Source organism: Rhopilema esculentum, chromosome 12 (assembly GCF_057945365.1).
Source record: "Rhopilema esculentum isolate cy_ngs chromosome 12, ASM5794536v1, whole genome shotgun sequence".
NCBI lineage: Eukaryota > Metazoa > Cnidaria > Scyphozoa > Rhizostomeae > Rhizostomatidae > Rhopilema > Rhopilema esculentum.
The window spans coordinates 3773673-3829413 of record NC_142826.1 but is presented as its reverse complement, the minus strand read 5'-3'; the positions used below and the strand labels follow the sequence as shown (position 1 = coordinate 3829413).

The 55741-nt window shown below is 37.2% G+C and overlaps 4 protein-coding genes across 8 annotated transcripts; 2 read left to right on the top strand and 2 right to left on the bottom strand.

Annotated features, from left to right (window-relative positions):
* Positions 1-320: 320 nt before the first annotated feature.
* On the top strand, positions 321-17877 carry LOC135681819 (uncharacterized). Of its 2 annotated transcripts, XM_065196449.2 has the most exons (9): positions 359-507; positions 5447-5485; positions 6365-6406; positions 12042-12377; positions 13500-13847; positions 14845-15117; positions 15665-15967; positions 16407-16613; positions 16793-17877. In XM_065196449.2, exons 1-9 carry the CDS (start codon positions 429-431, stop codon positions 17245-17247), a joined length of 2082 nt encoding a protein of 693 aa, XP_065052521.2. In that variant the 5' UTR covers positions 359-428; the 3' UTR covers positions 17248-17877. The 2 variants fall into 2 exon arrangements, with proteins under 2 accessions (XP_065052522.2, XP_065052521.2); XM_065196450.2 differs by lacking the exon at positions 16793-17877 and having other exon boundaries at positions 321-507; positions 15665-15971; positions 16407-16547.
* A 4221-nt stretch (positions 17878-22098) lies between these two features.
* On the bottom strand, positions 22099-22743 carry LOC148958706 (uncharacterized). Its single transcript, XM_089111847.1, has one exon. The coding sequence runs from the start codon at positions 22741-22743 to the stop codon at positions 22099-22101; it is 645 nt and encodes a 214-aa protein (XP_088967973.1).
* Positions 22744-27652: 4909 nt separating this feature from the next.
* Positions 27653-50523, top strand: LOC135681826 (galactosylgalactosylxylosylprotein 3-beta-glucuronosyltransferase 3). Of its 4 annotated transcripts, none has more exons than XM_065196458.2 (5): positions 27653-27986; positions 28893-29386; positions 30076-30369; positions 33769-33874; positions 44704-50523. In XM_065196458.2, exons 1-4 carry the CDS (start codon positions 27866-27868, stop codon positions 33865-33867), a joined length of 1008 nt encoding a protein of 335 aa, XP_065052530.1. In that variant the 5' UTR covers positions 27653-27865; the 3' UTR covers positions 33868-33874; positions 44704-50523. The 4 variants fall into 4 exon arrangements, with proteins under 4 accessions (XP_065052530.1, XP_065052529.1, XP_065052528.1 ...); XM_065196457.2 differs by lacking the exon at positions 44704-50523 and adding an exon at positions 43749-44346; XM_065196456.2 differs by lacking the exon at positions 44704-50523 and adding an exon at positions 41246-43675.
* On the bottom strand, positions 37042-44132 carry LOC135681823 (beta-1,3-galactosyltransferase 5). The gene is made up of 3 exons (XM_065196454.2): positions 43693-44132; positions 39116-39297; positions 37042-38357 (listed from the first exon to the last, which is right to left on the bottom strand). The coding sequence occupies exons 1-3, from the start codon at positions 44130-44132 to the stop codon at positions 37921-37923; spliced, it is 1059 nt and encodes a 352-aa protein (XP_065052526.2). The 3' UTR covers positions 37042-37920.
* Positions 50524-55741: the final 5218 nt, after the last annotated feature.

Sequence of the window (55741 nt, the reverse complement as noted above, 5' to 3'; positions counted from 1 at the left end):
GCAGCCAATCGGTATATAAACAGCGCTGAAATATTGTGAAGTTTCCCACCACATATTTTTTGCATCAAACGTAAAAAAAGCTTGTCTGCAAGAAAATTGCTATAAAAACTTATGAAATGTTTTTGAGCTAATCTAAAAATCTTGGTCGCAAAGAGTTTTCACAAAGAAAATTCGATTAACCAATATAGGGCCTCCGACGATGGGGGGGGGGGGGGGGGCGGGGACCATTCTCCCACTTTTTTGCAAAATAGAAGAGCCTTTTTCTAAATCTTTTGCTTTGAGTGTTAAATTTTCCATTGCCCCCCTTCCATTTTCCAACCTGTGTCGGAGCCCTGACGATCAAGTTGATCGCAGCTATGATCGCAGAAATTTGAGAATCATGCGCACGCAAGTTCCGTGTAACTGAATAAACGATTCGACGTTTGACTATGTTGACATGGACCGGCTATATGATAAATAAATCAAGAAGTAAAATGATTCTCATCGTCCTGATCTTCGCTGTTGGAGGTTTGTACATCATCAAATGACACTTAGAAGTTTTCACGGCTCATTTTTTCGTTTTCGTTTTGCTAGAAGAGATCGTTTCTTTTCACGGACCCACGAAGGGATCATTGTAATTAAAAATGATGAATTTTTGTTCGGTTGTGACAGATTAAAAATTTTGGTAATTCGATTTATGTTTTATATTAACGGTTTGATAAAAAAGGGTTGCTTTAAACTGTTTCTAGCAAACCTCACCTTATCTCAATTCTGTATCCTTTTATGTGCCCAAACAGGGGTAACCTTGTGTTAGGTCTTAGAGGTCTCAAAAAATTTCGACTTTTTTGCTCACCTTTGGAAGTATAGCGCGTCTTATTATGAACAAGATACACGAATCAACAGAGAATCCAGACAAGTTTCCCTCTATGAAATTTCTTTTTAATATATTTTATAGTTTTTTTGTAAGAAGGAATCAAAGTCAGAATGTCTATGCGAATGTCTATTTGAATGTCTAAACGAATGTCGCACGCTAAATGGCGGAACAGGACAATGTCACTATCAAATGAATTGTAACAGAATAATCCTTTCTTTTGGAATGTTTTGAATAAGACTATCTATGTTTGGAATTTCATCAGATTTTAAGCAAATTGTTTGAAATAAGCCTATCTGTTAGAATTTCATACAGATTTTCTTGATAACTCAATAGGGATTTATTAAGGGCATTTTAGTGAAAATGCCACTTATGCCATTTCGCCCCTTTGCCAATGACTCATGCATCTCTAGATGTCTCTACTATCAGCAAAAGACAAAAGAATTCAAGAACTAAGGAGTTAAAAACACAAGTTTCTTTAATCTTAATTTTTTCATAAAGTACACTCATTTTTTATAAGAAACAAAGGTCAATGTTGAGTGCTCCAGTTTCTTAATGTTCTGGAAATTTCAATACTCATTGTTTCTTAAGAGTGTTTTAATTATGATGTCATGAATGATGTTATGAAATGTTCATGACCTTTTCATCATGTGAAGAGATTCACTTGTTCTCATGTTGTATTTAGATGTGGGAAGTATATTTCTATCCCGTGTGTCTTAAATTCTAGGCCAACAGGGCAGTCATGTTCTTTGATTTTAGAAAATTTTGTTATTCTCAGTTTTATCACGATTTGATAGTTTCTTGATTTTTTTGCTTCGAGTACTGGAGTTTCTTAATTTTTTCTGACTGTCCAGTACTCGTTAATTATAGCCAGTTTCTTATAAAAAATGAGTGTACATCCAAATCCAACTCATGTCAGTTGGGCATAGCTATTTGACAGCTCTGCTTAAAGATTTTTTCCTGTTTCATCAAGTTATTTATGGCTATTTGGCTTTTTCAAATTAAGATGTTTTCTTCAATTCTGTGTTATTTGCTTTGCCTTTAACCAAATTTTATTGCCATAGAAATTGCACATACATGATTTAATTTTGAAAAATGTTTCCAGACACAAGCATTTTGGTCTTTTCTCACACCCACAAGCATCAACGCAGACTTCTTTCAAATTCAGCTATAGATTTCTTGGTCAATTCAAGTTTTTCATTTTTACTTCCAAATCCTAGCAAAAACCCTAAAACCATATCAAATGACTAAATAACAGCGAATTGGCATGGGTCAACTGATGTCATTTTTATTAGAGAGCTGGTTTAAGATAATTTTTTTTTCTTGTCTGCATAAAATGCAGGTTGACTCTATTGAGGCTACGGCATACAGTAAATTATTTGGAAATATACAGTCCTGGTAATATTAGGCGTGCGATCGCACACACATGCCTCCACACATGCCTGAAACCAGGCCTGGCGGTTTGAGGCGAGCGATAGCTCGCGCTCGCCTCCACGCTCCCCTCGCAACCTGAGGCGAGCTATGAATTGCTCTCCTAAACAGAACATGAAAGGAGAATCGCTCCCCTAAAATTTCCATTCATTTGCCCTTTTCCTATTCAGAGAACCCTGAAAAGGGTTAATTGGTTTATTTTTGTAACAGCGATTTCTCCCGTCACTGCATTATTTGCAATTAACTTTTTGCTTGTTGGGCGGTTTTTGTTATAATAGGCATGAACTTCGATCTATTTGGAAAAGGGTGGTTAAGCGAAAGGTACGTTTCTAGCGATTAGAACCTTTCAATCTTAATAAAACAGGCATATTTTTGGAAGTAAAGTTGAAGAAACCAAAACATGGAATTCCACTATCCAGCGGCATTTACTGAAAAACCCAGATTGGGTGAAAAACTATAACGGCGACATGTTTCGCATTATTGGTAAAGCATGATCATCGTTCCATCTAGCAGTTTGTGAATCTATCTACTATATAAACATGACAGACCGCTTTTGTGTAGACAGAAGGAGTTCGTTTTCACCTTAGGAATCCGTTGGTAACATTTTCAATAGGAAAGCGGCAAAGATTGGACAACCTCAACAGTAATGTGCTCGCGTTTTCTGATTGGCCTATTTCGATCCAAAACTGGGTATTTTAGCGTAGAGTTTTCCATCTATGTTCTGACGTTTTACACTCTGAAGAGTGTTAGACGTATAACTTAAGTTTGTTTCAAAATTTGTTTTTCAAAGCCATTTTCAAATTCTGTACAAGAAAAAGACTGTTTGGCAAGAAAAATGTTGTTTTTGTGTTGTGAAACTGAAAGAGTCTGTTCTTTTAAATACTTTAAGTAAAGGGGGTGCTGAAGTCACGGTTAGAGCAAATGCAAATTTAAAGAAATAAAACAGCATACTCCTGACTGAGGCTATTAAAGGCAACCGGCAGATACTAAAGGGGCTTAAGTCATCTGTCGATTGTCTTTAAAGTACATTCTATGTGTTACTGATTTAGCTCGCCTCAGCAAATGAGGGGAGCGATTCACAGCTCACCTATAAAAATACAAATGGCCAGGCCTGTGAAACTCCCACGGGCAGTTCCATGTTATAAATTACTATTCTCTTTTCATGCCATCACACGCCATTGCATGCCATCACACGCCTAAACTTCTCAAGGCGTTCGATTACCAGCACGCCGCCAAGATTCATATTACCAGGACTGAAATATACCAGAGAAGCATAATCTCCCTTTAGTTAGAGCCATGGGATTGTTATCAAAATTGAACAGAGCTGAGTATCTTTTCTCCAGAGTGATATTTGGGGTTGCAATTACACTACAACTTTCTGCTTACTCTTATAGCTTCATTTCTTTGAATTTCTGAAAGTGAACTATATTTGAATTATTTGATGATCTGGTCATAGTTATGTACTGTTATAAATTCTTTCTCAATAAAAACTGCTGACTGCATAAAATGGTGAAAATAACCCTGAAAATTGAGATACAGAGATTAGTGTTTAAACTATTTGAAAACAATTGAATCTAAATAGGAAAATGTAAGGAAGACTTCGCTGATGACCAAATTGCTTCAAAGCAGAAGATGATAAGAAAAGCTAAGTTTCAAAGCAGTGTATTTTGGAAAAGTGTGATTAAATTACAATTTTCCTCTACCTAGTGACTCCAGAGTGTTTTTCATTTAAGCTCTAGAGCAGAGGGATTTTTATGTGATAGTTTGATTGATGATGATGGTATCCTGCAAAAAGAATCTTTGTAACAGGAATTTTTTCTCAACATGGTGGTTTTGAAGTTTCTCAGGTTGCATCCCAAGACCCCATTTTTCCCCTGTGTGGTAGTCTTGATTCATTATGGGTCGGCCCCTGATCTGCCTATGACTGCCCAAACATCTTTCCCTACCTTTTCACAAAACTCACTCATTTTCAAAACTAAAATTTGACAGGTCTGTCTCAGAGCTTCAGTTTACCAATTTAGCCTTCCGGTCACTCTGGAATGTCACTTTCAGCTCACCCAGCATTAGATGTTTCAGCAGCTATGCCAACCTTACACACTACAAGTTCAAAGCCAATTTTTGTGTGTTGTTTTCTGGCTTTGCAATCAACTTCTTTATTGAATCGTGGCCATGTTATGAAAAACAACCTGAATCTGGTGAGAGAAGCATGGAAGAAAACAGTTTTGAAAAATAAGTTTTATCAGAATTTACTAATTCCCCTACTTACATGTAACTATTTGTCTGTCTACCACAGCAACTGAAATGCATATGCTGTGGTAATAAGACAAATAATCACAGTACATTGAGAGTATTTTAATGTTTTTTGTTACTAAAAATGAATTTTATAATTGTCTAAGCCTCAAAGATTTATTTTATGCGTATAATATTTCAACATCATTACATTGTTCAGTCCATCAAATAAAGCCATTATTACTGTAGCTAGAATGCAAGAAGGGGATGTCCTAAGGGGTTGTTTTGCCGAAAGGGCAGCACAGAGAAATCTGTCTGCGAAAGCCCAGGTTCACGAACAGTAAACATTGCTAAAAGTGAAAGCAATGGTTTAAGAATTATTTAGACTACCATTTGGCCAGATACTTCGCTTTTGTGATTAACAAAATCCCTCTTTCACCCAGACTGTACTGCACAAAATGTTTGTTTATAACTATGTGACCCAGCCCCTTTAAGTGTTAAAAGCTCCTGCTTTTGTTTCAGTTTTAGGTTATACAGCCAGATGGCGGTGTTTCATGGTTATGCAAACAGCCATAAGTTTAGTTTTAAGCCAAGTGGTTTATATAATGATTTGTATAGAAAGCAATAGAAAAGCAGAGCTTTCTAAATTTAATATGTGCCACTTTTTATTAGTAGATGTACTCAGTACCGATTTAATAAGCATAGCTTGTAGTTTATGGTTTCCTCCTAGCTATGGCTAGCCATTAAACATCAATAGGAAGAGAGTAGTTTGCATTGACAGAACTTCAAAAGCTTGTTATTCATTGCAACCATCTTGCCACCCATATCAAAGGAAACAGGTCTGTAGCTTTCAGTATATCTGTGTCTTCCCTAAAATAAAATATTTTCTAACTGCTTTTCTTACTTTTCTAATTAATAATGTGTTTTGTCTTTCAGAGATCACAGTTGCAACAAGCTCAGAAAAATGTCCAACAGGTGTGTTTAAATATCAATAATCAATAATCATAATCATTTAATCATTTAATTATCAATAATCAATAATCAATAATCATTAATCACTAAGTTTTGATGTAAATCTATTGGCAGGACTTTTCTTCCTCTCAAAAGGTTTTGACAAGTTTGATCTTCAATTACCCTAGAAGGAGATTTACATAAATTGAATGCCTACCCTATGCAATGCAGTAGTTCTTGTATAGAAAATCCTTTGTGTAAGCCATTCAAACTCATATTTAAAAAGCCTATGAAAATTCAATGATCTACTCCATGTGCATATAACATTTGTTTGATGTGAGTCAAGAATAAATGAATTAGAATACAGTATAATCTGGTTATAACGTACTTTAAGGGACCAGTGTATTAAGTATATACGTTATATTCGATGTAAGGAGGGTAAGTAAAGATTGACTAAAACCAAGCACACCTTTTGCCGGGACCAAGCACACCAGTATGTTATAGCCAAAAGTACGAAATAACTGAGTATGTTATAATGGGATTCTACTGTAGCAAATTATCGTTATCAACGAATCTATTTTATAATTTTGGGATTATCGTCAGCCGCATTGATAATATTACCGTTGCATTGAAAAGCAGAACGTATGCTATCAGGATGCCTTTTTCTGCACTGTCGTCTTGAACGAATATAAACAAATTCGTACTTGTGTTGATTGGTTTTCTTTGCTGGAACTTCTTGTTTGTTTTATCTTACTTTTCATAACATAGAGCTTTTCCTAGCAAAAATGGTTGATAGTTTCCTAGCAAATTTTCTCAGATTTTCGCGATAGTGCATATTTTTCGGTAAATATTGTGCAACTCTTAATAGATGCTGTCTCGATATAGATTTTTCTGTTATCGTAGATTTCACAAATGCAAGCTCATCAGAATGCAAGGAATGTTCAGGTAAATATTTTATTTGTTGATACCTATTTCTTATATGAATAGGAAAGAAACTGACGAAGCAATTTATTATTCAATTTGAAATCTACGAGTCAATGTATTATATTAATGTTTTATACAGTATAAGAACAGTCCAGCAGATTGTGGTAAAGTGCTCATCTTCCAGTAATTACAAGCATTTCAATTTGCGTCATATACCCTATTTTCTTAAAAAGGGGCCGTGGCTTCTATGCAATTTTGTTTTGAAAAAGTTTATTTGCGAGGGAGGTTTCTATTTGTGAACGGCTTCTGTTGGATGGTGGCTTCTATTCGAGGGCTGCTTCTATTCGAGGGCGGCTTCTATTCGAGGGCGGCTTCTATTCGAGGGCGGCTTCTATTCGAGGGCGGTCTGTATTTAAGGGTGGTCTCTATCGTGGATGGCTTCTATCGAGAGCAGTCTCTATTCGAGGACGGCTTCTATTCGAGGACGGTTTCTATTTGAAGGCGGTCTCTATTCGAGGGTGGCCTCTCCTAGAGGACAGCTTCTATTCGAGGGCTGCTTCTATTCTAGGACTTTTAATAGTTTTAATAGATGTGATATAGAATTGGCCATTGCTTTTGTGAAAGTCTGTAATCACGTAAATCTTTTTTTTGTCTTTTTATAGTAATAGCTCTTGCTTATGGGTACTAAGCTTTGAGACTGAGTGCTGATAGGCTTCTATTTACTATCTCTCTTTAATAACTTTAGCTTCTGATTGAGGGAAGCTTCTAATTGAGGGTAGCTTCTAATTGAGGGTAGCTTCTAATCGAGGGTAGCTTCTAATCGAGGGTAGCTTCTAATCGAGGGTAGCTTCTAATTGATGGTAGCTTCTAATTGAGGGTAGCTTCTAATTGAGGGTAACTTCTGATTGAGGGTAACTTCTGATTGAGGGTAACTTCTGATCGAGGGTAACTTTTGATTGAGGGTAGCTTCTAATTGATGGTAGCTTCTGACTGAGGGTAGCTTCTAATTGATAGTAGCCTCTAATTGAGGGTAGCTTCTATTCGAGCGTTGCATCTCTTTGGAAAATATGGTACTCAATATTCTGATATAGAATCAAACCTGGACTAACCTAGAGTTACCTTTCATTTGGTAGTAGTCGTAGTTTTTGACTTTCATTGTCAAAAAAATATAAGCATTGGTATGAAGGTCTCATCCAATAATAGCTTTCGTTCCTTATGCAATAAAATCACCAATAGCGCCAAATATCAATATACCGTATGATATATAAGGAACAGAAAAGAAGCATTGAAGGCTGCCCAACAAGATGATAAATCTCTGCAAAGCATCTCTTAAAGCAACTCAATATGCAAAGTCAAATATGCATTCAAAGTCAAAAACGCAGAAAATTTGGATTTCGTTTAAAGTACCACAGTTTTACCCTTGCCACGCAGAAAATCTTGCGCCATCTCCACTCAGATAAAGTGGAACTTTAGCCAGTTTCTGACAACTCTTTTTGTTTTATGCCAGAAACTTTCTATCCAGGGGCGGTCTGGCCCGGGTGGCAAAGTGGCGATCGCCACCCGGGCCCGGCCCTGTGTACAAAACATTTACGGGCCCTACCGCGTTGGAGAAAATTTTTCAACTTAAAGTCAAAAACGTAATGCCGTAGACTGATTATAGTGCGATTAAAGTCCCAATACATGCACTTCAAACCACCCAAACCCGGGTTTCCGTTATTTCACCCATGTGTTCAATCCTACGTGTACCCTGGGTACCAGAGCCACAAAATTTCGAGCGCGTAAATAGAATAACATGCAGAGAAGCGGTGGAGCATACTCTTATCTTCTATTTCCGCTCTCCAATTTATGTGGCTCTGGTACCCATTGTATCTGACCTGGAATGGACAAAAATTGCTTGATTAAAAAATCATCCATGTTTTAGTTATGAATTGATTTAAGTTACATTTTTAATCCAATTATGATTATATGAAACAGGAAATGTCAGAGACGGTGCTCTGGGAACAAAATTCATATTTAGGGGGGGGGGTGGGGGGTGGCGGCTGCTCATTGTAAAGTTCAAAAATGGAAATAGAAAAAGAGACGATAAGGAGTCATCACTACCATCTGGTTACAACCTTAAATACAGATGGGAGGGACTGACAGAAGGTTCTCGAAGAATAGAGATATGTATCAGGATTTAGCAATGCTAGAGCCAAGAAGATTTGTTGACACAAAAATGAAGCAAGAGAGCAACGAGAGCCTTCTTTTCAAGAATTCTCGTTTAGAGAATGTCAGAATTGCTGGCTTTGGCAAATTGCTACCAGCAGCTTATCGTTCAAATGAAAACAGCACCTGGTGCAAATGGAGATCCAGAAAAAAGGTGATTTCAAGGAGCAAGCTCTTAGAGAAGAAACATATGAAAGATAAAACTATGCCTTCCAAGGTGGGGATTCACCAAGAGAAAAAGGACCCCAAAGTCGACATTGACACACTGTATCAAAAGGGTAGAAGCTTGCCAAATGTGCATACCCTGTGTATTCAAAACTTTGTAACGACTTTCTTTTTTATTTATTATCTTTATTTATATTTTCTATTATATAAAGCAGTTTTATAAGAACATGAGCATCAAAACCGGTCAAAAGTTGAGAACAAATTAAGAACAAGCTAAGGCTGAGTTACTGTAAAATGCAATTTTGAACAACATTTTATCCCAAATACGAACATTTTTAGCCATGTGTGGGTGCTTTTCGTTGAATATTCAATCTTGTCGTCAAATGAAGGCTGCCTCACTCACTTTGCTGGCAAATAAGGCCTGAACACCTCCCTAGAACGAAAAAGCTAGCAATCGCACTGCTTACACCATTTAAAAAAAACATCAAGAACAATCCAGCCTAAAATTTTCGAAAAATTAAGAACAGTGAACCTGAACCTAATTTTACTGGTTCTTATAAAAAATTAGTGAATACAACATGCATCTAGCAACACACCCTTCCCTCTACAATGCGTATAATTGCTTGATGACACTGAGTAGCGCCTAAGTTTCCTGTGAACGATTATTTAGCGCTATTGATAATTCCAAACGAAGAGAAAACTTTCCACTCGATTACTAGCAAATCATTTACCAATTAACTGATTTATCTGCACTTCTTCGAAAAGAGTTGAAACTCTAAGAGCTTGAATAAATTTTGATCTTGATTCTTAACTCCACATGGGATTTGAAACCCTGTTTACACGAGGGGAAAGATATGGATCCAATTGGGTCCGAATTTACAAATTAATATCGATATACTACTGCTGTTTAGCGGATTGCTTTATTATCAATTTTTATTATAATCGTTTTTTAAGGCCACATTTTTAGTAGGTGTGGTTCAACTTTTCCTGCCACGCTCTAAACCGGGCCCTTTGAATTTTCTAGCCACCCTGCGATTTTGACGCCAGACCGCCCCTGCTTCTATCACTTTATTCCCGGCTGCAATACATGTTAGAAAAAAAGCCGCTATACCAGGCCTCATACAGTATTATCTCTAATTAACGGACACTCTAAAAAGCAGACACCTCTGATTAGCGGACAAATTTTTTTTCCCGATTGCTTTCTGGTCAAAGTCTCATAAAAAACTTTCTAAAAATCGGACGCCTAATTAGCGGACACTTTAATTAACGGACAATATTTTTTGCACAAAATAGTCAATTTTTTCTTTTTTTCTTTCCAATTAGCGGACATTACAAAAAAGTTAGGAGCCAGCAAACAAAAACCTTAGACGAATGAATATTTTGGTGAAATATCTATTTCAAACACTTTGACTTTTGACAATCTAGTTGATTTTTTACATTTTTGAGCTTCTTTACAGCCCAGTTTACTAACTTTTATTGTCCATGAAAGTGGCAAATTACTGGAATCTCCAGACAATAGCCACCCCCACGATTCAACCTCTTTCCAATAACTTCCTCCGATGGGGGGCTAGATGCTTCCGACGGAGGGGCTGTAGCCCTCCCCTGGCACCACCACTGATTACACCTTTTAAATACAAAATTCGGGTCTATTTTCAAATTTGGGACTTACATTGCAAAGCTTTCCAAAAGGCGGACATTTCCAATTAGCGGACACCTTGCTCGTGCCCCGACGGTGCTCGCTAATTGGAGAGAAGGCTGTAGCCCTCCCCTGGCACCACCACTGATTACACCTTTTAAATACAAAACTCGGGTCTATTTTCAAATTTGGGACTTACATTGCAAAACTTTCCAAAAGGCGGACATTTCCAATTAGCGGACACCTTGCTCGTGCCCCGACGGTGTTCGCTAATTGGAGAGAATACTGTAACTCCATCCTAAACTTTGTAGCTACCTCTCTACACAATGTTTACGAGTCTACATTCTACGCTGATAAACCTGGCTATCCTTAAAAATCAATCCCATCTGGAGAAATCCTTCACCCTTATTATCATGATGATTATCAATAGATACCTCTACATCTTTGAGCTAACTGTTTGTATCGAATCCAATCTTCACGTAAATGAGACACATAAGCAAGAAGTCTAGTCATTTCTTATCTGGTGTGCAACGAAAATTGTTTTGTGTTGTTTAACCGTTCATACAATGAATTAATGAAACGTACTGTTGGCCGGTCTGTCAAAAAGTGCTCGATGCCGTATTTGCATAGACTACGCCGTTTTGAATGGGGGAGAAGGGGTGACCTACGGCGTAGGCTATATATGCAGGGCTCTACACGCTTTCAGTGTACAGAACAAAGCGGTTCTAAGTTGCTACTCCGAGTTTCGAGCTTGATGCGAGTTTCAGGCAACTTGGGTCGCTTTCCCGGTGGTTGCATTAGGCGTGAAAATTATATTTTATTTAATAAATTATATTTCCCGGCAGCGCTTTTCGTTATATTTTGTTTGTTGAATTTCGAGGGACCTCAAAATTATAGAAGCGTGACAAGTTAGTACAATTGTTCAATAGCAAGCAAGATAGATTTCTCCATAATAGGTTCACCACTCGGATACTGCCTTATAATATTAAATATTTAAGTGATAAAGTGCCCGAATTACAGTTTGTTTAAGAATGACCCAGCTTTCGCATGTAGCCTGACCAAATGTTAAGTCAAAGGGTCTCTGAATAAACCTTGATCAAAGTATTCCTATTTGTAAAGGGGCTGAAGTGGGCTAGACAGCCCTGCGAGATCGTCGTTACCATGTTGAATGTAAAAATGAAATATGCTTCAATTGTGAACGAATGACTAAGCGAAGAATCAACTAAGGAGTGCATTCGACCTAAAGGATGAATGGAGAAGGTACAAGGAAAAAACCTTGCAATAAAGCTTTGTGATTTTAGTGAGGGATGAAAGGAATGATGTGAATGATAATGTTACTGAAATGTGCCACTCTAGGAGTTATAAGCATTGAGCCACTTACGATGAGACACGAAATTATTTTCGAAAGCTTCACCTTTCTTTGCAAATAGCCAGCATACTGTTTGATGCCAGTTGATTTATACTTGGACGATTTTGTGCATATATGAACTCTCTGTTTATCTGTTGTATCTGACTTTCTGGCTTGTACGATGCAAAACATTTGTATGTCTACATTATTAGTCGTCATTGTTAGAGATGATCGCTTCTTATTGCACCGTTGTGGGTTTTTGATAACAATTATAAAATTGGTATCATTGTCTTTGTTTTTAGGAAGTTTACAGATGGAAGTCAAGCCAGCTGCTGCTTGGTTTCAGCCATACGCAGAGTCATATGGGTTTCAAATGAGTTGTACTGTCAACAAACCAACCAATTTATCAATTTGGTTTCATCGACATAACCAACCAATAGATGATGCAAAGAGCTTACTTTTACAAAATGGGGACAACGGTTTTGCTAAAGTTAAGATGACGAATTGCACGGCAACTGTTACCATAGACAAGTCAAGGCTGTCATTCTGTAGTACAGGGGAATATATATGTATTGCCTCGGATAATAATAAAAAGCAGCTGATGAGGAAAACTGTAGACATTCAGGCATTGATTGATAGTAAGCATTTCCCTTGCTTCTTATCCTTCATTATTTGTCATGACCTTATGATTCTGTTCATTCTTTCTATATTTCCACTACATTAAAGTTGAAGTCATGACCCCATTCTGCAAGTGGAGGTGGGCTTGATAGCTTGACCTCTGCAGGCAAACAATTATATTTTCCTCAAGAATGAAATGACAATTAAGTCCTTAAATTATCGATTTTTAAACCAAATTGAATCTTGATGAGTCTCAAGAAGAGATATGTCGAGGGGGAAGGGGTTGGTAAGAGAAGAATTGTGTTGCCAGCATTCGAATTTGTGATTGGAAGAAAATGCCAACAACAAAAACAAGTGACAAAAATTGAAAAAATTGACTTCCTATGTATTGATTATTATATAATCCAGTGTTCAAGGCAGATTTCCAGTGAGGATTCAACTGTTTTACCCCTAGCGCATACTCTAACAGAACTATTGCTTACTTCCACACATCCAATGGTATCTGTGAGTACGTCGGGATAATGTCGGGGTTAGCGACAGAAGTGCGAGTAATCGGCATTGATCGCAAATCGGCACTGATCGCTATCACTTCGGTCGTTCATCGGGTTCAATGGAGCATGTCTCTTAATGTTGCAGCCGAATGCAAAACATCGAGTTCCTTTCTTGTCCATTATTTAAAAATTCTCCCGCATTTTCTGGTCTATCCAATATGGCCGCTGCAAATTTATTTTGGCTTCACTTATCGGTTCTTACAAAGAAATGATCTTTCCAGTGTTCGATCCAGTCTTTTTTAGGTTAGTGGTAATCAGAGCATTTTGGAAAAACCAGAGCACTGGGTAACAATAAAAGCTGTCTGTTAGAATAAAAAGAGCGAATGGACGGTATGAGTAAAGCGGTGGCTGTGTGGGAGTATGTAAGGTGTAAGCAGTGGATACGCAAAAGTAGGCAGGGGTAAGTGGGAAAAGCAGGGAATTGGGTATAAGCAATGATTACCCGAGAATAAACAGGGAATCTTTCAAAAGCGAGTAGGGCTGTTGTTTGGAACTATATTTATTCGTAGATCTTCTCTTAAATACTTTCATTATTTGTCAAGCTTAAACTCAACTGATATTGTTGACTGAAAGTATTGAGAATTTTTATAGGTTCGTTCTACTTCGCCCCTGACGACCAGTGTAGACAAAGCACAAAGGACTTGATAGAAGGACTGTCGGTCAATCTCACCTGTTCCTTTTCTTTATACAAAGAATATTTTGGGTTCCCACCAACCATAACATTCAGACGAAGATGGCCAACCGGAAATGTTGTATTGATTAACGAGACAGAAAAGTACCTATATGGACAGTCCTATCGTGGAACCTGTAACGGCAAAAAGCATCGTTTTCGGACTCTTACGATTAATAGGATTGATGCAGGTGACAGCGGAGAATACTTTTGTCGCGTACTAACGGTGTCTCGATGCCTCGTTGAAAGGGGAGTCACCCTTAAAACACGTAAGTTGCTAGCTTTGTAGTCCTTTAGATTCTACTGGATCATTGCTAAGTTGAAAGGGGAATCACTCCTAAGAGGGAGGGCATTAAGGTAGGAATTATGAGATATAATGTATTCGTTTGGTTCAGGTACAACACAAATTTCTTATCGGTTCAGTTCGTGATTCGAGAAGATTATTCCTCAGAAGTTATCCTAAGTTGTAAGTTTCACTTGTACTTTATGGCCCCTGATTTGTTTCTTCCGTAAGAAGTAAAAATATGTTTAATTGGAATTTAAAAGTCGTTAAAGCGCTATCAACATTTCACTGAACATCGCTCAACATTTGTAAAGTGCAAATGTTGAGAACGTTTTTACAGTGAGCGGTGTTCAACGATGTTGAGTGGAGTTTGGACGGATTCAAAAATGTTCATCGGGTCGACTCAACATTTCTATTGTTAAAGGTGTTGTTGAGAGATGTTGAGGGCGTTTTAACACCCCATACAACAATGTTCAGTCGGTGCAAGCGCACTAGACTTGGGTTTTGCGCGCCAAAGAAAGGCTTTAACGCGTCAAGAACTCTGATCAGACCAAGAGGTTGAGAGAACTTAAATTTTATAGATCTTGATGGCAAACCATGACGAACGCTTGGAATCACTTGGCAGTGAAAGTGAATCGGACGAGATAGCAATTCAAAGCAAGCTGCAAGACCAAAATCCTTACCTTAGGAAAGGAAATCATCAGGAAGTACCGAAGTTCATCTTCCAAAACACCCTTCCTAAACAGCGGATTCCCTTGTCTTGGATCTCTGAGAGTCCGAAGTTCATCGCTCAACGAATGTTGAGTCGAATTGTTGAGAGCGTTTTAACACCCCTATTCAACATCACTTAACATCACTAAACATCACTGTACAAATGTTGAGCGCCCTTAAGTTGCTACCCGGAGTTTCACGTATTTTGTAATGTATATTTTTTCATGTAATGTACTCTGAAATGTATATGTAATTTTTTGTCTCCAATACAGGTCCCTGCCGTCCTGGCTATCACTGCAATGTGAAAACAAATAAGGAGATACCATGCCCGGCGGGAACGTTCAGCAATGTCACTGGCCTGTTTTCACCATCCGGCTGTAAAACCTGTCCGCTTAACTCTTACTGCTCTTTGGCATCAACCGTGCCAAAAGCATGTCCTCGAATGTCCTTTGCAGCCGCGTATCATACGGTTTTGAAGATATTAGAAGGCAAAAAGAGCCTAGATCAGTGCAAAATTTGCCCGGTGGACTCTTGCGAAAAATATGGTATGACGTAGAACATATAGTAATGTAATCTTCGTGACATTCAAATGCTATTAATTGACAGTTTAGAAGTTATTCCAAAGTTTTTTGTGTAAGTAGATTAGAATCCTCATTTTGATTAAGGGCTCATGCGTGATGTTAGTTTTCAAGAGAATATAAAGATGTTCACAGTGGAGTTGACTGTTGCTGTTGATTTGATATTTTTATCGGCCACACCATTAGTCATTTTTAGTATTGCAAGGAACAAGACAATATGGAAGGAGTTTGAAATTGTTTCTGAAAAGAGAACTTTGGTCATATTTTTACTGCAAATCTTTTTCATTCAACACCAAAAACGTGATGTGGTCACATATATTTTTTAGGGGATTTTTTTATATTTTTCTCCTAAAAGTTATGTTTTACCAGTTGTTAAATTGACCAATTTTGATAAGGTGGAGATTATTTAAATTGGATGAATGTTTCTAGGCCTCAATCCACTCATTCTTTGAAATAACGCTGTAATTTTTTATGATATTGAAAATAGTGATAAACAAGCGATTTTATTCTCTAGGCCATAATTGTACCTTCCTATGTAGCAAGAAGATTGTAGAAGGCAACGCTGGCAATCCAGTACAACTTGATTGTAAATTATCAAAGCCTATACTCGTAGGCAACCTAACATGGATGCGAAACAATGAAACGCTTTCAAACAGCTCTAAGCACACAATTAGACTCTCTGGCGACTCCTTTACGTTGGTCATACGTGAAATGAGGAAGAATGATGTCGGAGAATACATTTGCACAGGGGTTGAGAAGGTCATGGGGAACACAGTGGAAACCAAAATAAGGCTTACCCTCTCAACCAGTGAAGCTTGTACGTAAGACTGCTTTTTCAGATAGAACACCAAACCTCACTATTTCAGTATAATGTAGTATGCCCTTAAAAAAGCCTTAGATTAAGCATGAAGTAAGATTATTGTCAGTAAGAGATGTATCATAATTTCTTCAGAGAGCCATTTTTGCTTTTATGTAATTCGCATGTTTTTTTCTTCAAATCTGTTCAGTGAAAGAATAATTCTTTATCGTAATCGACCAAACTTACACATAAAATAAAAAAATTTTGGAGGCTTAAGATTGTTTCGACCAATTTGTTTGTTTTTTAAGACTTGATATTGTTTCTATGTCATACCTATTAAGGAGCATGTTTTTGGACACTAGACATAGCCCATGTTGATTTATTTCTGATTAACCCCATTTGCAATATCACTTTCCGCTCTCTATCAACTAGCTGTAAGCCATATCTTATTTTGTAGGGAGTGATGTAACGACTGTCATCGTCTGGGTATTTGTTGCTTGTGTTCTCATTTTGGCGATCGTTTTGCTATTGCTAGCATTACGCCGCAAAAGATCAAAGAAGAAAAAGCGCGAAAGTTTAGAGGAATGTGTAACAGGATCGTTTACGGATATTTACCTATCAGATAGAAGAGAGATGTTTTCAAGGATTCCTTCGAATGAAACTGGTACCTTTCAGCATATTTTATGTTTGTTTAGACTTTGTGTTTTGGCTGACGAGGTTTCAGGATTCCTTTTTAATATGGCACCTGTCAAGTATTCTCTCTTAAGTACTTTTTGTTTATCAAATCCATCACCCGCATTTTTCTATGTTATTTACGTCTAAGACACACTGTCTTCTCCCTAGATTCAGAGCCTGATTTTGATGTCTTCATCTGCTACAGTTGTGCTGATAAAGTCTGGGTAAGGAGAACACTACTAACGATGCTTCAGAAAAGCGATTTGCGTGTTTGTATTGACTATGAGGATTTTGAGCCTGGAGAATTCATCATTAAAAATATCGCCGACGCAATATCAAGAAGCCGGAACACGATTGCCGTATTATCACCAGATTTTGTCAACAGTGACTGGTGTCAGAAGGAACTCAAAATGGCTCTGTCACATCTTCATAAAAGACATCAAGTCATTCCCATACTATATCGAGTATGTGCAATACCCATATTCCTTCTTGACCGAACATACCTTGACTGGTGCAACGATGACGTTAGAAATACATTTTGGGAACAGTTGGTAAAAAAGGTAAATGGTAGTAAAGCTACCGTCGGAAATTTTGAGGCCTCGAAGTTGAAAGTGACCAGCTGAAATGGCCAACTGAAATGGTATTCGGTCCCTTCCAAACTGTGCCACTTTTGAAGGAAGCGAATTGTGTCACTGATTCAGCTGTCTCCAACCGGCATCAATTGCTCGCTCTTTCAAAATGGATATCATTCAAGATCCATCATGTAAGTGGAAAATTTTGATAGAAATATGTGTAATTTTTGCAAGGGTCAAAGAGAACTTTTCAGTCGTCAAACGACCAATCAAATGCATATTACAATATCACCTGATTGAAATTTTTCGAATGCTCATTGGCGAATGACGTTCCTGTAGGTTGCATTAAATGTATTTAGAGCACGCATTTTTGAAATGCATGATTCTGCTATTTAGAGGTATTTTAAATACTATTACAGATATGCTGAAGAATTAAAGATTAAATCTACTTTTTTAAATTCTGTGTAGAAATAGCATTGAAATTTAGTTTATTGTATTTTTAATTTTATTCAGGATTAATGTTTTTATAAATTATCTTAAAGTGTGTAATGTATAAAGAAGTAAAGAATTTTTTAACAAAAAAATACCTCTCGTGCAGCTGAATCCGTTCACACGAAATCATTTCGTTAGAGCAATTTATGTAAGGGTTTGAATGTGACATAAAAGCAATATTTGGCTTTCCTTTTTGTATTTTTATTTCTAGCTTGCTTTTGAGTCCGATAAATTCATTCTCCTTATTATCACTGCCCTCTTACCATTATTAAATAAATCGAGACTGCTAAATCAAATCAAATCAAGCTTTACAAGAATAAAAGTTGACTTCGCGCTTTTTATGATAAATTCCGAAATGTCCATCATCCACATCAGTTATTTTCAAAGAATGGCAATAGGGACATTTTCTGTCAGTCCAAGGAATAGGATCTTCCCAAATCTACCGAACACTGCATGATCTACAAGAGAAGCTGTAGAACTTTTAACATCTTGGGTTGAATTCTAAGGCATCAGATAAAATTTTTCCAAAACATACCCATGTACCACATCTCCATACTTCAGCGGCATTATTTTGAATGGGAAATATAGTACTGTCGAATAAAAATAGAAACCTCCTAGGGTTGAAATCATCACATTTGTTGCTTTTTGACAAGAAAGCAAAATAAGATTTTTGACCGTTTTGTTTTATTGTTTAAATGAAAGCACCGTAAGAGCCACAAGATTATAGTGACATCCGAGGTATTTGTAATTGTTGCATTATTTTTTTTATTTTCTCATTACCATACCTTAGAAATTTTCTTGACAACCATTCTTTTTGTTTTGTAAGTATTTATTCCCCATATTAATGAACATGCAAAACGTATTTAGTTTATTAAGCTTGGATTGCAGATCTTCAGCCAAATAAGCCAATAAAAACAGGCCATCAGCAAAGAGAAGGGAACAGATGTATCTTTCACCCAATCCCACATCGGTAGAAACATCTTTAATCTTTGAGTCTAAAACATTAAGAAATATTGTGAACAGCAAAGGATTCAACATGCAGGTTTTCTACAGAGATTTTTCAGTTAGAAACTTTCGTTACGTTTTGCTACAGCCAGGGCTGTCGAGATGCAGACCTTGTTAAGGGGGGTGTTGACTACAAATATGCCCGATTAAACATAATTATCTGAACTTCTTAGTTGCTTACACATACCTCTGTAATACATTCCGTCGATCTAACTATGGTATATAATTCGCAAAATCCATTTTTATGATAGTATTTGACCTTCCCAACCATATAGAGATCTGTATGTCTGGACGAGCGTGGTTGCCACCTTGAATTTTGATGTTTCCAGTTTGCTGGGAAATGCACTTTTAAACAATTTTTACTTAGGCAATTTTTAAAGCAATCAATGAGCTGAATCAGTCTTGCATGCCTATTACTGAGTGATAACGAAATCAAAGAATGCAATCACTTTAGAAAATCACCACAGCCCAGTGGCGGATTAACCAAGGGCCCTTATCTATTTTAGGCTGACTTCTGCCAAGAAAAATGATATTATTTTAAAGTAAAACATGCTCGATGCTGAGACAGGCCACCCAATAGAGTCTGACCTACAAGTAAACTAAATTTTGGAATGGAATTTTTAGTTGAAATTTAGTTTATTCGATACGTTTTCTAAAGTTTACTGGCTATCTAAGCTATGCAGAGTCGGATGTTCTTCTAATCGTTAGAAATGACCAGACCACAATAGAAAAATACAATCGATCATTTTATTTGCAACGAAAATATTCTTGACTTCTAACTAAAACATTGAGTCTTCTGATGAACTGCTTCGCAACAATGTCAATCTGCATGTATGAGTTGCAACTTGTGCTTTTGAACAAATATGTTCAAATGTTTTTATCACCTCAATCTTCTTTCTCCCTGATCTTTCAAATTTTTAAAGATAGTTTATTCGTATCGAAATAGACTTTTCGTGAAATACTTGAGTTTATTTAGGAAGATAAAATAGATAAGTTTATATTTAAAATATTACAGAAGCTTTAAAATTTAAAATATTTTTTTTTTCATTTTTCGAGTTAATCACCAACCCCCTTTTTTAAGAGAATTTATCTTTTCCAAGAACTTAATTTTGAACAGTTTTTGGCGGTACAGAATCAATTTTTTAGAGGAGTGTCAGGAAACTTATTGTTAAATTATTTTGTGTGGAGGGCACCGCATTCATGGGGCACACAGAAATACTCCGAAGACAGTCTGTGTTTAGGGTGTCCGGACTCATGCCTTACCCTCTTATTTTGAATTTTGAATTTCAATAAGCCTCTTTGGCTCTGCTGGCTTTCAGAGACCTAATTAACAGACAATTTGGTTGTTTAACTGTTTCATCCTAGATTAGTCCATCTGCTATCTCAAGTCACTTCCACGAATATATTAAATTCTGGATGTAGTGCCTAATTCATGACGACACTTTTCAAAATTTGTAAATGAATATCTTACGCCAAAGGATAGCCAATGTCTAAGATACGTACAGAAGATCGAAATAAAATGGCAGATACGAAGGAATTAGTAAAAGTTGAGAATTATCTTTTGAATGCCCTTTTACTAAAGCCTGTCCCCCTTGCCCCTTGGTCGTTCCGGCGTCGCAGATGTTTCTAGAAGGTACTTCAGGTTTCTTTTTCAAGGGCCATATATTGATTTTGACAAGAAAGTTGAGTCGGGCGTAATTTTCTTAGCGGTTGTGTATTTTGGTCTTTTATGATATTTATTTTAAGTTTGATAAAATATTTACTTCTTTTTGTGTCAAATGACAAAGTCTTATAATCATTTCTAGCGCCTTTCATTTGTGTCATAGTGAATTCACAGATATGTTAGAAATCGCATTTTCTAGCCTTATGAGAAACTGGAATCCTCCACTTATGGGCTAGGACCGAATTTTTCCATTATTTGTTAACCCGACACCCCCCCCCCCTACATTGCCCCCTGACTGTTAGTTGTGTTATATGTATGTTTTGGGCTTGTTTAGTTGTCCCAAAGTACGAGTTTAGCAAAACTAAGGTAAATCTTTTATCTGGCGCTTTGGATTCCCCTCCAAGATGCCAAATGAACACAACAGTTACAAAGAGAACAAAGAGATAGTCCATTTCGTACGTGAGTCGGTCCAACTTGTCCTGACACCCCCATGAAAAATTGTTATATTTAGGACCCTGTTCTCGCGTGGGGGTCAGTCTATCCTTGACATACAAGGTTAAAAATATAAGAGCATTACCAGACTGCCAATCTTTTCAGGAATGGACAATAATCTTAGTTATAAAGGGCGCCATTTTGCTGCTGGTCCCTCCAGGCGTAAAAGGCCAGGCCGCCACGGCTGCTAAAACCACCTAAATCCTTAAATACACTTCTTAACCTTCTCTAACCTTTTACTAGTTTCTTATGACCTTTTTATTATTCTTCTTTTATCAATTATCTTACTGTTCTGTTCTGTTCACTTCAAACTAAAATCTATGCAAGTTATTAAGTACGTCAAACAGGGCACATGATTCGATTCGATAGTTCATCGTGAGTTTTTTTTTGTGTCCTTCAGCATTGTAAACAATTACCAATTGATTTTCTGATCTTACTTTTTGTTCTAATTTTAAGTTTCTACTAATTGTATTTTAAATCAATATATTATAATTAATTTGTTTGCTTGCTGAAAAAGATTTTGAGTACTGTCAACATTCAAGCTGTTAAAAAGAAAAATTCATAGCACTTAGTAAGCACCCTTGTCTAACAACAACTTGATATGAAATAAATGTTTCTCTTGCACAGAACGTTACTTTTTTCATATTGACAAGTCATAGCCAATATAACCGAATCTATTGACTAAAGACAAGTCAATGTCTGATTTTGATTGAATTATGAAAAATCTGATCACCCAACAACTCTATTAGACTACGCCTCTAAGTCTAACAGTTTGTGAGTCAACGAATAACTTCATAGGCAATCAGTCTCAAATGTTTAATATAAAGAATATAGAAAAGCTAAGAATAACAATGAAAACAAAGCACTCACGACCTTTAGCTTGCTTGCTTTAGTATTGGCGACTTGTGGCGTCTCTGAATGATATACTTCGAATGGCAACAGCGACGTCTTTCAAGCGACACACGCTTCGACTTTCATCGGGAAACGGCGGCCACGATTCTTTTGGCAAGGCGGGAACGCCCACAGTAAAAAGCCTCCTACTCTAAAACAGGCAAGCTCCTTTATACCCTTTCTAAAATACAGCTAGCCAATAACAAAACAGAACATGATAACAGCCAATTAGATACTAGAATAGAACAATAGTTAAAAAGCATAAAAGTTAATAAAAGGATGTTCACGCTGATAACCACGTGGACCAGCACGTGATAGAAGTTCGATCTTCGTACCGTAACATGCCTCCCCCCTTAAGTTCAAACCTCCTGGTTTGGGAGAGCAACGTAGTTCTTAATCTCCAACGGAGTATGTGTCTCTTCCGGGCGCGTTATAACCGGTTCTTCTGATATCAGGCCATTATCGAAGCTATCGGAAGGCAAATCATTGTCAGGGAGGTCGTTAGAATTGTCAAAATCCGCGGGTGGCTCGATTGGACGATCGTTCGGATCGTAATACGGCTTTAATCTATTGGCGTGGACTGGAACCGATACCGGACGGTTATCGAGAGTTCGCAAACGAAAGTGGACCGGAGAAAGCTTGGCGACAATACGGTACGGACCGTGATAGTTGTGCAATAATTTTTTCGATAAGCCTTTCTTGTTTTTCGGGGTAAACACCCATACTTTGTCTCCGATATCGTAAAGAACTGGTTTACTGCTACGATCGTAGTATTCTTTCATTTTTTGTTGGGCCAACTGCGTCTTAGAAGAAACGATACGCTGCGCATTCTCCAAATTTGTAAGGATACGTGCACGATGCTCAGCGACAGACGACGAAAGATGAGCGGAGGGCGATAACAAGGCAGCATCTACAGGTAAACGAGGCTCACGACCGTACAGTAAGTAGAAGGGCGACTCACCAGTAGAAGCATGAGGCGAAACACGATACGCGAAGAGAATCATGAAAAGCCAAGGTGTCCGGCAGTTGGGTCATCATGAAGTGAAACAAGAATTTCATGACGAAGAGACGCAGGAATGACGACCTGAGTACATAGAGACTTAGCACGACGCTTTCCAGGTGTCCATAGATGACAAAGGATTCCATGTTCATCCAAATAAAAAGAATCGATAGACAGCAACAACGCGCGAGCTTTAGTGTCACTACTTGGCAATTCTGACGTTTCTAAATACTGAATTATGTCAGCAAGATCTTTGTCTTGTCGTTGTAATTTATGCAAGGTAGATGGTGGTGGGCAAGGATGGTCGACAACTGCTACTGGTAAATCGAGAGAGGAGACCTCGGGAGCAGAAGGAGATGCAGAATAGACGCGACGAGAAAGGGCGTCTGCATTACCGTTAGCAACACCAGGGCGATGAATAATTTCAAAATCATACTGTTGCAAGCGTAAGGCCCAACGTGCAAGGCGGCCAGTAGGGTCTTTGACACGCATTAACCAAGATAAACTGCCATGATCGGTATGAACAAAGAACTTTTTTCCAGACAAATAAGGCTCATACTTTTTTATGCCATCCACAACAGCTAAGGCTTCACGCTCAGTAGTGCTATAGCGAGTTTCAGCAGAGCTCAATTCTCGACCACCATACGCTATCACGTGCTCTTTACCATCGACTATCTGTCCTAAAATATAGCCTAACGCTGAATGGCTTGCATCCGTGAACAGATGAAAAGGCAAATTAAAGTCTGGATAGGCCAGAATCGGAGGAGAACACAAACGGTTCTTTAATGTTTGAAAAGCAGACTGGCACTCAGGTGTCCAAGCAAACACAACATCCTTGCGAGTTAAACGATTCAAAGGTGAAGCAATTTTCGAAAAACCTTCAACAAAACGTCTGTAGTAATTACAAAGGCCGAGGAAACTACGAACCTCCTTTACTGATTTTGGAACTGGAAACGATTTAACAACTTCAATCTTGCTGGAATCTGGTAAAATTCCTTTTGATGAAACCACAAAACCGAGAAAGTCAACAGACTGACTGGCGAAACGACACTTCGAGGGTTTTAGTTTCAAGTTCGCGTCACGCAAACGATTAAATACGAGACGCAAGCGTGCGAGATGTTCTTCATAAGATTCCGAAAAGATGATAATATCGTCTATGTATATTAAGCAAATTTTCCAATCGAGGCCATGTAACACATTGCTCATTAGACGTTGAAAGTTCGGCGGGGCGTTCGTTAGGCCAAAACTTAACACATTAAATTCGTACAATCCGGAATGCGCAATAAAGGCAGTTTTCTCTTTAGAATCATCGTGCATTGCAACTTGATGATATCCAGATTGCAAATCAAGAGTTGAAAAGTATCGGGAACCAGAAAGAGCATCAAGGGCATCATCAATTCTAGGCAAAGGATAACTATCTTTACGAGTGACAGCGTTAAGTTTTCGATAATCGATACAAAATCGAGTTGTACCGTCCTTCTTTTTCACTAAAACAACAGGAGAGCTCCAAGGACTACAAGAAACACTGATTATTTTCTGCTCAAGCATATTCGAAATATGACGGTCGATTGCTGCTCTTTGTGCTTGAGAAACTCTATAAGGCTGCTGCTTGATAGGCCTAGCATCACCAGTATCGATTTCATGTTCAATGATATTTGTGTGACCAAGATCAAGAGATGATGATGCAAAGATGTCAGCATATTCATTTAAAAGTTCATTCAGCTGAGTGTTTTCTGCAGTAGACAGTGAAGGACTAGGCAGTGACTTAAACTGAAGACTGAATTCACGAGGAGAAGAATTATACTGACTCTGCGAAGGAGCTTCCATGGATAATACCTCTTTAGATTCTAGCGAAATTATGTCATCAGGGGATGTTATTTGATGAAATCTACCTACAGTTGAACCTTTGTACAGAATGACAGGTGTGTCTGAAGGATTTAGTAAGCGAAAAGTCACTTCACCATTTTCATTAGGAGAAGACAACGAACAGGCCCCATACAGAAGATAACGATCAGAAAGTTTAGGCACTGCTTCAATTAAGCCAACAACATGTGACGTAGCAAATTTTTCTAAACGAGCTGGAATTACCAATTCACTCTGGGCATTAATAACAAAAGTTTTTGAAACTCTTACATCAGAGATCAGTGGGGGGTACTCCCCTGAAGCAAAATTGATTTTGTTTTTACCAGAAAAATCGACAAATTGCTGACGGACATCAATAACTGCACCGTACTCATGCAAGAAATCACGACCAAGTACAATATTATAAGCTAAACCAGCTACCACAAAAGCATGACATTGATAGGAAACCGATCCTACGAGTATTGGAAACGAGACAGCTCCAATAACAGGAACCTCTTTTCCGTCCGCAGTCTTCACGCTGTTAAGACTTTCTTGTCGGCGCACGCGATAGGCTACACGCAAAACGTCGTTATAAAATTTGTCACTAATTACAGTTACAGCTGCACCAGTATCAACCAACAATTTAAAGCTTTGTTTCTCGACAATCCCCCAGATAAGGACATTACTTTGAGTCGACGACGAATAAGAGAATTCAGATGAAATCAACGGCAAATCATTGTTTAGTATTTCCTTTTCATTGTTAGATTCTTGATAAATCGATTTTACTGCCAAATTTTTCGCAAGATCAGTTTGAATGGGTTGACATTCACGGCCAAAAGTTTGTGTTACGTCAGGTACAAAACGATTACTAGTACTTTGACAGGATTTCGAAAGTTTTCGATTATCAAACCACGTCTGCAGTTCTTTATCAGGTTTAGAGTTTTTCTCTTTGGGGCGAAATACATTAATAGGGCGGTTATGGACCTTCATTGACCCCACCGAGAAGGTCCCATTCCGTTTAAATGTTGTTGAACGTTTCTGAAACTTTGATTCTGAGACTTGTTAAATGATTGATTTGACTCTGGACAATAACGAGCCACGTGACCTACTCTCTGACACTTATTACAAATTGGTTGGCCGTCCGTTGCGCGCAGGTTGCGGCCACGAACACCCTTTTGACCTTGATGTGCTGGAAAATAATTAGGACCCCCTTTTCCTTGAAAATTTTGTTTCAACCTAGCATCCATAACTGCCAACATGTCTTGTCTTAATTCAGATAGCTCATTACGTGAAACATAATTAGCAGCAGCAGTAGCTGCAGGTACGGGGGCAGGCTGGGAAAAGTTTTCGAATCCAACAGCCTGTACTGGTAATGCTTGCGTTGGTAAACGTTTGGCCGACATGGAAGACATCAATAAATTCACTTGTCCTTCGAGTTCCTTAATACGTTGGTCTTGGAAAGGACTGGAATTTCGCATATCAGGCGTGTTCTTTATAACGGCATCGCGCAAACGGGCGAGGCTCTCGGCTTTTTCAAACGAATCTGGCTGATTAAGAATGACATAGTTTTTTATTTCACTAGAAAGGCCATTAATGAAAATGTTCATCATGTCTTTGTCAGAAATACTTAAACGTTGGCACATTTTGATTATGTCGGCCGTATACAGTGATAAAGGCTCTAAAGGTCCTTGTTTTCGAGAATAAAGCTCTTGGCGAAATAGAAAATCAAGGTTTTGAGCGCCGAAACGAGACTTGAGTGCCTCAACCAAGTTGTTGTAATTATTGACTGTGTCGGGATTTTGTGTATGTAGCCAGGCTAACGCAGGGCCATCCAAAAGTAGCGAAATCGCGCCGAGCTTTTTGGCATTGGACCAATTATAAAACTTTGCGAAACGTTCAAATTTCATTAACCATTCATTCAAATCCTCATTGGGTAAGCCATTAAAAGAACGAGGCTTAAATACAGTTACTTGATTATTTCCTTCAAGCGCTGCTTGAACAGCAGTCATTTGATTTTGCAAGTCATTAATTGTTGCAGCGAAAGCGGCGTTTTGTTCCTCCATTTTGTTTACGCTAATTCGATTATAAACAACAGGAAAGTCGATACAACCGTTAACAATGCGATTGTTAAAGGCAAACAAATGAGCTGGCAACGATCTTGGCGTATAGCATAAGTGATAATTGTTCAATGACGCAGTTCAATTCAATAAGTTAAACATACGCAATATCACACCAATGTGTCACGAAAGCACAAAACACGCAAGCAAAATAGACTGAGATATCACGATACAAGTTTATTTCAAAAAGTGTATCGACTTTTACTATTTCTCAGTTTCTTTAGTTCCATAAAACAAAGTTAGTATGTTGCCACAATAAGAAAAACAGCAAGTTCGTCAAATTCCTTTAATTCCGTTTCCCAAGAGTTTGTATCCGTAATCTTCATTAAAGTTCAAAACTGTTGCAACAAAATATACTGTTCTCTCAAAAATTTTCCGAAAACTTTTCCTGGAAAGTAGTAATCCTCACACGGGGCACCAATATTAGACTACGCCTCTAAGTCTAACAGTTTGTGAGTCAACGAATAACTTCATAGGCAATCAGTCTCAAATGTTTAATATAAAGAATATAGAAAAGCTAAGAATAACAATGAAAACAAAGCACTCACGACCTTTAGCTTGCTTGCTTTAGTATTGGCGACTTGTGGCGTCTCTGAATGATATACTTCGAATGGCAACAGCGACGTCTTTCAAGCGACACACGCTTCGACTTTCATCGGGAAACGGCGGCCACGATTCTTTTGGCAAGGCGGGAACGCCCACAATAAAAAGCCTCCTACTCTAAAACAGGCAAGCTCCTTTATACCCTTTCTAAAATACAGCTAGCCAATAACAAAACAGAACATGATAACAGCCAATTAGATACTAGAATAGAACAATAGTTAAAAAGCATAAAAGTTAATAAAAGGATGTTCACGCTGATAACCACGTGGACCAGCACGTGATAGAAGTTCGATCTTCGTACCGTAACAACTCTTTATTTATTGTACCGCCGAGGGTAGTAGAACAGCAGCAACCATTTTGGCTGTTTGAACAACAACAACATCTCTAACCTTTCTAGTTGGTTTTTGTTGCAACCTGTTGGTATTGGTCAATGATTTTTATCAATCTTATCTATAAACGCAGGTTAGTTGAGTTTTAAGAAAATCCATGCTGTGAGCAACAGGTAGGGTATTTTTCTTTGGAAAGCAACACCATTTTCAATGCCAACCAGAAGCTTTTATTATTATGGTTGCTCTTGGTTCAACCAGACGCTATGTTGGTCCAAGAAGTCTTATGTTACTTGCCATAATAGGAGCTGGACTGTTCTGCTTGGTTTTGTTGGCAAGTCGTTGTAATAATTGTAATGGTGAGTGTATTGCACTAACTATGATTAAGCAAAACATCCCATGATTCGTTGCTGCCGGTTTGTGTAGATAAAAGGTAGTTCCGTTGAGCCAGTTAGTTGAGTAGTTATTTTCAATTCAAATGTATAAAATTAATGCAATTTATTAATAGTACAACATAAAGTCTAGATCAATAAATAATTAACACTATTAGACGAGTTTTATCAAGAAATCAAAGTTGTTTTCAAAGACTTTTTAAAACAATTCCAGTCCTTTAATACAAAATGTTTAAGAATGCAAATAATTAAGAAAATTAAAAAAAATTAAAAATATGATTTTATGCTGCAAACAGTCTACTTAAGTAACTTTTCGTTTTTTTGTTAGAAAGCAGTAATTTAAATACACATTCATCATTGCAAGAATAAATTATATTGTCAACTGCATTAATACTCTTAATTCCTGCCAAAAGTCTTTGGAACACTGACATCAATTTCCAAGGTCAAAATCAATCATTCCCTTCTCCACTACAAAACAATGTTGGTTCACTATCAAATGGGTTAGGATTTTAGGAAGCACTTGCTTTTGCGCTTCCTTTATGATATTTCTCTAAATTATCAACATTGTTTTAAGGGGAAGGGGGCGGAAGTAGTAATTTTTCTTCATGAAAGGAATGAAAGATATCAAATGCAGCGTTGATAGCTGGGTGCTCCAAGTACTTTTGGCATGTATTGTAGGTCTAAAATTTGTTTTGATAATCATGTAAATTTTGTAATTTCAATTAAATAAACAAAATAATTAAATAATTTTATGATTTCCTAGTGATCAATACCAAAAGTTGCTGTTACATTTCAGGAAACTTGCTTGTTTATCTATTTGCAATATAAAGCTTCTTTGCAATTCTTATGTGAGAATTGTTTCATAATTCACAGCATTACTGGAACAAGCAAAACGTAATCTGAACCTTGTAATACACCAAGAGTCAAAGCTGAGAGAAAGACTAAATGACATTGCTGGAAATGTTGAGCACTTGCTTGATCAAGAGAAGGAGATATCAAAGTGGCCAATCATTTATGCAGTCACACCAACATATAAAAGGTTTACTCAGAAAGCAGACCTAGTAAGACTTTCACAGACCTTTATGCACATTCCAAGGTTTCATTGGATACTTGTAGAAGATGCTGATCAACCATCTCAAAGTATTAATGCATTATTAACTGCAAAGAAAATCAACTTTACACATCTAGCAATTAAAACACAGTCAGATATGAAAAGAAAACAAGATGACCCTAGGTGGATTAAACACAGAGGAGTGGATCAAAGGAATTTTGCACTGAAATGGATTAGAAAGAACATCAAAAATTCTGATGACATTGTTTATTTTGCTGATGATGATAACACATATGATATAGAGTTATTCAAAGAGGTTAGCTTTCACAAAATTGTGAAGAAATCTGTTTTTTTTTTGCAACTTAAGACTATTGATAGACAAATGAATTCACATTTTTTGTCATTGGAATCTGACGTAGTTTTTGCATCATGTACACACATCAGACTAAATACAGCACACCTTGTTGGCTACATGCATACCACAATTCCTCGAATTAGCCCACTGGGGGCTTATTTTTTTCATATTTTTGGGTGGGGGCTTATTCAAAGGGGGGGGGGGCTTTTTGAAGAGGCGGGGGCAATTAGATGATTGACAGTAAGAATATAATTCATTGCCTTGATAGTTGACTTTGTAAGCATCTGTTCAGTGAATCAAAGCCATTGAAAGAGAGATGGAATTATTTTATTCTTACAACCATTTAGTGTCTTCTTAAAGTTTAAATATCTAAAACCTTAAAACCCAAACTAAAGTTAAGAGACTTTAGAAGACTCCATTAAGTAACATCTCCTAGTTGTTGGAACTTTCATAACAACAACTGCTGTAACCAAGGGTTTCTACAATTAGCTTCCAAACAAAAGACACTAATTTACACTGGATGGTAACTCTAGTCTCACAGTTTTTCTCTTCTCGTAAGATATATCATTAGTGCATCACATTGCTGCTTAATCATGAGCATTATTAGGATGTGTTTTGCAGATAATCAAACTGCTATATTTACTGTCTAGATGCGATTTACAAAAATGGTGTCTGTTTGGCCAGTGGCATTGGTAGGTGGCCTCAGATGGGAAGGTCCTATTTGTATCTATGGAAAAGTAGTCAGTTTTTTCACTGCATGGCAACCTGACAGAGAGTTTCCCCTTGACATGGCTGCATTTGCTATAAACATCAAGGTCATTCTGAGGCATGCAAATGTCTTCATAAATCCAGAATCAAGAAGAGGTTTCTTGGAAACAGATTTTCTGCACTCACTTGGCATCACAAAGGATGTTATGGAGCCAAGAGCCAATAATTGCAGAAAGGTCAGTACCTAAGACAAACTGAAATATATTATTAAGAAGATCCAATTTTTCAATGATGCAACTAATGTGCATTCAATACTAATTGCTTTATCTGTTTCACATCTAAGAGGCTGATCTTAGAAATTTATGCTAGTTACATTGAGCAAACCCAGTTAAACCTCGCAAAGTAGATTTAATCAAGGGCTGTTCAAAGTATTGTGTTAAATGAGATGCCAGGCTGATTTTGGATTCATTTTCTAATGAATATGCATACAAATGTTGATTCCCTATTTTGTTTGAATGCATGCATGCAGTCCTGGTAATTTCAGGCGTGCAATCGCACAGGCATGAACTAAACAAGATCGACCATAAAACAAGCGCCTTGAAAACAGATTTGAAATGAAAGTGCTCGTCATCACGAAACAGGATGATATAATTCACAAATTTGGTCCAGGGTTGCCAGATTGGCTTTTTAGGTCAAATTTTTCATTTTTGGCTTTTAGATTTAGATTGCTTGGAAAAATTGTCTTTTGCTTACTACATAAATTTGACCTTGTTGGCCTTTTCAGCAGAACGTCTGAAGTTAATGATTAATTACTACATTCATGGAATAATTAGTAGTTAGTACAAAGTGTTAACCAAATTTCAAATTTTATCACCTAACCCTAATTATTATCTTGATATTAGCAAAGGGTTTTGGAAAAAAGTAAGATTCTTATCTAAGTTAAGAAATTATCTAACAGGCACAAGCATAGAAATATAACCCGTGCCTGCTCGATGGATTCTTGAGAAAATTTTTAATTTGGCCCTTTTATGAGCATTTTGGCTTAAATTGCTCACCAGTCTAGCCTTCGTTTGTAAATTCAATCTGGCAACCCTGAATGGGTCTCTTTGATCTTCTCGCTATACATTTTTCACAAAGTGGCTAAAAACTTGTTGTTACTGAGAAATCTATAAATGGCCAGGTTATCCGGTTAAATCCGGCCGCATATTTCAGGAAGAAATCCGGTAAATCCGGTTCTGGCCGGATTCTGAAAATCCTGATCCGGCCCGGTACACCCCTAATTACCATGTTTTGTCTCATAGTATCATTGATTGACACTTTAAGTTAAGCCTTGCTTGGTCATGCTATGAACACGTTTTTACTACTCTTACGCTGAATGCGTAATGTCGCCTAGTATTATATCCTGATCGTATAAGTTGTTTTGTTATGTTCGTTTGACCGTAGTTTATCTTTCAAGATACTCTCTGTGGAATTCTAATAGGTTATGGGCCCAGGTCACGATTTCTTTGTCGGAATTGTGTCGGTATTTTACAGAGGCGGATCCAGAGTGAGTTCCTTGGTGCACAGAACTCAGTCAGTTTTCCAACAAACAGCTAAAAAGAGTGTTGCCTGAAACAAGTAAAATTCAAATTAAAAAGTTGAAACCTAAAAATTCTATCACAGTCAAAATCTTAAAATTGCCAGTTTCTTCTCTGTTGTGATTTGGAAACGATTTTCCAGACGCTGTGGAGGACAACAGCAGTCAATCCTAGAACTCGGAAATAAATGTTTTTTGCCTCGGAAGTGAATGAATTGAAACAATAAACTTTTTATTTGAAACACGGATGGAACTCAGTCAAAACAACATCTGGAACTGGGAAATGATACCATATTTGTAAGAGAGCTGTACAATGGCCCGTAGTTGATTGGCTACCTATAGTTTCTGTTCTATTGTGGAACTGCAAAACTTTGAATTCGAAATGGCCACTGCAGATGTCTTATACTCACGACCATCGCAGCATTCTAGCAGATTATCAAGCGTTTGAGATAAAACCAGGAGATATCGTTAATTTTCCAAGAGTGTTGACTACCTTTGCTTTAAATTGCAGTCTTAAATGGCACGGGAGACCTATGCTCAGACGGAACACCACATTTTGATGCACATGCTGGTGTCTACGGAAGCAAAACAACAAATTGCGCGCAAAACAAAAGGGAAAACTTTGCTGTGGCATCCAAAACAAACAAAGGGTATTGAGAAAGGGAGGGGGTTGAAAAATATTTCACAGAGGCACTGTTTTTTGTCGGAAAGAAATCTAGAATCTAGAGTTAGGCCTGGTTCAAACTTCACACTTCTCATGTGCCGAACCTAACTCTGTTTGGAGCGACACTTGAGCATGTTTAGCTCGACTCCCGTTTCAAACGTCGAACTTAATCATGTCGCACCAAGTGGCTATCAGGATTGTTACATGAAGTATCTTGGTTAAGGCGCGCAATCTCAAATATTTGTTTAAAACGCATGCGCCCTCCAAGAAAGAAATGAATTTTGAGAAGGAAATAAAATTATCGGTACATGACAAGTTCGGTACATGACAAGTTCGACGCTTGAAACCGTGCCATGCTGGAGCCGTGCAGCTCCGCAAGCTCTGCCGATCCAAACCAGTCTGCCGCTCCTAACTAAATCTGCCGTACCAAATTGATTCAAACGTCGCGCCCCTCATGTACAGATTATTTGGTTTTATGAAACCTCACGCAGTTACTTCATTTTTTTCGATCAAGCACCTTCTTTACAGGCGCTTTAAGGTGTGGGAGTTCCTTTTGACACACCTGGTTGAAATTTGTCCTTTTTTGCTTTTTGTTTTGCTTATTTAGCTTTCCTTCGTTGAATTTAAATTGTATAATTATTGTAAGTGGCTGTCGTAGATGGAACTCGCCAACAAGATGTCCTTTCCATCTATGGCAGTCACAGGAGATGCGATTGCCAGTACAAGCATCAGATAAATATATTAGCAGGCTAGATAAACAACATGTTAAATCAGAGTAAACAATGATTTTCCTTTGGATTCATGCTTCTCTTTCATAGTTTCTTTTATATGTTTGCTGAACTTGTTTTACTCTTTTCTTCACATTTTATGCAGCAGAATGTAAATGCTCAATAATTTTGTTTTTGTGTTAGACATTAGATTTTTAACGTCTTTTTTTAAATTTTTTTGTCTAAATTGCATTCAAAAGCAACAAAGTTTTGCCTGAAAGTTTAGAAGAAGTTATAACAGCTCTAAATGATATTTTCGAAAGGGGTTGGTTGAAAGTCAACTTTGTTTACTTTCCTCAATCCTGTCACCAATGTTCGTTTAGCTGCAATCTTCGATTTTCAAATTGATGTTGTGACATGGCTAAGAATAATTTTGCAAAGATGGAGTACCAAACGATACACAATTGACATAGGATTTTAATAGCGAAAAAAACATTTAAAAGTTTTCAAATTCTCAAAAGTTATTTAAGTATTCAGATTAGCTCTATTAGACAAGATGACTAGGCCCATTGTCAAAAAGTGCATTAAAAGTTCATAGAGCTTGATTCTTTTTCTAAATGTTTTATGAGCACCCGGTTCAAAATCAAGATGTCTTTAGTCCTAAATCTTTGTTTGTTTTTGTATTAAGGTTCTAGTCTGGCACACCCAAACAGTAGAGCCAAAAATGAAACAAGAAAGAAGACTTAAAGCGCTTGGAATGGGATCAGATCCTACTATCGAAATTTGAGTTAAAGGTATGGGATAGTTTTTCATGTTTTTACCAAGGACAAGGCTCTGTTTGTTAGCATCTTCTTCCGACTCAATGCTGGTTCCTGTCAGAATTTGTATCCAGTACTAGATTTCTAAGTCACTCTTTTATTGTGGAAGCCTGCGTTTGAAACATGCAATTGAAACAAAGGAGATTTGACAGAGCTAGAACGACAGAGATGCTGCAGTCGGGGAGTGTCACACAGTACAAGTAGGTATGAAAATCAATCAGATGCACTGAAAATTTTGGAAAATGGTTGAATGTTGTATTGATAACCGTGAGTTCTGTAGAGTAACGTCAATCCCAAAGGTATTTAAACAGAAAAGGAGTTTCCTCAAATGTGATTATGTCACATTCTATGTAGGTTAAAAATATCAATCGCGTTTGATGCTTTTTAATGGTACAATAGTTTACAATGAAATTTTAGTTTTTCTATAGGTTAATATAAAGCACAAAATGTATCTAGTTATAATAAACTAGATTAAAATAATCAGAAGAGAGGAATGTCTTACTTAGTTTTTTGTTTCAAACGTTCTGTACCACATGCCCCTCTCAATACATTAGGGAACCCACTCTTTGTCATACTATATTTGATCTATTTAAGGTCTCTATGAGGCGTTTATAAGATTTTGGATTTCAGGAGGGTGCCTGTAAGAGTTAGGCGCTTATTCAAAAGGGGCGTTTATTGAAGAATTTTTTGCAAATATAAAATCATTTTTCAAATCCATGCTGAATCTGAAATATGCTAAATCCATATTAATTGTTAGAAAATCACCCTCCTATTTGCCTGGATCCATTTCAGTTGCTAAGTTCTCCTCCACGATGAAGTTTGATTTTTTAAATTGATCCTCTTTCTCGTTGTCATTACAAGATGTGTCTGTTTTCAATCTTTCATAAACTGCATGACATTTCTACGGTGGCCCACAGGTGCCACGGCAAAACTTTCTTTCTCACGGCAAAACTTACTTTCTTACGGCAAAACTTACTTTCTCACGGCAAAACTTACTTTCTCACGGCAAAACTTTCTTTTTTCACGGCAAAACTTTATTTCTCACGGCAAAACTTTACTTCTCACGGCAAAACTTTCTTTGAATTTAATTTATTACTTAAATTAAATTTATTTTTAAAATTTTATCTCGTGACATTGGATTCTCGTCGTCGTATTGCTTTGTTCCTTTTGCTTTTCTAACATAGGCGTAGTAGACAAGGGTCTGGGGAGATAAGGGGGCTGTAGCGGCAACTGTAGTTTCTCAACACTGAAAAGTTTCCAAAAAAGCGATAATCAGGCAGAAATCTACCATGATTCAGTCAGGTAAAATTTTCATGAACAATGGATGTTGTTTGTTGGGCAACCACTTCGATTTTTTTCTCCCCTTATATTATACCCATGCTTATTATTTCATTTCTTTATTCATTGTTATTACTATTATTCGAAAAATTAAGTACCTAGCCATCAACCCACCCTGTGAGTAATACGATATGATATGATATTAAACACAATACCCAATTTATAGGTTTTTTACAAGCCACAATCGAGCGTGCCAAGTGCACGTACGTGATTTTTTTGCACGAATTTTATGTGCACGCCAATTTTCAATTAATTGATCTTTTTCACTGCTTTCAAAACAAAGGAATCAAAGACCTTGCATGCGGTACTGTTTCGTTGAGATAGGCATATAGGCCTAGCCTAGCCCAACCTAGATAAATTTTAGAACATTTCTGGGCTGTCTTTCTGCAAGAATTATCAAGAGAAGATGTAGGTATTCGCAAATTCTGCGAAGTTTAAAACGTCTAAAGCATTGATTAGATCTAAGTATCACGTACACAACAACACGTAAAGAAAGTTTTGCCGTGAGAAAGAAAGTTTTGCCGTGAGAAAGAAAGTTTTGCCGTGAGAAAGTAAGTTTTGCCGTGAGAAAGTAAGTTTTGCCGTGAAAAAGAAAGTTTTGCCGTGAAAAAGAAAGTTTTGCCGTGAAAAAGAAAGTTTTGCCGTGAGAAAGTAAGTTTTGCCGTGGCACCTGTGGGCCACCGTACATTTCTTTATCATCTGTATTATTTGTCGGCAATGACAATGCGCAACATCGAACATCGAAATTATCTTATGACGGCATAAAGACACTAGTTTTCCCTTTGTTGCAATTTTGGTTTACGGAAGTCGATCTTGGAAAGGGGCGTTTATTTAAAAGAAGCTGTTTAATAGTTCAAATATGGTAACTGTCTCAGATTGCCATTACAATCTACAATTATTTCGAAGAATCCCCACATTACCGTTGTTTTTTGTTAATGTTCTAAACTTATTCCTTTTACATATTAAGTTTTATGTCCATTAATTCTTAAATATATTTATTTTAAAATCAAATAGTAACCATGAAAAGGTGTGCCCATGAAATGATGCATCATTTTATATGCTATGTTTTTGGCCTTTAATTCTTAAATATGTATTAAGATAAAATAGTGAACAATAAAAAGATTCACCCATAAAAAATTCAAGACCTTCCCTTATATTCCTATAATGGTCTAGTATACTTAAATCTACAATTTAAAATATCTTGCACGTTTACGTCTAGAGGACGTCTGGACGCCGCTGCTGTTTTGTTATTAAACCAAGTTTCATGAAGATGATATAAATTAAAAGACTCACGATATGCCTTAATGTAGTATATCTGAATCATAGCATCTACTGTTTGATTATGACAGACTGGTAAAAATTAATTTTCATTGAATCATAACATAACTATCACAACTATATTTGAAATAAAAGTATTTTAAAGTGAAATGTAGAAACATTCGATTTCAGTTTTACGTTGTTAATTAGATCTTTTACAACATTCTTAATTTGTAGCTTTCAGACTTGATTTCTATCTTTGCTTTGGTTCTGTCGTTTCTCTTAGACATAAGGCAATAATATGTTTGTTCCTACAATGTTAATAGACTTCAGGGCCAAACTGTTTATCCATATATGTTGGGGAGGAAAACCCGTGAAAATACTATGATGAATGAAAATCTCTTTCCTTACAGTCAAAGAGCATATGCAGTAGGTCATTTCTTATACCCTTTGACTGTAATAACAGAGTTTAGCTCACTCGTACTGTTAACATCTGCCTCCCCTTTAAAGCAATTGTTTGATAGCATTCCCGAGTAAACTTTAATTGGAAAGCATATTGCTGCTGCTTTTTCGAGCTTTGAACTTTAAGCTAATATGAATCACATCAAATAATACTTTAAAGGGGGCAATGGATGTTGGTTGTGGAGCACTTTTAATCGTTTAAATCAACTTGATGGATGTCAGTAGTTTTCCTTGGCTTTTGTGACTTCCTTTTCAAGATTCGAGTGTCATTTATCTCTTCTTGCATGAGCGGCAAGTCTCTCGTTACCACTGGGAGATGCAAATTTGTTTTAAATTCTGCTGCTATTCAGTAACGTCACGAAGGCCTCTGGGGCCCTAAGGAAAAACTGAGACCGGTTTCCTATTAACGGTCTGCAAGAATATCCCATGAAACGATGTAGAGCGTATAAAACGCAATAGCAAGATGTTAAAATAGTATTTTTGCTCATTAACTAGAAGAAGTTTTTGAAAATAAGGTGAGCTTGATAGAAATCTTAAAAATATAGCTATGCAAATAATTTGGGGGCCAGGGGCCCTTAGTTATCGAACTAAGGTGCCCTAAGATAAGTTACGCCACTGCTACTATTCTAAGTGGATTTTATCTGCGTGGTCTTGCGCTTCAAATCTTACCATTGCACATAGCTCATAGACTTGAAGTTTCGTTTGTCTTTGTTCCATTAAAATAAGGGTCGGTTCCTTTGCAAGGAAACTGTCGCTACTATATATAGATACAATGCTTGCCAAAAGACTTTGTACACTACGCTAAAATTTCATATAAGTTCAGAAGCATCACTCTCCCCTTTGCAACCAGGCTTCTCGAGCAAGGGGAGGGGGATAAATCTGTATCTTACTGTCGGAAAATTTTAATTCATCAAAATCTTTCATTGACCGAAGGGTGTTCCAAGGACTTTTGGCAAGGATCGTTGTTACTGGAAGTCTATCAGTTTTATTATGTTAGCCCGATCAAATAACTCTTGGTCATTCATGCATTCGATGACTGATCGTAGTGAATTTCGCACTATTTCGGGCAAATCATTTGCACTTACACCAAGGCTGATTAAAACTTTAGGGTAACTGCATATGCTCCATGAATTTGGTCTAGATTGTTCGTGAAATAAATTTGTCTCTTTTGCCTGGATCCCAATAAGTTGAGCCAGCATTCCTATGTACGCATCTTCAGCTCCAAATGCGTGAATTTGTCTAATAAGAGGTATCATCGCTTCAAGCACGTCTTTGGAAAGCAAATAGGCCCCACCAACTACATGTGGTGGGTACATGTCATAAGGGTAATCGTCTCTTGAGACGAAATATCTGCTGCTTTCTTCTCTTATTGGTTTGGACTGATGCCATTTCTTTAGGATACCTACAAAGAAATAACAATATTTGACTGGTGGTGAATACATTTTTCTGTATTTTACGGGGACAAGGACCAGGTTCAACTGTTTTCTTTATCAATATCAAGCTGTTTAACTGTCCTTGGCTTTCTCGCATGGTGAATGCAATTACAGTCACATAATATTAAGACTCAAATATACAAAATCCTCGAAGCTCCGCTTACAGTCACGTCATACTCCGCTTACAGTCACGTCACACTCCATTTACAGTCACGTCACACTCCGCTTACAGTCACGTCACACTCCGCTTACAGTCACGTCACACTCCGCTTACAGTCACGTCACACTCCGCTTACAGTCACGTCACACTCCGCTTACAGTCACGTCACACTCCGTTTACAGTCACAAGTTTTCAAGCAACATTTGGTGTGACTATAACCAAAGTCTACCGTACAACTAAGACAGCATTCGCGCCAGGTCGAGCAATTGAAAGGTACAAAAGCTGTTATAGGCGTATGATTTATAAGTGTACCGTGGTTTATGTATTGTATATTTCAAAAAGTAATTGAGGTCTTTGATATTGTATCTGTAATATGTCTTAAAATTTTAGCTCTTTTCAAAACCATTTCAAATATTGACTTTCTTCGCTAGATTTTTCTTGGGCTTTCGATAATGTAAAAATGGGTATTGGTTTCAGGTAAAGAATGAAACTTTAATTCATCCCTGTTGCCCAAGAAATTAAAAACTAATATCTAAAAGCTGAAAACTAAAGCGAATAGATACCAACCCATATACAGATGGTCTGATAAATAACTTGAGTTGCTTTTGTAGAGCCAGTGTACTAGGCCTCGCACGTTGACAAAAACATTGTCATTTGCTTTTAACAGATATCTTGGCACACAGTGGCAATGTGCCCATCCCAAACCAATTAGTGTTTTGTACACCAGGTTCTTGCTTGTATCTCTGTATCTAAAATCCAGTGTTTGAAAAGTGTTTAGTTAGAGTATCTCATTTTCAATTCTTGATACACAGAAAGAATATTGCAGTTATATTGATTACGTTATGAATACCCTTTTTTATTAGAACGATTTTATAAGATGACGAGCCTCGAAAGTCTGGTGGTAAAATAAATTAAAATAAGAATGGAATCTGAACATTCCCTGTAAGCAATATAGCTAGCGATTACACGGCTTTAACCATGATAAATCTAGAAAATAATTAAGAACAATCTACCTTTAATGTTTTGGGGAAATTGGGAACAATTTTAACTTGCTGGCTCTTATAAGAAAGAATTTAATCGAATCTAGAACTATATACAGTAGTCTATTCACATAGCAACTTACTTGTGACAAAAACTACGTTTGAACATATATGGCAGAAATATGATTACGTATCCAAAATGCTGTGACGGGTCTTGGGAAAAGTCAAAGGTGTGGATGCGAACTCTTTGTAATCGTTTTGTACCCATGCTTCTAAAGTGTGAAAATCATTCCCCAGTTCATCTGCTTTCTTGTACTGAATGGCAGCAAAACCCCGGCACGTGAATACTAGGGGTGTGGGATGTGTTGGGGCGTACCCCCAAATCTTTGAATTTCTTCGAATTATCGGAAGACAGACAGAAGCGTATATTATAGGCAATCGACAGGTACTAATTTGGCAATCGTTTGTCAATCAACTATTGGTCAATCGTTGATTGACAATTATCATGATTCAATTATGATGAATCAATTATCAAACAGAGCTGTAGATACAGATCCCAGCATGAAAAATATGGTGAAATTTTAGATGACAGCAATCTAGTGCAACTGGGTGATGAAAGCACCAGGGGAAGAAATACCTTGGAACTCTTTGCTACAAATTTTGTATCAAGGATAGATTAAACTAAAATCATACCAGGAATTTCTGATCACTGTATACCAAGGATTGACGTAGATCTAAGACCAATCAGGAGAAAACAAAAGCCTAGGAAAGTTTCATTGTACAGCAGAGCTAACTGGAATGATATGGAGTCTAAGATAGGAGACCTAAGGAAAGTTATAGAAACGAGATATCATTCAAGCACCATAATTGAGTTGTGGAATGAATTCAAAACATCCATGCTCTCTCTAGTTGATAAATACATTCCATCTAAACTTGCTAAGAGCAAAGATAGCTTACCAAATATTACATCAGAAATAATGAAGTTAATCAAGAAAAGAAACAGACTGTTCAGGAAAAGGAAAACAGCTATAAGGAACTTTCAACACCACATTTTAAACACCTAGATACAAAATATAAAGAGTTGAAATCTATTATACAGAAAAAGCTTCGACAAGCTTATTGGAAGTATGTTGAGGACATTATCACCCCTCTTCAAGCAGATGACCCCCATTGTGAAATGAAGCGTTTTTCGGGCTTTATAAAGGGAGTGAGGAGAAATTATGTAAATGTAGGAATACTGAAAAAGGAGTGAACTATTAGCAACTCTAAAGATAAAGCTGATCTATTGAATAAGGATTTTGAATCAGTTTTTATAAAGGAAGCACCAATTACACCAGGGTTTCTGGACCATCCCAAAGCATCACAAATGTCTCCAATTCATTCCACAGAAAAAGGTGTGCAAAAAATTTTGGAAGGTTTAAAAGTGCACAAGGCAGCTGGCTCTGACATGATTAACCCAAGAATTTTGAAGAAGCTAGCAATGAGCCTTGCCTCTGTACTCACATACATATTTCGAAAATCTTATGAAACTGGCACATTGTCAGATGATTGGAAATCAGCTAACGTTGAACCAGTGTTTAAAAAAAGCAAAAAATCATTAGAAAGCAATTATCGTCCAATTTCACTCACATGTGTTACATACAAGATTATGGAGGACATAATAACAAGTAATATAATGAACTATGCAGATTCTAACGCTATTCTTTATCATCCGCAGCATGGTTTTCGCAGCAAAAGATCATGTGAAAACCAGCTATTTGAGTTTATATCAGATGTCTTCAAAAACATGGAAGATAGCAAACTGATACCTTGATTATGGACTTCTCTAAGGCTTTCGACAAAGTTGGACATGCCAGGCTCATTGAAAAGTTAAGGTTTAATGGAATTCTGGGTAACACTAAGGAATGGATCAAAGCCTTTCTCAAGAACAGAAAACAAACAGTTGTTTTGGATTGAGAGAGATCATACGAAACAGATGTGTCATCAGGGGTCCCACAAAGTTCAGTACTGTGTCCTTATTTTACATCAATGACTTACCACATTTAGGCCATTTGCTGATGATACAATAGCCTACTTAACAATCAATTGTGAAGAGGATGCTAAAGAGTTACAAAAAGACCTTGACAATTCAGCAGAATGGGAAGCAAAATGGCAGATGGAGTTCCACCCTGAAATACGTCAAGTACTCAGTATAACGAGAAGCAGGAACCCAGTAAGGCATGGCTACAAATTTAAGGGTGAGGTTCTGAAACATGTTGACTCTGCAAATTCTCTAGGAGTTGAAATATCCAATGAGATGAAATGGGATACACACATTAATAATACTGTAAATAAAGGAAACAGAACTCTTGGTTTTCTGAAGAGAAATATTAGGCCATACTCTCAAAACCTAAAGTCAAAGGCCAACAAAGTCATCGTTTGACCTACCCTAGAGTATGCTAGTACAATAAGGGATCCCTACACAAAGAAACATATAAATGCCATTGAGATTATCCAACGAAGAGCAGCAAGGTATGTGATAGAAAGATACGGAAGATATGACAGTGCAATTGCAGAAAGATATAACTGAAATGCCGAGAGAACTCCAATGGGACTCACTCGAAGAGAGGAGACGGAGACAGCGACTAGTCATGTTTTACAAGATACATCATAACCAAGAAGAAGTAATGAAAGATGCATTTATCAAGCAGTCATCCAATTTTAGACCATCTAGATATTTTATAGCCAAGTATATGAGATACCAGGGACAGGCCCGCAATACTACACTTTTTCATTTTTTCCACGAACAACTAAAGAATGGAATAGGCTCCCACAGGAAACAGTAGAGGCAAACTCATTAGTAGCCTTTAAGAACGCCCTTATATCATAAATTTGTTGTTTTTCCCATGTTTACTTTGACTAATTTAGATAATTTCAAACTATGGGACAACAGAACAACCTTTCTTCAACTTAATTTTTGGTTTTTTTTGGGGGGGGGAGTGTATTTCACATACAGAGCTCTCTCTATGATATGTTGAGTTTGATATGTCATACGCCTCAAATATTTCAAGCTCACAATTTCATCTTGGCATGTGCTCTTGTCCTATGTTTTTTCCCTTTACATCCACATAACCTTCTTCATGAAGTAGTCGATTATTCGTGTAGAAACAATCAATAAGCGTGTGAGTTGTATCGCTCAACTATTGGCCAATCAATGACCATGCGAGTTGTGTCACCCTTGTTGATTGGCCTGCTTTTAAGGCTTTGTTTGTCCATGCTCAGTAAAATGTTTTACAAAATTTCAATTGGCTCATTGCCAGTCGGAAATTACGTACCCCTCATCATCCCGAAAATATCCGTCAGTTTCGGTCCCTGACTGGAACCTATTTTTCTTTCACAAGAAAGCTTTCTGCTGAGTCCAATTGCATCCTGTTGCTAGTTTTGTTATTCGAAAGATCAATCTGTTCGTTTACGACGGACGCACAGAATCATTGGCCAACAATTCAGCTTGAGTCAATAGCCCACAATGGTTAGGATCAGCTTGACGTCTAAGATTTGCCCCTTAAGACCCTTTGCATTCTTGATTTAAAGTATTAAAAAGTCTGCAGTGGGAAAACCAAAAAAAAGTACCGAAGTGTGACGTCACCAAAGATCTATTTTTAGAATTTCTAAAATTTGGCCGCATAATCTGAAAGAATGATATAAAATACCTCTCAATGTGCAAAATTAGTTAGATATGTTCCAAAACTGGGCGAGATGTGGCCAATGAAAGATTTCAAGTTTGCTAACGAACTACTGTTATTCTGGCCTGGTTCATAAAGTTATGAACCAAGACCAAATTACATAGGTTTGATGAGGCAAGAGCCTGTTCTTATATGGCCATATCTAAGCCAATTCGTGATGCCTTTAACTGATTTTGCATATTAAGAGGTATTTCATGATGCTCTTTTAGGTTCTGGGATCAAAATTCAGGAATTCTAAATTAGATTTTTATGACGTCATCACTTCGGTACTCTATACGAACCCAATTGTTGTGTTAAGGGTAACTCGGAAGAAGTCAAATACTATATCCCGTTTTCCTAAAGTATTGCTAAAATGATAAAGGCAAAGGCCTGAAATATAATAATCTTTTTTATTGATTATAATATGATAGTATTGATAAATTTCACATTGATAATAGTTTACCTTCCAAGAATAATATCACCTCTCGATGCTATTTCTCCGGCAACTTTTCTTTCAAGGAAGTGATTGTTTGTCTTGGACACCACAAAGACAATGCGCCACAAAGGTCCCTGCTTGTAAAAGGTTGAGCTGGCTTTCGGCATCAGATACTTCCGAATTAAATTTCGCCTAAAGATGTTGTTTGGCGATGAAATAACCAAGATCAATAGAAATGGTTGCCCGTTGCATGAAGCTGGTGCTTTGTCAAACATAACATCAGAATTGCAACTTTCGACTGCCTTTCGCAAAGCTTTGTTGTCATGTCGATCTGGTGATATTGCTTTTGAATGTGGATGTGAGATGCCTGGTTTTTCATTGATAAGCACGCTGACAGTCCAGAAAATAAGGCATACTACTCCAGAAATTACAAATTTACGTAATCTCCTTCTTGTAAGTGAGTTCATTTTCAAGATGAAGATGTACAATTAAGACATGCTTATCGGTAACTCGTTATGGAGTTATCCCTTCTGCAAAGTGTGTGCAGTGCAATATTGTGATATTGGTTGACGCGTTAATGATCTCAATGTTTATGAAACTGTTACCTGTCATATAGCAATCAGCTAGTGTGGTTTATGTTCAGAAGCTTCGATTATATTTTGTGATCGCTTTGAATATCAATCTGTTTATTTCTTCTCTTGATTTGTTGCTACTGGTATTCAAACTTGAAATTCAGTGTGTGATACAAGTTTCATAAAGTTGGCAACCACTGAAGCGCCATCAAACATTACTTTTATTGGCAGTCAGTTATATTGAGAATTCGATAACAAGTTCACCTTTTCTTGGTTGGACGATATTTTTATGATTGTATCCGCTCCATCGTTGTTTATTACCTGTATCACATTTATGACTTTCTGATTTTCAGTACAGCACTCACCTGATTCAACTTGCCTTCATTTCTTGCTCACCAACCCTGCTGATTTTATCACGTATTCAGCTTTGCTAAGTTTCGTTATCAATTGATCGTTTTTTCTTCAGTCCTTAAAGCCATGGAGATCACCATCCGGAGATGAAAAGCGCACTCGGAAATGAAAATTTCAGAGCAGGTTTTCTCCCATACAAATATTTAACCATGCTGAAGCTCAATTCTTGCATGATTTTAAACTCTGTCAAAACATGTGGAAATTGAATTTACACACTTAGAATTAATGACGATTGCAAATGTGACTATACCTGCAAGAATTATATGGATATAAAAGGCTTGTGATATCCTCTTTTTTCACCTGTTCAATGAACGCAGCTGGAGTGGTTCAGTTTTTCCTTTTCTGGTCTGTTATGTACTAAAGTATAAAACTGGATTTGCACGTTTTTCCTCTTTGATAAATCTGAGTTTAATCATCAATGTATAAACATGGAGTTTCGGAGGCTAAAGACTTGCAGAAATTAGAGAGCAGGGACTTCTTGTGTAGTTTAATGTTTCTAAGATAATTGATTTTCAACAAAGGTTCTTGTAACGTCAGGAAAATTTGGATCTTTTCAAAATATTGAAGCAATAAGCAACCAAGGAGAAAACCTTAAACAGTCTTCACAGGAAGCTATTGGCAAGCGACAGTACAGCACTGCAGTTTCCTAGCAAAGCATGTCACAACCCATTCATTCATGTTTGAATTTTTGCAGTGCTTTGAAACTTGGAACTGTTTATAAGAACAATGGTATAGTATTGTCACATTGTCCGATGTCCGTATCAAAAAGAAGTATTTGTAAAAAACACAGCAGTTGCATATTTATTATGTGTAATATTTGCTTCAACTGCTGATCCAATTGAACTTTTGACCTGAATTTTCTCACAATAAAACTGAAGCCTCTTGCAATAGAAATGGAAATTATCATTTCTTCAAAAGTGTATTGCTAGGCCTGATACTTACTATGCTCATAAAGCCTGTTTGATATAAATGTATTTCAGGTCTCAAATGCCAACAGATCCATCAGTGGGCGAAAAATTAATTTCCGCTCCCAAAACACAGTCATAATACCCTCACAATTAAGGCGGGGTCTGAAAATTTACATCGAAAGTCAGCCCAAATGAATTCCCGTTGGCCATTATCGATACTTCTGTTTTCACTTATCTTGAAATTTTCTGGTCACCTGTCTCCACACTTTGTAGATTTTTCAATTTAAAGCACAGCCTCGCCGCAAAACCATAGCTTTTTCTTGTGTCACGTTGAAATTCCTTGATTTGTATGAAAAGTGCGTTGTGGTATTAGAGTGTAAGTATTGCTTGTTGAATTGTAAGATACGTGCAGCAGAGTATTTGTTCGATATCCTTTTATTCTACCTTCATATTTAAATAATATGATTATTTTTATTGAAGAAGTAAGCCAAAATATTTTAATGTGCCATGTGCCCGCAAAATGATTTTTTTTCATTTCATATTGTACATATTTCTTTAATGATCATTCTTTCAGTGCCCCTCCTGTTAACTTCCCTTCTTCAGTGCTTTGCTTTAAGTTTAAATTTGATCATCCCCAAGTTTGTGCAATTTCCAACAGCTTTGGTACCGCGCTTCCAGGACATGTCATCCCCATTACATGCTTGCATCGAAGACCCTCTTTCAGCCCTGATTCGTCAAACGCCATGCTTCCAACACCGTCCACACTTTTCTCAGTTCCAACTCTTAGGTGACGAGGCAGCTGCAAAAGCGTGGAGCTTTATTAATAGCAGAAGCCGCATGCAATAAGTGCCAATGTTTTTAAACAAGAGATACGCATGACGCATGGAAAAAAGCAAGCATATCTTTTCGTATCTTGCTTCACGCCCTGTATCTGCTTCACACTTGCTTCGCGAAGCGAAAAAGCAATCTCAAGACAATTTTACATAAAGAATCACTCTGCTTTTCCATCCTTTCAATGCATTTCTAGCCAAAATTTTCTATCCTTTTCCTATTTTTTCTTGTCTTCTGCAAAGCTATCCTTTAATTTTCAAATAGACCAAGACAACCATGATGTTCCTCGCAAAAGTCTGAGCAAATAAACCCATTTGCTTCCTGTGTAGTTTTATCATTTTTGTATAGTGATATGACTTGCTTCATCCCCTGCTTTACAACTGTGGAACGTGTAAGTAGGGCCAGTTCTTCCAACACCATTCTTCCATCTCGACTCTATTTATTCCTCTTCTTAAAGACAGTCCTTTTTCCTCCGACTTCTCCAGCACCATTTCCCCAGGGCTCATTTTCTTTCTACTCATTTTTGCGAAGCACTCATCTTACGCCAACGTCTTGAGCACAGCTCTTGTAAGAAACAATAGCCCGACTTCCTGACACGCATTAGCAACATTCTTGGGGAAACTTTTCAGGCGCCAGTCGTCAATTGACACTCCCATAGCAACGATTTATTGCCCGCAACTCGCGTGCGATAGCGCGCGAGTGAAGGGCTTATAGTCTGCCCCGCGTATAAGTAGCATATGGAAGCTTCAGTTCATGTTGTCAGCACTTTGTCAGCAGATTTTGTCACTTTTCTGCTGCCATGACAACTGTCAATCAATTTCATTGTCAATCAATCGGCTTTGTCGAGGAGGTCGTTAACCGCCACCTCTTTGTGCGGAAGGGAATTATCTTCGGAGCGTTGCTCTGCCAAGAATCTGTTAAAGGCCTTCGATTTTTTTGGCACGAAAACGGTGCTGCATCACAGCTCGGTTCTCCGCAATGGATGGAAGTTTTGATTCGAAGTTTTGGGAATCAAAACCAGTCGAATGCCACACCTTTCTCCCAAAAACTCGAGACCGTACGAACAAAAGTTATGATTGTCATGCTTATCGCCTGTACATCGCTGTACGAATCCTTTATCGCAATCGATTTTAGCTGTACCCGTTCTATCACGTGTTCATTTTCATACGTCTTTGTTTACTTCACGAAAACGAAAAATAAATGTCAAACCCTCGAAAAACTTCATAATTTTCAAAAGGGCGTTGGACTTGAATCAAAGGCAAACTGAAAACCAAAAATTCTTGATAAAAAGAATAGTTAAGCATCAACCAGAGCAGCTGTTTTTATAAAATTGTGAAAACCCAAGATGTTGTCTTCTTCGAATATCCTGACCTAAATTTTCAAAACAATCATTATCAAGGAACAAATTGTTTGTGGGCAGTACTAGCAAGAGCTATTTCTAGTTTATTTATTTCCTTGCTTGGCCCTCTTCTAAGGCCAATTCTTCTAGTACAAACTCTTCTGACCTTGAAACGTTAAACTACATGACCTTTTCACACTTGCAATAGCGGGCGATAATCAACATTATTTGTAGGTCAACTCCCTCAAAGCTACGGTTTTCGGCGCCCACTATTCTTATTTCAATAGATTCGGATGGGCTGGGCATACAAACACGAACTTCCTTGTCTGGTTTGACCATGTTGCTTTGAGTTATTTTGAACTGGAAAGACTTAGAATCTGTTATCTAAAACGTTGTTCCCTATGTTATAAGGAAATTAGAGACGCTTTTTTTTGTAGCTATTGTGGAGGTCTGAAAGCTTCAGTTTATTGAACCGTGATCGACTGTGAGCTGTTTTCTGGCTGTAAGAAAATCAACCTTTTAGGGTTTTTATGTTTAAGCAACCAGGATTTAGAATATTGCTATAATATTTGATTGTGGGTGGTTGTTTGAAATGAATTGTAGATAATAACTTTAAGCTCTTTTGGATAAAGGCAGGATAAGATAAATTGTTATCAATTAGATGTTTAACACTTTTATAGTCATTTTATATTTATAAGTTGTCATCATCATCTTATAATCAAGCTTTCTACTTCTTGGCGAAAAACGATTAAATATTAGGTTGATTTATATTCAATGAAGGTTCATTGGCTATTTATCAGTTAAAGATATTATTTGGCGATTGTGAAAAGTTTTTTAAAGACTGTGGCAAGAGGTAGAAATAGGCTAATTTTCAGAATTTGCTTTATGTTTTACTTTAAAATGTGAGATTTTTGTTATCAGAGATACAAGTGTTTAAAATCTCCAGACATTGCAAATGTTGCTTACTGGCATTTCTCATCTTATCGAGTTTAATATGTTTCTATTAATCTAGCAATTCTTGATTTGTTCGCATGAATTTCTGATTTAGTAACTTGTTATTTTCTTGGTCTATAGATATTGTTGTAATAGTTCCAGGCCAAGGTCCTTAAAAATTTGAAAGAGAGCGAATATGCAGTGCTTTTATGGCTTTGATGCAACCAGATTTCAAGCATGAAAACTAATTTAATTTTTGTACCGTGGCCAACCCTACTCATTCTACAAGCTATTTATTCTTTGGCAGCATGACATGTCAATCCACTCGCTTCAAAGATATATAAATATATATCTACCGGATTAAAAAGTGACCAAGCTTAATTTCTCATCAACGTCGAATTTTATTCAAAATTATTCAATCTGATCTATTTCATCTGTCGAGTCTCATACTTTGACAGAATTTAAGCGGAAAATAATAAGTTGGGCTTTTTATACTTTTATCATATTGTTCTGTATTGCAGGTAAAATATAAAAATAACACACGGTTCATAGGAGCATAACAAAACTTTCAGCTTTGCCACGCATCTCCAATATGGATCTCCATGACTCACTAAATCAACTAATTATTCTAATTTATGCAACGCTATTTTAATATGTTTAAACGCAATCGTTGCCCGAATTCTGTCACATTTGATTAGTTGACGCTTTATCCATTTACCTGCGTCCAAAAAACTCTTCAATAGTTGTAGAGATAATGAAATCAAATTCCTTAAACGAATAATTCTAACGCTGAATACAAGTATAGTTCGTTTTTGCCACCCTTTAAAATCGGCAAAGTACCAATTTCCTTTTTGCTCATTAATAATTGTAGGTATAATTTCCTTATTAACTTGGAAAGCCATTTAAGCGCGTCATTTCAGTTGCAGTGAAAATTACTGGTTTGCTGATCTGTCATCCAGAGCTCGATCCTGTATAGGCCAATATCCTTGCTGCCGATCTTCTCTAAAAAATTTTAAGTAGATGAACCTTTTTTTGTTTGATTTTGGAAGTAAAAATCAAATCGTTTTCGCCTTCAACTTTCTTTCAAAAACACGGACCAACGAAAACTGCCATACTTGATGTCTCAAGAATTTTATTGAAACAATTGACGAGTAAAAGTTGTCATGGCCTTTTCTCTTAGTTAGCGTACCATTCCATTGATTCGGTCATTCTTTTTAAACCTCCCATACTTGAAGGCAAATGTAACAAACAACGACGCAGACAAAACAAGGAAAATAGCCAGAAAAGTATGCAGGCAGGCAAGCAAAAAGCGAAGCAAGCAAGCGAAGAAAATTAAAGAAAAGCAAGCAAGCAAGCAGAAACCGAAGAAAAGCAAGCAAGCAAAGAATATCAAAGAAAAGCAAACAAGAAAGCAGAATAAAGCAAGGAAAAGCGAGCAAGCAAGCAAACAAAACCGAAGAAAAGCAAGCAAGCAAAGTCAAGCAAAGAAAAGGAAGCAAGCTAAGAAAATTGAAGAAAAGCAAACAAGCAAAGAAGATCAAAGAAAAGCAAGCAAACAAGCAGAATAAAGCAAGAAAAAGCGAGCAAGCAAGCAAAGAAGATCAAAGAAAAGGAAGCAAGCAAAGTCAAGCAAAGAAAAGGAAGCAAGCTAAGAAAATTGAAGAAAAGCAACAAGCAAAATCAAGCAAAGAAAAGCAAGCAAGCAAGTAAAGAAGATCAAAGAAAAGGAAGCAAGCTAAGAAAATTGAAGAAAAGCAAGCAAGCAAAATCAAGCAAAGAAAAGGAAGCAAGCAAGTAAAGAAGGTCAAAGAAAAGGAAGCAAGCTAAGAAAATTGAAGAAAAGCAAGCAAGCAAAGAAAAGGAAGCAAGCAAGTAAAAAGGTCAAAGAAAAGGAAGCAAGCTAAGAAAATTGAAGAAAAGCAAGCAAGCAAAGAAAAGGAAGCAAGCAAGTAAAAAGGTCAAAGAAAAGGAAGCAAGCTAAGAAAATTGAAGAAAAGCAATTAAGCAAGCAAGCAAGCAAAGAAGATCAAAGAAAAGCAAGCAAGCAAGCAGAATAAAGCAAGGAAAAGCGAGCAATCAAGCAAACAAAACCGAAGAAAAGCAAGCAAGCAAGCAAGCAAAGTAAAGCAAAAAAACAAGCACGCAAGCAAAGAGAATCAAAGAAAAGAAAGCATTTTATATATTATGGCTCCTTCAAGTTCTGGATGATGAAGACGTGGTGCCTCAGCTACATTGGCCCTAGATTGCTACTCAATAACAAATACCCATAGTACTTATTTACCATGCGCGAATGAAATGACAGCTGAATTTCCTATAGGCTAATGAAAAGGAGGCCCGAAACATGTAATGTTTGTTCCTATCATCATGAGCTGAACGCCACGAACGATTGTCCAAACCTTCCCATATTACTTTAAAGGCTCCCACTCTCCCAATTTAGGTGGGAATCTCCCGATTTGAGAGTTCGTACCCTGTTCTCCCGATTTCGAATCTAACCCCCCGTTTGCAGGAACTATATTAATAATCTGTTATCAAATTCTAATTCGAAAAACATCTTGTACAAATAAAGCAGATGTACACGAGTGTATATAACGTTTGTCACTGTGACCCCGTTTAGACTACAGAAAAAAGAACGGAACTCCCTAATTCTGTGCCTGAAAAAGCGAGGATAGGCCTTGCGTTTACACTAAGGATCTTGGTTCTGTGCTGGTTTTAGAACGGGTCCATTCTTAGTTGGTTTCGCTGAAATGCGAAACTCTTTGATTCCGTTCCCAAATCATCCTTGTGTAAACGGTCTAGGGTTGGGCGAGGCTTTCTGAAAATGACAGACGTCATTGCCGCACTACTGCGCATGCTTCACATGAAAGTTCCGTTCTTTTTACTTAAGTGTAAACGGGGTCAACTTTGGTTCCGCTCCTTTTTGCTTAAGTAAACCTGACCCATTGGGACGAGAAATACTGAGAAACCCCAATAGCGACCAGCCAAACAGAACTAGTTTCATTCTTGCAAATAAATAAAATCAGAATTAAGATACAGCGAGTTTTCCCAAAGCATTCTTAGTGCTAAAAACCTTCAGCTCTGAGATTTATACAACCTAACAATAATACTTAACAGACAAACAACATAATGTAATTACTGAACGTTTTAACAATTTATTGAAACATTTGCACGAGGTATATTTAACAAAAACTAATCTTTTCACATTTACAATAGCTATCTACAACTTGGTTGATTACAAATAACATACTTGGGTGACAATTTCAACTTTTAATTACATTAATGCAAGGCTAGCATTATACTTTACCAGATTGCCACTAGATTAGAGCAAAGCGGAGCCAGCAGAGCTGAGTAACTTTTACACAACAGTGATATTTTCGGTAGAAGTTACATGGTTTGGGAAAGAATGAGACAAAAAAAACAATCCATCCAACAGCCAGCCTGAAATCTCAGAAATTTCAGTTGCTCACCAATGATCAAATTCTTCAAAGCAGAAAGCAGTTAGAAAATTTTCAGGGATGAAAAAATATTAACTGTCTAGCCAACAATGAAAGAGGTTTGCACAGAAGCAAACAACAGAAAAAAATTTATCTCTTACAAGTTTCACTGTTTTCAAGGGGAGAGGATAATTTTAGACTGGTGAAATTGAACTACAGTTCATTCAGTCCTGGTAATATGAAATTTGTTGTCATGCTGGTAATGGCAGACCTTGAAAAGTTTAGGCATGCGATGGTGTGCGATGAGGTGCACTCCATAAAATGAAAACCTTAACAATTTTAATGAAGACCTGATGTCATCTTTGTAAAGGTGTGTATCACTTTTTGAAAAAGCAAATGAGGTTTTCATAAAACCAAAAAGTTTTATGGAATTTTAGAGAAGAGGTTTCTTGAAAACAAAACCATTTAACAAAAAGGATACAAGTTTTTTAAGGCTCTGTTGCCATTTCTCCATTTCCATATGAGAACAGACTTAAGTGAATCTGTTTTGGATTTTGAGTTCCATTAAAATGCTAATCAGACATTTAATAGAAAACCAAAGTTATTCAAAAACGCTGTTTGAAATGGTCATCCAAAAACAAAATCATTTGGAAACGCATCATTTTATGGGGAACAGTGAAGATAGAGGCATTCAAACACGGCATCATTCAATCTCAGTTTCAAAAAGAGGTCAAGCAAAGGATATGAGAACAGATAAATATGTAGTAATGGAAACACTCACGTTATCGTTTTGACCAAAACAGAATGGCTCGGGTAAAAAACAGAGTGGCGCGGGTAATGTGTTCGAGAAAATATGAAAAGAACAAAGAGAGAACAAAGACATATAAAATAGAAATAATGGACACTATGCCTTAAAAGTGTTTAAATGCCTCCAGGAATGCCATCAATATAACCCACACAAAAGTAATTCAAAATTACTCTGAGAAAATAAACATGGAATGAAAAGAAAGAAAAGGAATAGTAATACAAAACATGGAACTGCGCCTGAGATAGAAAGCTCGCCTCAGGAGTTTTAGGCGTGTGTGGTGGCCTGTGCGTGTGATCGCACGCCTTATATTACCAGGACTTACACAAAGGCATACCAAAACAAGTTTCATTTTGCAGCAGAAATAGATGATGAAATGTCACACAGAATTTCCCAGATGCAAATTCAAAGGTGCATTTCTAAGACAGAACAGGTTTCTCAAAAGCTTTATTTATAGGTGTTTCACAAATTTGTATCTAGTAGGTTCGCATTATTGTTATGGTACCTTACAAGGTCTATAAAATCTACAGGCTCATTGAGATTGTTCACCAACTCTGGAAGCCATTAAAAAGCAGTATGTCACACCGTTCATTGGTTTAGTTAAACAAAGAACAAAATTTCCATTTCAGTGAGTTTTCATTTTATAAAAAAGGGGGTATCTTACTTGCTATTGGTCTGTTTTACTAAATTGTCATGCTTCTCTAATTTTTTAAGGACCCTCAAAATTCAGCAAGCAACAGCCAATGAGCAATGGGACACACTGCCTTCAAAACAATTTAATGCTCCACATATACTGCTCATTAATAAAAGCAACTTCAAGCAAGCATAAGTTCTGGCTATATATCTGGATTGAGCTTTGATTTGTATCTATACTCCCTTAAAAAATGTTTGAGTTCTTCAGGAATTTGAAGAAAATCAATATCCATATAGTGGCAGTGTTTGTAAATTGCTGCTCTTGCCAAGTCTTTTAGGGAGAATGCTGTTTTTCTGTTTAGTGGAGACAGAAGCAATGGGGGGTTGCTAACAATATTCCCTTCATATGGTTGACAGCAGCCATCTATAAGTTCCAGTAGACTTGAATAAGTAGGTGAGAATCTTCCTGGCATTATCCATGGAAGAAATATAGTTTCTTCAAATGAATTTTGGCTTTCTACCCCATCATAACCAGCCTCGATTCTTACATGCATGGTTTTATGAAATCTTTTGAAGCTAATCGTAAACAAAAAGTCTGGATGTGCACTCTTACGTAGTAGGAAGTAGCCATCTACTTTTGTTTGAAGAGCCTAAAATGTAATATTAATCATGTAAAAACATCATTTTACCAATCTGCTATAGTGTGCAATACAGTATAGACAGAGCTGTGATGTAGTACATAGTAGATAGAACAGGATGGTTCTTAGTTACAATTCTGTCCTGGACAACCCTTCCTAACATGAGCAGTTGCTTGATGATCACATAAGCATGATACCAAGAGTTACAAAATAGAACCATCCTGTTTTTGGCACCATTTGACAAAATTTGACAAAACACCTGACATACCCCCCCCCCCCCCCTCCCCAATCTTTAAATTATGAAAAATTTGCAAGACAGAAATGTGTGGTCATAAATATTGTTTCAGTTTTGAAAAGATAAAAGGAAGTACTTTATCTTGAATTATTTCAGTTTTGCAGTTATTTTTAGAACTTCATATAGAATGAGGAGAGTAGCAAAATTAAACAGAAAATTTGAAGGGTTAAAAACTCACCACAGCGGCTTCAAATCGATCAATATTTCCCCAATACCAACTACAATTTACAACTTTATGTATCATGCGTGGAATGCAGTAGCCATTCTCTTTCACAGCAGGCTTAATAAGAAAGCATCCACTTGGGGCCTCGCCATCTCCGGCAGCTGTGTTGTTCAAAATACAGTCACTTAAGATTGCTCTTGGGAGCACAGGAGAATCTTCTAACCTATGTCCATCGACATCAATGGTAATATTTGATGATTCACTTGTTGTTGATGAAGATCGTTCTTGCCTTCGCCTCATTTTTCGAAAAAAGTGCTTAAATGACTTCCAGGAGAACCGTCCATTTCTTGTGTTACAAGACTCGTCTGCAGGAATCCTTTCTTCAAAAGAACTTGTATTTCGTCGTCCATTTTGTCTCTTCAGTTTCCGTTGACACAGGACCATTTCCTGCCTGTGTTCAACTGCCCTCCTGGAAATGATGCTTTGAGACCTCATTGGCAAACCAAATCTTGAACGAAACCATCCAGAACTTGAATTGTTTCTTTGCTCTTTGTCAGCTTCACTTAATTTTACTTCAAGAGACTCTATGCAATCCATATTATTATAATTGTTCGCCATTTAAGACCGGCCAAGAAAAAAGGCCTAGCCACCAAAGAAGAAAAGCAGGAGTATCTTTCGCTTTTCTATTCTTCTCAGAAACAATTATAACTTCAAAAATTTTTCACAACAAGCCAACGGAGTTCCGGATCATCAATTCTGTGCCGAAGTTTTACTTTCGTCATGATGGTTACCTCCTCATCACAGTTGCGACTTGGATCTTGTGATAACAGATAACATTTGTTTCAAATGGAGGCTGAAGTACTAGTGAAATCTTTGCGCAAAAACATTTTGCAGACAAAATTTTGCGATTCAGTGCCTCAAATATATTTTAGGGGCCATTAAGAGTTATGGGAGTTTATTTTGGCTGCTTTCCTTAGATTTTGCGGAATTAATATTTGCAGTCTCTGATACAACGGGCACTTTGCAGTTGCCATTCACGAGGTGATGTTTTTTAAGGCCGTTCGAAAGCTAGATAGAAGGGTTACCCTCGTCGGTTCCTTTGTTGTTTTTGAAGCTT

Excerpts from the sequence above, each read along its gene's own strand:
- LOC135681819 (XM_065196449.2), top strand. The coding sequence starts at position 429 with ATGTTGACATGGACCGGCTATATGATAAATAAATCAAGAAGTAAAATG. Across the intron at positions 508-5,446 it reads CCTGATCTTCGCTGTTGGAG|AGATCACAGTTGCAACAAGC; the intron begins GTTTGTACATCA and ends TTTGTCTTTCAG. Across the intron at positions 6,407-12,041 it reads AGAATGCAAGGAATGTTCAG|GAAGTTTACAGATGGAAGTC; the intron begins GTAAATATTTTA and ends CTTTGTTTTTAG.
- LOC148958706 (XM_089111847.1), bottom strand. The coding sequence starts at position 22,743 with ATGATTCTCTTCGCGTATCGTGTTTCGCCTCATGCTTCTACTGGTGAG.
- LOC135681826 (XM_065196458.2), top strand. The coding sequence starts at position 27,866 with ATGGTTGCTCTTGGTTCAACCAGACGCTATGTTGGTCCAAGAAGTCTT. Across the intron at positions 29,387-30,075 it reads ATATAGAGTTATTCAAAGAG|ATGCGATTTACAAAAATGGT; the intron begins GTTAGCTTTCAC and ends TTTACTGTCTAG. Across the intron at positions 30,370-33,768 it reads GAGCCAATAATTGCAGAAAG|GTTCTAGTCTGGCACACCCA; the intron begins GTCAGTACCTAA and ends TTTTGTATTAAG.
- LOC135681823 (XM_065196454.2), bottom strand. The coding sequence starts at position 44,132 with ATGAACTCACTTACAAGAAGGAGATTACGTAAATTTGTAATTTCTGGA. Across the intron at positions 39,298-43,692 it reads GGTGATATTATTCTTGGAAG|ATACAGAGATACAAGCAAGA; the intron begins GTAAACTATTAT and ends ACTGGATTTTAG. Across the intron at positions 38,358-39,115 it reads ATCAGACCATCTGTATATGG|GTATCCTAAAGAAATGGCAT; the intron begins GTTGGTATCTAT and ends ATTTCTTTGTAG.